Source organism: Tachypleus tridentatus, chromosome 2, assembly GCF_004210375.1.
Source record: "Tachypleus tridentatus isolate NWPU-2018 chromosome 2, ASM421037v1, whole genome shotgun sequence".
Classification (NCBI taxonomy): domain Eukaryota; kingdom Metazoa; phylum Arthropoda; class Merostomata; order Xiphosura; family Limulidae; genus Tachypleus; species Tachypleus tridentatus.
Genome location: NC_134826.1, coordinates 124483377 through 124555465, shown reverse-complemented (window position 1 = coordinate 124555465; position 72089 = coordinate 124483377). Strand labels below are relative to the sequence as shown.

Genomic DNA, 72089 nt, shown 5'->3' with positions numbered 1-72089 from the left:
AACAAACCTTCTTAGGATGTCTATGAAGACGGCAGAGTTAAGCAGTCAAAATATTGGGTTTGGTTTGTTTTCAATTTCGCGCAAAGCCATTCGAGGGCTATCTGAACTAGCTATTCCTAATTTATGAGCGTAAGACCAGAGGGAAGGCAGCTAGTCATCACCACCCACTGCCAACTCTTGGGCTACTCTTTTACCAACGAATAGTGGGATTAAGCGTAACTATATAACGCCCCCACGGCTGAAAGGGCGAAAAGTAGCTAAGAGAGTAATTACAAAGAAGCAGTTGATTAATAACGATAATAAAGATATCAACCATGGTAACGTTTTCACCTTTTTTCGGTGATTTCTTCCATTATCTACTTAGACAATTTGAAAAGACCTGAAATTGTAGTTATCAGTAAATGTCGCCATAACTAAACAGCTCATTTTTTACTTGAATGATGTATAATTTTTATTTTCATACGCCCTAGAGAGAAATGTTTACACTTTTTATTTTATTAACTTTCGAGTTATTTATATTTTAGTTCTTTTAAAATAATTATAACGCATATAATACTAAGTAAATTATCTGTTAATAAACTTAGTTTTTCATTTAAAATGACATTTAGTATTACATACTGTTCAATAAAATTGTAGGACTAATTTTACTTTTTACCTTTCACACGACAGATAATTAATATTTTTATTTACCAGTTCTTAAGTTACATTTTTATACAAGTAATGATTGATAGATAATTTCTCATTTATTTCTTTTGAGTTTGATTAAAAGTATAATTCCTCGTGATTACTTATACATACATATAAACTTACTTGCCAAGGCCATTCCCCGAACTCAGCCAACCCCTTTTTAGGGGCTGATACAATACGCTTGTTAATCCCATTAACGTTTCTAAAACCACACTGATGTATATAGGGTCTTTCTGTCACTAATCCAGGAGCTTTACAGCAGACGTGGAAAAGTCCACAGCCAGTATCGCCTCCTAGACTTAAACGACCATCCTATTAAGTAAATTTTAAAATCTAATCACTTGTTCAAACCTTTGTGAAAAATGTTCCAATAACAAGACCTTAGTGTAGAGAAAAATACCTCAAACATCCACGATATTTTAAAAATAGGTATTTTCGTTTGGAAGCACGTAAAACAGTTCATTTTCACATTCAATACCGTACACGTTTAATTACTGTTTATAATTTATCTTCTAAAACTTTACGAATGCTCTCCAGCTATATATGTTACATGCCGTATTATTGGTGGTTATACAAAAGTAAAATATTCGTATAATTATTACTTCTTTCTCTTTTCTATTTCAAACAGTTGTTATTAACAAGTTAATAATATCGGAAATTATTTCAAAAATAACTATTTTTACAAATAATATGATTCAAAATTGATTTATTATGCAAATGACAATACACACTTCATTAATAATAATTATATTATAATGATTTTGGCAAGTCAGTAACGCACTACAAATTAGACTAAAAATACGAAAACAAAATATAAAGAATTTTAAAGATACTATTTATTTCTTTAATATACACAGTTTTTTGGCTCTGAAGATAAAGCATTACAATGAAGATCAAGGTTTAATTTTTCAAACAATTCCTCCAAAACACATTATAGTAACTTAAACTACAATAAAGAAACATAAGAACAGAATCAATCAACTCACTAGAGGTGGCTCACTGGAAGAGACTGTCTTTTTTCTGGGATCTATGGTACCTGACCCGTCAGTAACGATATTACCTTCCTTGCATTGGTAGTAAGGTACACAGACACAATCACTGTTGACGTGAGTACCACTAACAGCTGTATTACCTGAGCCTATTCCTACAAAGCTACCTCCTCCTCTAAAGCCACTACCTAAATTACTTCCATCTAATCCTGTTCCTGAACTTCCTTCTCCATGCCCACTGCCACCATGTGTTCCTCCTCCAAAATTACCACCGCCATGTGTTATTCCATCACTCCCGTGTGTTTCATCTCCTCTAAATCCTTCTTCATGAATACCTTCTCCAAGTCCACCTTGTACACTTCCACCACTATTTCCTACGCCATGAACTCCAATTACTCCTCCTACAAGCCTATGGTGTGCTCCCAAATCACCACCAGTTCCATAAATTTTATCTCCTCCAAAATCTCCCTTATGAATTTCTCCTCCTAACCCGGATTCACTTCCACCATTATTACCTACTCCCATCCCTCCTCTATGAATTCCATCACCTCGTCCTAAACCATCATCACTCCCTACAACTTTACCGTGGTTCCCATCTCCTCCAAAATCACTATTCCCATGTGTTCCACCTACCCTAAATCCTCCTCCATGGATTCCACCACCTTGTCCTAAACCACCATCATTCCCTACTACTCCACCGTGGTTCCCCCCATATCCTTCAAAATCACTATTCCCATGTGTTCTATCTACCCCAAATCCTTCTCCATTAATTCCCTCTCCTAATCTAAAACCACCTCCTTCTTTTATACCTCCTTCATGAACTCCAAATTCTCCTCCAAACTTATCACCTCCTCCCAAACCACTGTTACTCTCTCCACTATGGCCCACATCTCCTTCAAAATAACCATTTCCACGTGGCCCATTTGCTTTAAATCCTCCTCCATGGTCTCCATGTCCTCCAAAACCGCCATTACCCCCTACATTTCCACCACTGGGTTCACCTCCTTCAAAAATACCACTTCTATGAGCTCCTCCTTCCCTAAATTCTCCTCCCTGAGTTTCTCCTCCTGACGCAAATCCATAATGTACACCTTCACTATTACTTCCTCCATGAGCTCCATGTACTCCTCCAAATTCATAACTTCCTCCTAAACCACCACTATTTCCTCCATCATGGCTCCCGCCTCCTCCAAAACCAACACTCTGACGTGTTTCTTCTCCTCCATGGTTCCCCCTTCCTTCTCCAAGTCCACCTTGCATCCCTCCACCACCATTTATTACTCCTATTCCTCCTCCAAAACCACTCCTGCCACTTCCTATAACTCCACTATGGCTACCACCTTCTCCAAAACCTCCTCTATGAACCCCCCCTCCTTCTTCAAGTTCATCTTGTACACCTCTACCACTATTTTCTCTTCCTATCCCTCCTCCATGAGCTCCATGTTCTCCTCCAAAACCACCTCTTCCTACATCTCCATAATTGCTCCCATTCTCTCCAAAAACACCACTTCCATGTGTTTCTTCTTCTCCATGATTTCTTTCTCCTTTAAGACCACCTTTTATCCCTACACCACCATTTCCTTCTTCATGAACTCCATGTCCTCCTTTAAAATTACTGCCACTTCCTAAAACTCCACCATGGCTCACACCTTTTCCAAAATCACCATTCTTATGTGTTCCATCTTCTCCAAAACCTTCTTCTAATCCAAATCCAACATGCAGACCTCCATCTTTACTTTCTCCTCTATGAGTTCCAGAACCTGCTCCTTTATCAAACCCACCACCTTTTCCCATAAAAGTACCTCCAAACACCTGTGATGCACTTCTATCTACTCCAATACCTGATCCACTTTCTGCATCAGCTACCCTTGCTCCTTCTCCTCCAAAGCCTGCACCTACCCTAAATCCATTATTAATTCCTCCTCCTGAACCAACTCCTCTAAAACCACCATCTGCTAAGTGTCCTAATCCCCTATGTTTGTTTCCTCGTAGTACATGACCAGGCGTACCGTGCCCTATTTCTAAAACAAGACCAATTTCTTTTCTTATACTATAATGAGGACCTATTCCAAGTCTTCCACGACCAGGTTTTGGTTGTCTGTGTCCTTTTCCTGCCCCATGCCTTCCTCCATGTCCACCACCTTGATGTCCTCTGAAACCATGTCCATAACCTCCACCACCACCTTTCCACCTGCCAGATATTCCAACAGGATGCTCATCAGGTTTTTCATTTCTCTTTGAACCACTCCAGACTGGTCTACTTTTTACGTCCTCCTCTACATCTGGCGTTGAAATGACTGATATAGCCAACAAAAACAGCAAAGACCAGGCTTTCATGGCTACCCTATAACATGTTAATAATTCACCATAAGAAATAAAGTGCAGAGTTATTTATAGGTTAAGGCTAAAACAGGACTAATTTTACGTTATTTTATATGTGTAGAAGAACGTGATAAACATCTCTTTCCTTATTTCTCTGTAAAAAAACAGTTACAAATGAATACCTCCTCTGTTATAATGAAAAGGGTGTAAAAGTGCATGAAAACAACGTCTTTTCAAAGTGTTTCAATACAAAATAAAAAAATGACATATTTGCAAAATAGTGTATAGCTAAATAAGTTAGATGACTTCAGTGATAAATAAACATTTAACTTTTAATGGACAACTAAAATTTGAAACTATCATCATTACTAGACGAAAGCGTTAAAATTAACAAAGAAATTAATTGTTTTCAGTGCTGTTAAAATTTATATCAAAAACTGATTTGAATCATTTTCAAAACCTTAACCGAAATAAATTTTGTTCAACATTTAAAAAAAAACACACAGAATTTTCAAACTACACAGCACTCACTAATTGGTAGTTCAGTATCTTTTGACAGACAGTTAACAAGCAAGACATTGATGTTTCTGGTCTACTTAATCATAAGACTTTCTAGATGTTTCTAAGAGAGGTCTTAAACAACACAACTTCAAGAGTTTTTTCAGTATTTAGTCCCCTATATTTGATCAGTATAGTTTTGCTTTTCTAGAAGTATCTGTTGGATATACACTGCTGGCCAAAATCTTAAGGCAAATAAACATAAAGAAAAAATATGCATTTTGCATTGTTAGACTCAACCACTTATTTCAGTAGAGCTTCGAAAGATGAAAATAAGAAAAGGGTAAATAAAATAAAAAAACATTTTTAGCATTTAATGGAGAAAATGTTAACACTATGAAATTAGCTTAAATACTAGCTGGTCAAAAGTTTAAGATCATACTGAAACGAAGTGTTAATCGGTAAACACGTAACGAAATTTAGTCATTTGTGTTCAAGCATTAGCGTTGTCAACATCTCCCACTGACATCTCCTGTGTTGCACTGGGTAAAAACATGGTAAACATGCTTGAAAACAAATTACTAAATTTCGTTACGTGTTTACCGATTGACGCTTCATTTCAGTATGATCTTAAACTTTTGACCAGCTGGTATTTCATAGTGTTAACATTTTCCCTATTAAATGCTAAAAAGGTTTTTTATTTTTATTTTCCCTTTTCTTATTTCGAAGCTCTACTCAAATAATTGGTTGAGTCTAACAACGCAAAAGCATATTTTTTCTTTATGTTCATTGGCCTTAAGATTTTGGCCAGCAATGTATATGTGAAAAGACTGGAATTTATAGTCCATTTTTGGCTATTACAGTAATAACGCTGAAAAAGCGGTATTTCTTTATAAAATATTCTAGCTTTGGTTAGAATACCTTTATTATGAACATGATGAAAGTGGGTCAGAACTTACGTGATTACAAATTACGAATACTAACAGACATTCATTGTGAAAAGAAATAAATTGATGGCTAACTTTTAATATAAGAAAACACCTATTTTTAAAGTTCACTGTAAACCGTATGAATCGGTTTTTCTGTAAATTAGAAAATACAAATAAAAATCGTTCTACTCTATTTAGGGCTCTTTGTATTCAACAAATTTCAGAATGTTAAATAAGTTATTGTCTGTAAGCCTTATTTAAATATTTTTAAGAAATTGGTTTCCGTAAACACACACACAAAGAATATATCATTTAAAAAGTGTGTGTGTGTGTTTTCTTATAGCAAAGCCACATCGGGCTATCTGCTGAGCCAACCGAGGGAAATCAAACCCCTGATTTTAGCGTTGTAAATCCGAAGACATACCGCTGTACTAGCGGGGTGCCCATTTGAAAAGAAATACAAAACAATAAATTTCCGGTAAAAATCGGCACTGCAAAAAAGTGGGAACATATTAAATATACATTAAAGAAAATTAACTTCATTGTGTTAGACGTAGTTCTCAATTGGGTCAGGGGTAAGTTTACAAACTTACATACATATATGTATGTATGTGTGTGTGTATATATATATTTTTATAAACACGTAAAGGACGACACTGCAGTTCCAACCAAACAGCGACAGAAATTTTCCGCCTCTTCAGCTATTTAACTAAATCCTGATCAAAATCTTTTACGGAAATAATAGAAACTCAATTAAAACTAATTTTTTTAAAGGGCCATATTAAAGTGCCTAAAGCTATAGCATCCTAGTTTAAGCATACATTCCCATTTCATGGTCAGATGTGAACACATAGAATAAATTTCTAATTAATGATACTTAAACTAATTTTCAAAATTTCATCATGTTATGGTTTTTATTCCAAGCTTAAATAATTTCTACATGTATATTTCTCATTTTAAGTTGATTAACAGAAGTTACTTACGATATGTCTTAGTAAAGAAAATTACTTTGAACGAGTACGTTGTTCACCCCAGCAAGATTGGTCTATGGTTACTGAAAAGGTTTTGCTTTATATCAGTTTTGCACTTCACCCATATCACATGAACTTGATTGTGCGAACGGTAAAACCATACATATTAGCTCACAATGTGTCCAATCACACAGTTTTGTCTGTCACGTGATACACGTGATTATCAACTTATACCCGTCTTCTTAAATACAGGGGCGTAATATATTTGCAGTTAATAAAACTTGTCTTGAAACCAGGTTTTATGAGTGTACGGAACGTTCGAATGAGTTAGCGTTTTCTCAAACGTATCCAAGAAAAAACAAAAAAACATTTAGATATGTTTTCCTTGCACTTATCAGAAATGATGTGGAAGTAGTCAAGGTTAGTTTACATGCTACAGTAACATATTTTTCCTCTGTAAATTGGCTATAATAAACAATATAAAAGCATTTTGTTTCTTGAGGAATACTGTGTATGCGAGGTACGAATGAGAATATATTCCATTTTGCAATGCATAATTTTACTTTCTTACATACATACATAAACAGATTTTAAATCAAGAAGGGGACACTTCGAAATGAAACAAAAGGAAAGAATAATTACATCTATTGGATCACCTCAATTTATATCGCATTTTACAGAAAATAATGACAAAATTTTCGTTAAGAGGTCAGTTTCAAGGTAATCATAATAAAATGTGAAGTACAAGTTTTTATCCTAAGTAACAAAACTGTTTTTCAAAGTGACAATATTTTGCTTTCCATTTATCAGCTTATTCTTTTATATAACTATTTATATAAATAAATATTTTGGACAAACACAGATATCTGTTATTGTAATTTATTGTAAATGCTATTAATACATAAGATAATTTTGTGTTCATATGTCTGTTCTGTGTGTGCGTTGCTTTTTTAAGCACAAAGGTATACAATAAGCTGCGCTCACCATATTTTAACTGAGCCTTTGAGGGTGGGAGAGAGCATATTATAAGACACTGAACACACTAGTATGTTACATGGAATTGTAATACATTTTAATCTTTCATATTTTTGTGGTATAAAACACCTATGTTATTGAAACATGGTCTGTAGATCGCAGTTTTGCATCATGTTATGCCACATTAAAACTTATAATAAAACTTTTCTTCATTAACTCTAAAGTAAAAATGATAAATTATTATATATCTTATTGCGATTGAACAGTTTACAAATTACTCGTGTTTTCTTTTTGTTTAAGCGCTATTGATTGTTTTCCTCCAAAGAACTCTATTATTATTAAGTGTGACTTATGGGCATTCCCGCCAACAGAATGCATGTCTGCTAAGTCAAAGAAATAGTTTTGGATTGGTTTCAATATGAAAGCAGTAAACTAAAGAGCAATTGTAATGAATGAAAAACGTTAAGTAGTTTAACCTTGTGCTCACGAAACGTGTTTAAAATTAAGATGAAGAACATGTTTCGGCTAGTACTACACTAAGTGTCGTCGTATGAAACTTGAGAAGAAATGCGTACTGCATTTTTATTTTATCTGGACAAAGGGTTGAGTATGTTTTATTGAAACTATTTTGTATATAAAAATCAGCAAGTCATATAAAAGCCACATTCCATATAAAATCATGGTGTAACAAAATGTTATTTTAGCTACAAGTTGACATTGCTTGTCATTTTGTAGGTAATGTGATGCCTCCGAAAACAGACTGATTTCGAAAATTAACACATACATTCGGCTCATAAGAATGAAATAAGATCGAGATATAGAATCTAAAAGATAGGGTGATCTGATGCACTTAACGACACCGGAAAACAAAAGAATTTGGTGAATTACGATCTTCTAGAAAGAGATCCGTAGCAAGTCGTATCTCAATCGTGGTAAATAAGGTGCGGCATTGTGTAACATGAGAAATCTACGAATACAGAAGTCATTGGCAAAAGATAAAATTACGAAATATAATCAGGAATGATCCCCGCTTGAAAAGTGATATTAGTCTTATGCATACAAGTTGTTTTCATGGCATATCAGTTCAAACGTTTCTAACCTCAAACACCTGAAAAATTAAATGTGTATTCCTACTCTTCCATCCTAAACACACCAGTTGAGTGATCAGACATAGCATCTACAGATTTCTGTATGATCGGACAATTGAAACCGATGCTGAGAAAACTTTTCCTCGTACACTAGATGAAACATAGAAAGTAAGCAGGGAGGAAGGATGTGCTTTGAACGTGACAGCTCTATGAAGTAGCATTTTGTTATGGAAACAACTGTACTTATGAGATGAAGTGTATCTACATAGGGAAGTTCCAAAATCGTTCCAATATAACTTAGTCAACTTCTGCATATTTATAATTTTTTCTGAAGGAAAATGGAGATTGTAACTACAAAAGTACTATTGTCATATTCGGTAATAAGAATAGGGAACGCTACAGCTTATAATGAAGTTTTCATTTAGTTATAAATAGACCTCGTTAATAAGAAACTTAATGTGTTTCTATAAGATTGGAAAGCACCTCAGTATACCACAATCTTTTGTATGAACCTGTTTATAAATGGAAAATGTGAAGTATTTATTGTTACATTGAAACGAATGATTTCTTATAGACATGTAAATGATTCTAATCCACCTTTTTTTGAAGACAACGATACTATTGTGTTCGTTGTTTTATATTTCGTTCTCAGTACAGTAATTAGCTGACTTATCTCCAATTCAGCTTTTATGTCAAACCGTTTGGGATGTATTCGACTAAGTTCTTACCTCATCCTAACTAAACCCAGGGTTTAGCTTATTTGCTACACATAAACCATCACATTCACAACCACATCAAGAACATTTCAAGCATGTTTTATTAGCACTTTACATTTTACTTTGCACTTTACATTTATAAGTTAACTTTTCCATGTTGATTCTCATTATCTTGGGTCAGGTCACAAATCTAATCCAGTGACCTAGATCTTGAACATAGTACCAAAAGTCTTCTCAAACAACTCAAACCTTTCTAAAATGACACATTTTTTTTATATTCACATTACAATGACGAACAAGCTTGTGTGGCAGGTGTTAACAAAATATCTAATTCTAGATGCTTTTACTTGTTTTCTTCCGACATTTATTGTGAAAGCTCATGTGTCAATTCCTTCATCATATCACAACGGCTTTGAGTGCACATCTTCTAGTTTTGAAGATCAGAAATCACGTATGTAACATTCGAGATATCAAGGATTTAGGATTATACATCTATTTTTATATCGATGTCTGTTTAGTTAAATATATTTTTAGAAATGTATGTAGCTCATATTGTTAAATGTGTATTGCGAAATGTCCGCTTATTCCCTAAATTTGTAGAAGATTCTGGAGTGTAGTAACACTGCACAACAAAGTTTTTGCTTCTTGAACACTGTTGGGTGTTCCTTATAGATTTTTGGCTGCTGATAACGAAAATCGCATCCAAATTTACCCATCACGTACCGTTTTATCGAAATCTTCAGTTTTGTCATGTTTTTTTCTTAAATTTGTGTTCAAAAATTTTCGTTTCTGTAAGAGACCTATGAACAATGTTTTGTGCAGTCTGGGCATGTCCAGACATGAAATCAGGCCAGGTTGGAAGCTGTTCTGTGGAAGTATGCAGCCCGGGCATGCTTAGGCAGGCTGGAGCCAGCTTGACACTGTCTCAGCAGGCTATAAAAAGTGGCTTGCATACACAGATGCTGCTCATTGGATTAATATAGACCTAATCTTGTTTACGTATTGTTACAGAACATAGCATTGCCTCAGTAGCACTGTAACAAGTAAGTTAGATGTTATAAATGTTTTACAGGACGATTGGTGTCGGTTAATATGTCTCGTCATTGTCATAATAGCCGTGATACATTCTGCTGTATTTGTGGAGAGTATAAGCTTGTTCATCAAAGATGCTCAATGACTCCTCTTGTGAAAAAAAGCATATCATCTGTACTTCAGCTGTAAAATTGGTGATCAAGACCAGGAATGGGTGCCTCACATTTGTTGTGCGACATGTGCTGTCTGTCTGAGAGCTTGGCTTAGAGGCACTCGAAAGACAATGCCGTTTGCTGTCCCGATGATATGGCGAGAACAGAAAGGCCATGTAACGGACTGTTACTTCCGTTTGACTAATGTATCTGGTTTCTCTACCAAAAACAAGAAGTCAATTGAATACCCTAATCTGCCTTCAGCAACGAGACCCGTGTCACATGACGACAGTCTTTCAATTCCGAAACCACCAGAGGAAGGGACCTCAGACGAACCAGATAAAGAAACTGCAATGCAGGAAATTGGCAGTTGCATTGATCCGGATTTGGAACCGTGCTCCTCAGGCGATCCACATCTCATAACACAGTCAGAATTAAACGATCGGGTCAGAGATTTGGGCCTGTCAAAAGCAAAAGCCGAATTGCTGGGTTTGAGACTGCAGGAATGGTGTTTGCTGTCACCAAGTACGAAAATTTTTGTTTTTTGAAGCCGCCAAGATGATATAACCAAATTCTTTGCACAAGTTGACAGTCTTTGTTTTTGTGTTGACATCGAAGGATTGTTCACTGATTTGGGTTGTGACCATGACCCGCAAGAGTGGCGTCTCTTTATTGATTCATCAATGTTAAGCCTCAAAACTGTTCTGTTATACAATGACAACATTCACCCTTCAATACCTGTTGGCTATGCAGCACACATAAAAGACACCTACGAGAACATGGAAATGTTGCTCAAGCACATCCAGTACAGCAAGTACAACTGGAATATGTGTGGGGATCTGAAAGTCGTTGCTCTGTTACTGGGACTGCAGCTCGTCTATACAAAGTACTGTTGTTTCATCGGTAAATGGGACAGTCGTGCCAAAGAGTCACATTATTCTAGAGAGAGCTGGCTACTCCGTAGAAAGTTAGTTCCAGGACAGAAAAATGTGGTGCATGAACCACTTGTTGACCCGGCAAAGATTTTTTTTGCCTCCTCTTCACATAAAATTTGGACTTATGAAGAATTTCGTGAAAGCAATGAACAAAGAAGGCAAAGGTTTTTGTTATTTAGTACAGATGTTCCCAAGAATAACTGAGGCCAAGATCAAAGAGGGCATTTTTATTGGCCCTCAGATCAGACATGTTATGAGTGACAAGCGGTTCGAAGATCTGTTAGTTGGGCCGATAAAGATTGCCTGGAAAGCCTTCAAACACGTTGTTGACAATTTTCTTGGCAATTACAGAGCCCCACATTACATTCAGCTGGTAGACAAACTTCTCAAAGCAAACAAAACAATGAAATGCAACATGTCACTCAAGATTCATTTCCTCCACTGACACTTGAACTTCTTTCCCGCAAATCTCGGTGCTGTCAGTGACGAACATGGTAAAAGGTTTCACCAGGACATTGCTACAATGGAAAAACGATATCAGGGTAACTGGAATCTGTCAATGCTTGCTGACTACTGTTGGACACTGCAAAGTGATGCACCGGGCATTGAATACAAACGAAAATCAGTAGCAAAACACTTTTAATTATGTTGAACTTAGTAGCGTATTAGAAACATAAACGCAATTAAATACGTTAATGCCGGTAAACAGTTAACTGTCTATTTCTCAGAGTTTCTACGTGATGAAGCAAAAAAACCAAAAAACTATATTTGTGCATACCTACCAGGTACCTGTCACAATCAGCAAAAACTTTTCAGGAAGCAAAACGTTTCAAAATATTGTTGTATGTTTCACGATAACTCTAGCGTATTTTTGGGCTAACTTAAATTTCTAGAACCTCGTCTTAATCTTTATAAGCTCATGCACCAAGACACAGTTAATATTTTTGGTTTACTATTATAAACCTGGGAAGCTATAACCGTGATAATCGCTTATTAATCGGATAACTATAGATATTTTACCAGGAACGTTTATGTATTTTGAACTTTATAAACTTTTGATGTTAGTATTTCTGCGAGTACATTACAAACCTTTGTCGGTGAAAAACCCATATGTACTCAGCGAACAAGCTTGCAAGTTTCCCGTTAAGTAAAATGGACCTATATCAACAAAGAATTAGAGCGTTCATTGTGAACCGTCGATAAAATATTTAGTTCCATTTCATTGGTATTGTTTGTAAATTTTTAAAACTATTGTATGTAATCACTATTTGTTAATTATTATTTGTAATATCCATTACTATAAAATGTAGTGTGTGTGTGTTTTCGTTTTCTTATAGCAAAGCCTTATCGGGCTATCTGCTGAGCCCACCGAGAGGAATCGAACCCCTGATTTTAGCGTCGACAAATTGTATGATTACTTGTACATGAAAATGTATCTGTGTTAAAAAAGAAATTTGTGTGTATCAATCTTGTTGGCAAATATCATAGATTTCATATATATCGATATTCAATTTACTTCAAAATTAAATTTAAAATTTCAGGTTACTTGCAATTGTAAGAGGTAACATGATAAATTGGAGACTCGTCTGAGATAAATTTAATACATAACGCAGATTAAATAGGACTGGCATAAAACATACTGAAACATTTGTTATGATAACGAAACTTCAGGTAATAGAGAGGAGATTAAATGTTTAGATCATCTGTGTAATATTACTGCTGAGAGACAACAAGAACAACATCAATATTAATCAAGTCACAAAATAAAAGAAGAGACAGATAATTAACTAGACACAAGTTTTAACATTGATTGTAACATAGGTCAACAACAGTGAGAATGATAAATACTGTCAGAATTAGTCCGATTGTTTTGTTTAGATTTATATGCGGGCACTGGTTAGTTTGGTTCTGTAACACAAAGTCAAACTGTTAGATCTGTTTCAGAACTTTGCATAAAACGTTAGGCAAGATCTGAATACATTTACTCCTTTTTGAAAAAATAAAACAAAAGAAGAAGTTTTCTCTTCAACACTCGTTACTTGTTGTGCTCTCGGCAGTGGACGTATTCGTGAGTTGTGTTATGTTAAAAGATTATAGAAAAACAACGCGTTCGCCAACAACACCAACAAGCAATTACTCTGGCAGCACTCTATAGAGCTATTCGACCCTGCAACTAGCTGCGGAACTTGGTGGCACTCTGTGATATTATGATGTCATGTTGAAGTGATTTGTTCGTTTTGTTTTTGAATTTCGCGCAAAGCTACTTGAGGGCTATCTGCGCTAGCCGTCTTGAATTTAGCAGTGTAAGACTACAGGGAAGGCAGATAGTCATCACCACCCACCGTCAATTCTTGGGCTACTCTTTTACCAACACATTGTGGGATTGGCCGTATGTTACAACGTCCCCACGGCTGAAAGGGCGAGCATGTTTTTGGTGTGACAGGGATTCGAACCTGCAACCATCAGATTACGAGTCGAACGTCTTAACCCACCTGGCCATGCTGAGCCTGTTGAAGTGATCTCCACATGAAAATGATACACCCCTTTAAACGATAACTTTTACTATTCTTCCTCTTCATGTACTTAGGTTCTAGCATCCTTTGAAAGTATTCTATCTACTTAATAAGATGGTTAGATTGCTTTTTAAATATCAATTCAAACTAGACTTGTAAACTAAGCTTAAAGGGGAGAAAAAAGATAAAATAATGATGTATTGTTACCAATTTACAAGCTAATTAAAAATTGGGTAATAATTGCGCACTATCACCTACTCCAAATTTGCATAAAGGTGTTTTGCAAGCAATATTTATGCAATCATATTTTGTCTCATTAAATATGACTTAAGTATGCTGACGATTCATTTCTTTTAAATGATTGATCTATTTTTTTTAGATTTACCTTCAGCGCTGTAAAATTTTTTACTGATATTTATATGCAGATATAATGTTTCTTTGTTTTTTCAATTTCGCGTAAACCTATTTGAAGCTATCTGCGCTAGCCGTCCCTAATTTTGCAGTGTAAGACTAGAGGGAAGGCAGCTAGTCATCACCACTCACCGCTACTCTTTTACCAACGAATAGTGAGAGTGACCGTTACACTATAACTTCCCCACGGCAGAAAAGGCGAGTATGTTTGGTGGAACGGGGATGCGAACCCGCGACCCTCAAATTACGAGTCGATCGCTTTAACCCACCTGGCCATGTCGTTAGATATAATTAATCAATAAATTATTTAATTTATATCTAATGGTATGGACATTCTACTTACAATCCGCGGGTTGTAGGGTCAAATCGTTTCTCCCTATATGTTCGCCCCTTTCAGGCATAGGAGCACTATAATTTGACTGTTTGTTTGGTTTGTATTTTAGGCTTTTATTTTTCAGAATGCTGTAAAAACACAGCTAGAAATCCTTTGCTACTTCTTTTATAAACTGGATGAGGTGATATCAGTTTGGGAATTTTTAATTGTGATCACTTAATTTCCTCTAATTAGCGAATTTAGTAATATGTATTTTTTTAATATTTAGGTTCCCAGACTTAACTGAAAGAGTACGTTACCATATACCTTTTAAATTTAGTTTTATGAGGTAATCTTTAAAGCAGAGGTCAGACAGGAAGGTCTTAGTTATTGTTTTAGGCAGCATACACTGCTGGACAAAGTGTGCATTTTGCGTCGTTAGACTCAACCACTTGTTTGAGAAGAGCTTCGAAAGATGAAAATAAGAAAAGAGAAATTAATAAAAAAAACCTTTTTTAGTATTTAATAGGAAAAATGTAAACACCATGAAATTAGCCTAAATACTAGCTGGTCAAAAGTTTAAGACCATACCAAAAAGAAGTCTTAACAGGGTAGGAAATGCCCAACAAGAGGTCTCGGTAGTGAGTTGCACGGCCGTCATTGCGAATAACTGCAAACATTCGCTTTGGCATGGTCGATATAAGCATTTGCAGAAGGCTGGCTGGAATGTTATTCCAAGTGGTGAAGATGGCTTTACGAAGATCATGCACTGTTTGGAATTGACGTCCATTTCTATAGACTTTCCTTGCCATCCACCCCCAAGCATTTTTAATGGGGTTCAGTTCGGGCAAACACGCTGGACGGTTCAAAAGAATCACGTTATTCGCCATAAAAAAATCCTTTGTCCTGCGGGCATTGTGGATTGCAGCGTTGTTTTGCTGAAAGATCCAGTCATTTCCACACAAGAGAGGGTCTTCAGTTAATAAGGATGCTCTCTCCAACATGCCAATGTAACCAGCTAATGTTTGACGCCCTCGTATAATCTGAGCTTCATTGTTTCATGGAAGGAGAAAGCACCACAGATCATGATGGAACCTCCTCCACTGTGTCATGTAGAAAATGTCTCCAGTAGAATATCCTTATCGTAACGCTTTCCAGTAACGTTGAAAGCCATCTGGACCATCCACGTTAAATTTTTTTCTCAACAAAACCTTCATCCACTTTTCTACATCCCTTGTGTGGTGCTTCTCAATAAAGTTTAACTGAGCTGTTTCGTGTTGTGGAAGGACGCGTGGCCTTTGAAAATGTTTACGGTTTTTACAGCTTTTCTCTCGTAGATGCCGTTTTATTGTTCTTGAGCTGCAATCTGCGTCCATAAGGGTCTTAATCTGGTTCGACGATCGGCTGGTGTCCTGCCGGACAACCCGTCGAATCCTCCTGCTTAACGACGGCGAAATTTTTTGGGCTGACCATTTGAAATTCTTCTCCCGTATAACTCAGGGTCTTTTAAGAAATTTGCAACAGCAGTTTTACTACGTCAAATCTCACCAGCGATGGCATGTTGAGAGAGACCTTGCTTTTGCAGCTCGACAATTCTGCTCCGTTCAAACTCTGTCAACGTTTTAGCATTTGCCATGTTTTTACTCTATGTAACCCAGGAGATATCAGTAGGGGACGTTGACTAAATTTCATTACGTGTTTACCAATTAACGCTTCGTTTCAGTATGGTCTTGAACTTTTGACCAGCTTGTATTTAGGCTAATTTCATAGTGTTAACATTTTCCCTATTAAATGCTAAAAACGTTTATTATTTTTATTTTTCATTTTCTTATTTTCATCTTTCGAAGCTCTTCTCAAATAAGTGGTTGAGTCTAACAACGCAAAATGCATAGTTTTTTTTTATGTTCATTGGCCTTAAGATTTTGGTCAGCAGTGTATATGTTACTAAGAATTATGTTAATATTACTTACCGAATGTCTATTATCGCAGGTGTATCGAATAAAGAACAGTGAAGTTATCTTCCTCTAACCAAAGTTTTTTTTAGTTTGATATTGATTCTTTTGTTTATCATAAGTGAAGTTTACTTTAATTTCATGTCTTTCTATTTAATTGCAAATCTGTTTCACTTAGTTACGATGTGATTCCTTCAATTCAAATAAAATCAGTCAACTTCCTTTTATTCAGTTCAATAAGAGTTCATTCTTCAACTGTGTCCAAAAGCTAAAACAAAAAAGATTAAGTACGTTATTTTAAAACTATTTTGAATATGTAAATGAGGAAATCACAATTGAAAGTCGCAGTGGAGTTCTAAGTATCTGAACTGCACTTTTACATTGTTTGATATTTTATGTAACACCCTTTTATGAAGCAAAATATTCGTACATTCATATCATGAAAACGTATTCTGAATGAGGATCTGCAAAGTCCAAGACGAGAATATTCATTAACTTAATGATGTTGAAAAATGAAGGAATATTTATCAACTTGGGGACATAAGACTCATCCAGAAAAAGACATATAATAAGTTATATTCATGGTGTGGTAAGCAAAGTGCGTCATTTATCAACAAGTGGGAATACAAAAGTAGTCCACATATTCCAAAAAACAGTACACATAAGTTACGTGTACAGAAATTGCTTCCATGACATATTAGTTCAACCGTCGCATACCAAAAGTAGTTGGAGAACTCGATGGATATCCATACTCTTCCATACAAATATATATTTGTCAAGTTGCCAAGTACATCGCCTGTGAAATTCTGTGTGATCATAATGTTGATACCTAAGCTAGGAAACTGTTATCCTCATACGCTAGATGGACTGTGGAGAGTAAGCATGGAAGACAGATGTGCTTAGGACGTGATAGCCTTACGAATGAACCTTTTGCAATGGAAACTACGCCGCAAGGACATGGTAACATTGACTCTAACAACGTGGTGAGGCTTCAAAACATTTTTTTATATAGCTTAATCAACCTTAGTACAGTATTATTTTAAAGTGTGAAAACTAATTTCTATTATACTCTTTATCTAACGTTGTGTATTCCAGCCAGCCAAACTCATGAACGCTTGATGATCTGTAGTGACCAAACTATTCGTGGGTTGAAATATTCTCTGCTGAGAATACCACATTACAGTCTTATGTGATATATGGTTTAAACGTTAATGATAATTCAACATTTAAACATTCTATAATTTGAAGAAAAATCAATTGGTAATCTATTAAAATCTTTGGATTTATATTTGAATGTTTACGAAAGTCATACAGAAAAAGAAAATCTGGAATATTTAATAATTAAAAGCTATTGGTATGAGAAAAGGGTGCTTCTTTTTTGTTTCTGTTATATTTGTTTTTTGAGGCCCCCAGCCGCATAAGGTATATTTCCGGACTTGTAACTAAAACCTGCTTTTCAATCCCTGTGGTGGGCAGAGCACATATAGCTCATTGTGTAACTTTTTGCTTAACTTCAAAAGCATAATGCGAACATAAACTCTTTTCGTAAGATAGGTTTTGTTTAAAATAAAAGTTTTAACAATTTTACCTTTTATTCAGTCTGGCGATCGCATGATATAAAAACAGTTTGATAGAAACCATATTGGCCCGGCATGGCCAAGCGTGCGACTCGTCATCTGAGGGTCGCGGGTTCGCATCCCCGTCACGCCAAACATGCTCGCCCTTTCAGTCGGGGGGCGTTATAATGTGACGGTAAATCCCACTATTTGTTGGTAAAAGAGTAGCCCAAGAGTTAGCGATGGGTGGTGATTAGCTGCCTTCCCTTTAGTCTTACACTGCTATATTAGGTACGGCTAGCACAGATAACCCTCGAATAGCTTTGTGCGAAATTCAAAAACAAAGAAACAATATTTTCAATTTCATCTTTTGATTTACATTTTATAGCGTTTCGTAATAAAACAATAGTCTTTTTCTGTCTCATTATGTCTGTTTTCTGCACATTTTAAAGGTTTTGAAAATAGGAATTATATAGATAACTCAAAAGTTATCGTAACTGTAATATACCTTGAAAGGGGTTAATATAATAATATATTTGTGACCTGTTTTTTAGTGAAATACATATATACTTATAATATTAAACAAAATAAATACTTTAGCCATAAGATCTTAGTCCCTTCAGTGGCCCAGCTGAAAGTTGGAGATCTTATGACGCTACAAACTGAGTTTTGATATCTACAGTGGGTAGAGAAGAAATAGCTCATTGTGTAGTTTTGCGCTTAACAATATAGTGTAAACAATATAGTTTTGTTTATAGTGTTGAAGAAATGTTGCCTTTCTGTAAATTGAGAGATTAGACGTGACACAAATGATCAGTAGAATTGGACACATTATAATCGTCAAGGTCAGAAGTTTCATACATGAAGATAATTAGTTTGTCTTTCATCATCGCATGTGTTACAGTAAACAATAAGCAATTGAAAACAACCATTGCTTGAGTGGTACACCTGTTACATTATCATTAATGATGGAATTGAAACGGTAGTGATTGTTGGTAGTCAATGAATTTAAGAACATAAATAATATGACCAATTTATGGCAAATATGCTGGAAAATATTGCGGTTAATCATGTATGTGAAATATTTAAAAAAATAAAATTTGTGTTTGTGAAAGTAAAAATTAATTACGAAAGATCGTCTACCAGTAATATAAGTAGAGGAGCTTAGTTGTAAAAAAATTTGAAAATATACGTAAAATTACACATCCTTCATATGCTAACAACTCGAGGCACATAATATTATTATAGATAATACTGATGCAGGTATGTAATAACATTTACTGAGTAAAAACCAACAATATAGTTGGAAATGATTATTGAGATACTAAAGGTAAACGAAATAAACGTGTTCTTATAACAAATACGTGTCTAAATAAATTCATAAAATATTTATATTTATATTAGAATGAAAGATAACATGCGTGAGTGAATATCAAATCTTTAAAAAAAAACTGAACTTCCTGGTTTTCAATATATCAAATAATTTTCAACTTTAATTAAGTATTGGATAAAACTTTGTTTTCTTTTTGAGGAAGGAGTCGACCGGTGCTCTATTGGCAGATGTTATATGCAATCTAAAAGATAAAACATTACCTCTATAATTTACTTTGATCTTTTTTTAAAGTAATTACTAAAACTTCCAAGAAGTAGGTAAAGTACCTAATTTGTTGATAAGCCATTGACGTGTCCAACCTGTCTCCTTTATTATATGACTGTTACTACACATTTTTACTGTTATAAAGCGACTTAAATCTTTGAATTGCTAGACATATATATATTTCCAGACATTGCATTACTTATATTGCTTGAGGATGATATAGAGCCATTCTCGGATTAATGTTCTTTGCGATCTGTTTTTATTTCTGTTAGCACATACAAACTATTAGTACAATAACCATAAGTCAATAATAAACAATTATAATTTTAACATACATATAAACGAGTTAAATGTTTCCTTCTAGTTTTAGTTTGTGTAATATTTCTCTATGGAAGTTGTAAAAACTACAATAAATTTTACGAAACCAGAAAATTCATATAGGATGCATAATACTCGCGTTATATTTAATAATGAGAAAATTATTCAGTATGGTTGACGATTGTTTGTTTCTTTTAGTGCAAAGCTGCACAATGAACTGTGTGACTCTGTCCACTGTGGGGAATCGTATCACAGATTTGAGCGTTCTGAATCCATAAACTTCCCGTTGACAATGTCTGACGAAAATACATAAATTCATCGGAATTTGTGACATTCCACGTCAGAATACCTGATTAATTGAGTTTAACTGAAATGAACCCGAATCTATAAAGAGCTGCTTTTTATTTAAATTCTCAATTAATTAGATTTTCAATAGTACTTGTTATAACGCTTATCGGTAATATTCACTATAGACACAAAACACCACTTTTCTAGATTATTTAGAAACCTAAAGAACAGAAGAAGCTAATTTATTAAAAAAAAGAAGATATGTTCATCGTTTAGTCAGAAAATATTCTGATGTGTTTAATATAAAATAGTGTATATATTGTCTGGTGTAAACTATTTTATAGTATCAAGTCTTTAATAATGACAGGTGATGATTAGACACATAACAGGTAAAACTCAAAGCTTTATTTACAGAGATAGGCTCAAGTTTGTGATTTATTAGCTCCAAAACAGTCAGAGCACCACATTGCCGTTTTCTTATCAACTATAAAAACTGCCTTTTTTTTTTAGGTTTGTAAATATAGACAAAGCAGAGTACCTGACACAACAATATCTGATTAATACGTACAACATACAACACTGACATCAGGTACTCAATAACAAATACGTCTACGTTGTGACTAGATACAAAAGAACGAAAAGCAGAGTCTAGCTGAGTATAACAATTTTCTTTTCTCTTTTCTTTCCCATTCCTGTTTAAATTTCCTCTTTTTCATTTATGTAATGAACTCGCTAGCAGGTGCGTATTTCAATGGTAATAATTCTATTTATCGTTTCTACTTCAGTGAGTATCAACATACTAATTTATTGTAGACCATGCGTGTTCAGACTTTTCCATTGTGTGTGTGTGGGGGGGGGAATTTGATGTGAAGCTGGGAAGAATAAATTAAAATGTAAAATACTTGACTCAACAAATTTACAGTGATATGCTTTAGTATTATTGGTCGTACAGTCACGACAGAAAATGTTTGCACCTCTGCGTCGTGAGTAGTTTTTTTCCTCATAACTTAAAAAGTATCACAATTAGGATAATAAAAGTAAAGTATATTATAAATATTACACTAACACACATCTACATGAATTTTTTATGTAAATTGAACGACAAATAAACTGTTTATAAACAAATATTCAAACATAGGAGGGGCAGAAAGTGTTCGTACAGTTAAGAACGTGTGAAAAAACTGATATTCCCGTAAAAATTTTGTTTAGTTTGGCGAATAAACTACATCATACCATTATATTTATAATATAATATACTTCTATTAGCCTACTCGTGATACTTTTTAAGTTATGAGCAGAAAACCACTCGGGACAAAGGGATACGAACACTTTCTGTTGTAACTGTAATATTTAAGTGTATTTTTTACAAATTTGCAAAAAATAAGAGATAGAAAGTCCCTAAAATATTTTCAGAGCTCAGACGTTTATTGCAGCTACTCTTAGAGAAAACAAATGAGTCTTGGTGTTTAAATGCATAGAAGCCGATAACCTTTGACATCAATATGCTTGAAAGTACATTAGGCTGCTCGATCCTAATTTGCATACAGCTTTGAAGTGTGTCTTGTCCCATCCGGTTTCTCGGCTTACTTAAAATACAGTTCATGCTGCTGAAACAACGCTGAACTCAAGCAATCAAAACTAGCACCACTAACAGGTATTCAGTTAATTTTTAAAGTATATCGTTATCAATCTTTTTTTTTCACAAGTAATATACAACATGCTATATCTTGATTTACTCGTTCTGTTACAACGTACTTGAAAAAGTTGAAGTCAGTTCACACGTTATTAGCATCCACTTCATCAAATAAGATACATCTCTCTCTCTCTCTCCACATCATCATACGTCAAACTGCATATTGTTAGCTGTGAAGATGAAATATACCTTTCTTCGAGTGACCAGATTGTTAGTTATTCTGTTTGTATAATGGTTTGCCCCAGGTGTTCTATAAAATAATACAGTAAATCTTAATTTATGCGCCATGAGTTTTCTTCAGTTGCTAATGCTTCTCTGTAGAAAAAAAAACAAAAAAACGATATTAATAAAAAAAATAAAATTGTTAAAATATTTCAGGGAATTTCCACTCTACGCCACTTGAATTCAACACTGCTTTCTGTGGACAATCCCCTGAGGATTGCTCACAGAAGCAAAATGTCAACAAAAGTATTCCCGATTCCAAAAATTCGATCCGAGGTACCCACAAATTTCATTTTTTATATTTATTTTCGAGCATGCATCAGAAATACATTACAAACAAACACTCAGTCAATTATTATTGGCATCGTTGTCTGATGACTCTGCTGCGGTCGTTATAGTTATGATATTGGGTATGTCGTTTTGTGCTCTCTTGTTCCATTTTAAGAATAATAAAATCTAAAACAGATATAGTCATCAGAAATATAAAAGTGGCATATGAAATGGTGACTGTAGTCATTATAGAGACATATAGGTAGATTCCAATAGCATATTTGAATAGATATGAATCAGAGCTCTATATTTGGGCGCTCTTTCCTTATACATCTGATGACACATCCCACGAAAATCTGAAAATCAAGGTTGGAGAAGATTGCTCTTCATTTCAGATACCTTGCCCAAGACTTGGTCTACTTGATGACGATGAAAATAAAAAGAGCGTGCTATGGAAGAGGCCTCTTCTATTCGATTTGAGGCTCAACTAAGAAGAATAATTTGCACAATTTTGCTCTACTGGACGCCTACTGATCCATTTGTATTCTGAAATAAATTGAAAACAAAAATTACCTTGGATATCATATGCCAGAAGCATGACCACATGTCTGGAAGACAATGCACCAGATGCTTCTGAAACTGCAAAAGAGAGTGGGTTTAAATGCTAACTTGGGATTGCCAAAACCGTACTCAGCTATGGTACAGCAGGCACATATTCCTAGTGTTTTTGAGAAAAAAAATCAGATGTTGATATTACCCAGCTACAAGAGAATGTGCCACAGAAGCTTCTCACTTTGAATTATGAGCAGAAAAATGTGTACAGAAATGTGGTAAATTCAGTTCAAAATGTCAAAGACAAAGATTTTTCCATCAATGCAAGTGATGACACAGAAAAACATATATAATGAATGCCCTGTTTGAATAACTGCAATTATAATGTAGGGAAGCTCTAGCTACTACAAGGTTTGACATAGTTGTAACTCTGCTCGGTAAGAGAAGAACTTTGTGCTCAAGATGTGAGGCTCTCTAAATGTAAAGCAGAGTCAGCATGCGCGTTTTACAAAGCGATATAGAACAGGAAAGCTCATGCAGCAGATAAAACTTCTCACTGCAGATGAGATCAGCATCAGGTACATATTTTTCAATTTCATGGATCGCAGTTTGCAAGATGTAATAGAACAAATGTTAATTTTGTTAATTGGTAGCAAATTGTATTAATAGTTCTCCATGAATCACGATCACAAATTATTGAGGTAATCCTTAATAAAATTTACCTTTGAGAACATACTGAGACAATAAATAAAGATAAATGAAAAGGTGAAAACTATCCGCTATGTTGACAATTAAGATATCGCAATAACTCCTCTTGCTGTCAGCAAAGCTTGTCAACCTTTGTAGCTTTGTTTTTTTATAACATAGAGCAAAACCTTATTGACTCTTTATGGTTTGTTAAGGGTATGGTGAGAATGTACAAAAATAAATGTGTTCATGTTAGAAGAATTTTTTTGGTTAAGAATGAACTTAAAAAGTTCAGATACTACTGAAGATGAGAGTCCATTACTAACTGAATATTTAAATGGGGTCAATCTCTTTGGAATTCCTATTCATCTGATGAAGCTGAAGGTTGGGTTTCACCTCATGCTGTTAAGAAATCTGAACCCACGGAATGGACACTGTAGAGCATAAGATACACAATTATCAGTATTAAATATTGTATAATAGAGGTGGATTACAATTGGAAGCTTTGCTGGCGAAACAATATTCTTTCTAAAGGTTCTTCATATTTCCCAGAAACAAAGGTTTTCTTAAGTTATCGCTGGAAGTATTTCCCAATAAAACAGGCATTCACCATGATACCATATAATAGGTCAGACACAGGCGTGGATTTGTTTCTTCCTATCAAGTAACATTCTTCCCTATGGACAGCTTTATGGGGGACTTCCAAGAGTAAGCAATAAGAACAATATGAACACCCTTGCAGAAAATACAACATTTGAATCAAAGCGAGGAAAATTTTTATAATATTGTTTACCAAGAGATTCTCTACATCTAATAACCTTTATGAACTATTAATTTTTGTGATATGTTATTCATATTTGTAATATAATTTTCATACTTAATAAAACCAAAAATTGAAACTGATAATATCAAAGTAAAACTTGAGTTAATATCATTACAGCTTTTAGCAGGAAGTGGAGAGGTGGACCAGAGTTGATTTACAAAGATATAACCAAACCAAAATGTTATCGATCCACCCCTTACGGGGTATTCGAAGAATGATTAAGTCGCTGCAAAGCAATACTGCTCACTAATAACTCCAATATAAATATACACAGACCCGGCCAGTTGAGCAAATCAAACTAATAATACCTAACATTTCAAAATGAGACTTTCTCCAACTAGAAGATTTGTCGCCAAATCCCACTTTTTTAACTTACAAGATTGTTACAATATATTACATCAGTTACCTACTTATTAACAAACACAAACAAATATATCAAACAAATTTCAACATTTTTTTACAATAATTCAAATAATAATAATAATAATAATAATAATAATTTTTTACAACTTACAAGATTGTTACAATACATTAAATCAGTTACAAAATCCAAACAAATAAATCAAACAAATTTCAACATTTTTTTCAATAATTCTAACAATAATAATAACACTATTTTTTGTTTTACAACTTACAAGATTGTTACAATATATTACATCAGTTACCTACTTGGTAACAAACACAAACAAAAACATCAAACAAATTTCAACATTTTTTTTACAATAATAATAGTAATACTATTTTTGTTTTACAGCTTACAAGATTGTTATAATATATTACATCAGTTACCTACTTGGTAACAAACACAAACAAATAAATCAAACAACTTTCAACATAACTTTTCCAATATATCAGTAATAATACATTTAATACCATTTACTGCTCCCGCATTTAACAATAAATTCTTAAATTCCGAATTTAGATAATTTTTAGGAAAATGTTTCTTTCTTATATAATCATAAATTTTGCAATATAGAATTATGTGATCTTGCGTTCCTATCTCTCTACAGAGACATAAATTAGATTTTCCATAAATTCTTGCTTGATATTCTGTAAAAACCCCACGATTTGTTAAAATTTGATTCATATAAAAAATCTCCTTTACATCTATTAAAACTTAGTTTATTAAAATATTTACAGGTGAATCTATCAACAGAAGCATCATCCCATCTCTGTTACCAAATGACCCCCAGTGGCTCAGCGGTATGTCTGCGGACTTACAATGCTAAAAACCGGGTTTCGATACCCGTAGTGGGCAGAGCACAGATATCCGATGGTGTAGCTTTGTGCTTAATTCAAAACAACAACAAAACTGTTACCAATTACTCAATAATTCTTTATTTAATTTCGTAGGCCCGGCATGGTCAAGCGTGTTAAGGCGTGCGATTCGTAATGTGAGGGTCACGGGTTCGCATCCTCGTCGCGCCAAACATGCTCGCCCTTTCAGCTGTGGGGGCATTATAATGTTACGGTCAATCCCACTATTCGTTGGTAAAAGAGTAGCCCACGAGTTGACTGTGGGTGGTGATGACTAGCTGCCTTTCCTCTAGTCTTACACTGTTAAATTAGGGACGGCTAGCACAGATAGCCCTCGAGTAGCTTTGTGCTAAATTCAAAAACAAACTTAATTTCGTTTTAGTTTTTTTTGTTTTTTTACTATATCTAAATTCAGCGTTAATTTCCATTTTCTCTGTGGCTTCCTTAGCTTTAAGATCTACTATTTCATTATAAATGATCCAAATGTGGGCTTTAACCCAAACAAAAATAATATTAAGATTATTGTAAATAATATATTCTTTAATTCTATTAACTAAATAATTGTTATTTTTACATGATTTAAATGCCATTAATGATGACCTTGAATCAGAATATATCGCTGCTTCATAAATGTTACTATTAACCATGAAATCAATAGTCTTAAAAATTGCAAACAGTTCAGCCATAAATATTGTTGTATTATCATTTAATTTAAATAAACTTTCATCTTTAATTTCATCATTATAAATATATATAAGCACATCCAACTTTATTATTAATTTCTGAGCCATCTCTATAAAATTTATTACGAAATTGTTTTAAATCTTCGTCATAGTACCAATTAAAACTATGGTTGATCCAAGGAGCTAAATTTAGCTCCGTTAGAACTTCAATATTTTCTAATTCAATTCCTTCATCTTCTATTTTAACATTTTGTTTAAGAAAAAACAATTTATATAGCTTAACACCAACTTCTAGTTTTAGATATAAAGGGGAATCCCTGTTAAGGTGTTAAGTGTTAAACTAGCTACAGTTTTATAGGTTTCTGCGATGGGTAATATTGCAATTCTTTGAATTTGTAAAATTTTGTTTTTAATTCTTTCTATATATTCAAACCAGATTTCATATCCATATGTTATCATTTTTTCTATACTTAATTTGTAAATATCTTTCAAAAATTTTGGATTCAAGCCCCAAGTAGCTTTTGAAATACACTTTAATTTTTGAATAACATTAACTATTTTACTTTTAACAAAATTAAGATTCGATAACCAGTTTAATTTCATGTCAATTATAATACCTAAGTATTTCAGCTTTTTAGTAAATTTAATTCTTTTATTACCAATAGTAATCGTAGGTATATGCGTAATATTCTTACCATAATAAATTAAAATAAATTTTGATTTATCTATATTGAGTTCTAATTTATTATCTAAAATCCAGTTGTTAATCTTATTTAATATATCCTCAGACAAAGACATAAATAGACATGAAGCTTTTGCTCGCATTAAAATAATGGTATCATCAGCAAATGATTGTATGTACGTATTATTTGTACTCTTTAATTTTAATATTCCATCAATATAAAGATTCCAGAGAATAGGACCCAAACTAGATCCTTGTGGAATCTCCTTATTGTATTTCTTACTTATACTTTCTATTAAAACTTCTCTATTTTGAATAAAATCAATAATTCCCTTTTTCAACTTCAAAGGTATTTTTAGATTATTTAAATGTTTTATTAAGATCATGATGTCTACTGAGTTAAAAGCATTTTTAAAATCCAAAGAAATTAATAATATAATGTACTTATTATTTATACTTTCATAAACATAATCTTTAAGTTTCTGTAATGCATTAATAGTAGATTTGTGCTCCTAAAACCATATTGTGCATCATCAATTAATTTATATTTCTCAATAAAGTAATTTATATTTCAAAATCTTATCGAATATTTTACCCCAAATGGGCAAAAGACAAATTGGTCTATAACTACGAGGAAACATTTTATCTTTACCTTTTTTATGGATGAGAGTCACCTTAGCCTTTTTCCAAACTAACGGAAAAATACCATTATTGTAACAGAAATTTAATACTCTTATAAACCAATTTTTATTAGCAAAATATATTTCTTTGATAATAGGCAATTTTAAATTATCATATCCTTGGGCTTTACTATCCTCCATCTTCCGGATGATTTTATTAATTTCATACTCTGTAATATTACCTTCATTTATATTCACATCAATATCATTATTATTCTCTATCTCATCGCAAAAACCTATTCCAAAGACCACTTGATCCTAATTCATCCATGGAAAATGATAATTAAGAATTTCATTTATAGTTTCATTTCTATTTTTGGTGATATTCCCATCTTTATCTTTTATTTCATTAATTTGTAAATTTTTTTTTTTTATCCATGATAGTTTTGTATAGAATACCAAAAATATTACTACCAGTAATACCTGTAATATACTTTCTTAAAGCTTCTTTTTTAGTGAAAATAATTAACTTTTTTATATTTTGTTTGCTGCTTCCTATATTCCAATTTATAATACTGTCTAAATTAATGTCTTTTGTCTTTTGAAATCTTCTTCGCAAAGCTCTCACTTTACTTAGCTTGGTATTCCACTAGTAGGCTTGTTTGTATCCAGAATTCTTTATATTATTCTTATTCCTTAAATTCTTTAAACAAATTTCTTTAACTTTATTAGTAATGTTTATTAAATAATTATCAATGTTGTATTTATTGATTACCTCATCTTTAATTTGATTTATATATTCTCTTATTTCTATTTTCAAATCCAACCAATTAAGTTTATTTATATTTATAATTTCATTATTATCTATTTTTATATCAAAATTTTAAAATTTCAATTCTATCATATTATAATCACTATTAATAGTATAATCAGTAACTTCAAAATGAATATCAAATTCGTTATTATACTTTATCATTGCCAAATCAAACCAACTTACCCTCTAATTGAGGATAAAGTTGGTATAGAATCCGAATTATTAAGTAATATAATTGCATTTAAATCCATAAAGTTAGTAACTGAAAACCCCTATCATCAAGCGGCCTCTGGCCTCAAGCTTCCGACTTAGCATTGAAATCACCTAAAATTAAAATAATTTCATTATTATACGTTTTAATAAAATTTTGTAACATGTTAAGGTCATCATCAATGACTCCGGACGGGGAGCAGTAAATACTAATCAGAATCATAATAAAATTTTCATAAATAATTCTAATACAAACTAAATTGTTTGTACAACATAAAATATAGTAATTAATATTTTTATTATTAATAATAATCCCTGCCTTCGGGATATCACAACAAAAAACAGTTCTCATACTTTGAGAGAAATGAACTATATTTTCCTCAAAATAATAAGGCTAATTTAGGAAAGGATATCCATATTTTTTTGTAGGATGTCTTGATTTAGCTGCAGATTGGCTGCTCGAGTAACAAAAAGAAAAGAATTTAAAACACTAACCATAATCAATACGTGAAATTATACAATCCATTTCTTCAAGATAAATCCTACAATCATCATCCTTACAAGAATGATTCACATCAAATTGTGTATTAAATTTCTTATTATGATTATTACAATTTATACAATATACAGGTTTTTCACTATCTTTTGAATGTTGTCCTTCTTGTCCACATTTTAAACAGATAGTAACATTTTTACAATATTTGGCAAGATGCCTGAATTTTCCACAATTATAACAAATTGTGGGTCTTACATATTCTTTAAATTCGTATCTTCCCCAATTTAGTTTAATTTTATTAACTTGTAACAATTTTTAAACTTATTTGGTTCAATTGTAATAATATAATTGAAACCTCTGAATGTTTTAAATTTCTTATTCACAATAATTACATCATTTTCTTTAAATATTTCTGAGTTTTGTTCTTTAATGCCAACAACAAATTCTTGATCGCTCATATCATCATCTATACTATAAATAATTATTTGTGGATACCTCATTTTTGGCATATTTATATTATAGTCTTCTTCTAAATCCTTTACCTTTAATAGTGCATCTTTAAGTAAATTAATCTCTTCTTTTTTTCTACTTCCACCAAGATGCCACCTTTAGCCACAGTTCTTACAGCATTTACACCTATTTCCAGTTCTTGTGGTTTAACCAAACTTTGTACTTTCCTTTTCGTTTTCATTGATGTCATATTCTTTTTGGGTATAATGGTGAGTACGTTTCTTTTCCTACTTTTAATTCTTTCTCTGCTTATTGTTCTTATCATTTTCCTTTCACTCTTTGGTTCTACTTTCATCTTAGTAACTTCTGCAAAAGTAGGCATTCTCTTCTCTTCTTTAATAATGTCTATATTTTTTTTAAGTTCCGAATTTTCCCCAAGTAAATGAGAAATCACATTTTGTTGCATTATAACTATTTTAACTTTGTCCGTTATTTTATTTTTTAATGTCTTAAAGGTATCTTTTCCAGTTTTTCAGTAAACATTGTTTCCACAAATTCATCTTGATTTTTAAGAGCACGCTGTAACAGTTCACTAATATCCGACATATAACTAATCTCCTTGTGTTCTAAATCATTCTCTCCTTTTTCAGTTACTGTATCATCTGTTTTCTGTTCTTCTTCCTGTTTATCCTCTACCTTCATCTGACTTCTCTCTTCCTCCCTTTTCTTCGTTTTTATTTTCTTTACCTACTTCATCCTTTCCTTACTAGTGATAGCTTTTCCACTATCACTCATTCTTCTGTCTTAATTTATTCACTAAATACTCCTTTAGCCGTTTATTAGTATTTTAGACGTTTCCCAGCCAGAACCAACGAGGAGGTAGGAGTATTGCCAGGAATTATATAATAGTAAAACACCAATATGTATAAGCAGGATATACTCTGGGCAATTGTCCTGCTTATATAAATATAGTTTGACAACGTGATACTTCCACAAATCTTTGCAACTAACTAACCCTGGCTCCTAGCCTTTACAAAGATGTAATAAAGCATAACCTGGTTAAAACTGATATTCTTACTACCAATTGGAAGTTTCAAGTCAACAATAGTGTCAAATGTCACAAATCCATCAAGGACAGTTTAGAGGTTGTACACCAAAGTGGGGGAAGGTCTCATAGGATCATCAAACTAGTAGACAAGTCTTACCTACAGTTTCTTACACAGAACAGTGTGACATTTGTGAAAAGAAACATGCCAGCAATTTTGGATCCAATCACACAAGTGTTGGAAGCACAGTAATTGACAATGCAAGAATTTATTACTTCTTCTTAATTTTTTACATTATCTTCGATTATTGAAGGTTTGTTTGTTTTCAAATTTCGCGCAAAGCTACACGAGGACTATCTGCACTTGCCGTCTCTAATTTAGTAGTGTAAGTTTGTTTTGAATTTCGCACAAAGCTACTCGAGGGCTATCTGTACTAGCTGTCCCTAATTTAACAATGTAAAACTAGAGGGAAAGAGCTAGTCATTACCACCCACCGCCAACTCGTGGGCTACTCTTTTACCAACGAATACTCGGATTAACTGTCACATTATAACGTCCCCACGGCTGAAAAGGCGAGCAAGTTTGGTGCGACCGGGATTTGAACCCGCGACCATCAGATTACGAGTCGAACGCCTTAGCCACCTGGCCATGCATGGTCTTAATTAACGAAGGACTGCTGACGACGATGAATAATATTTATAAAAGCAGATGCTCCATATGAAGCTATGACGCCTCAGTGAAATTGATTGACACCACTGCTCTGGATTTTGAGTTACCATTTAATAAAACAGAAGAACAATAAATTCAAATATTTTGTTAGGTTACTTATTGACATTTCTAGAACTTGTGACTTAGTTATCACCTAGATCTTGTTATTAAAGGAAACATTGTATAGTATTGTAAAGTTCTCATGACATATTGAAAAATATTTAAAATACCATTTCGATGAACAATCCGAATCATTTTTACATAGGCATTGCTACCATCTGCCTCAGAAATGCGCACCTGGACTACCTCCTTCCAGTATTCAGTTGTCAACAGAGATTAGTGAAGGTTTACCATAAGGTTGAAATTTACATTTTATAATAGAAAAATTATCCCATAAAATGGAAATAATGACAAAATATTCTCTTGTCCTAACACTTTTGCACAGTACTCTTCAGCCCGGTCCCGGAGAAGGTCATTCCAATATAAAACCAGGATTTTTCTTCTTTCAACCGTCATGTTGTAGCATTTCATTGAACCTCAGAAGTTCAACTCGAGGGTGCATCTAAAACTCTCGACTATTTTTGCACTTTAAGTGCCAGCAAAGGACGTGATAAGGAGGAAAGTTTGTGGAGGCGGCTATGGTGGTGACAAGCTTGAAGAGCTGGAATCATTAATTGGTCTTTTGCATGTAAAAAGTTTATGTAGTAATTAAAAAAAAACAATGTTACCATAACCCTTTGAGTAAGCTTTTCTACAGAAATTTGGTGTTCCTTTAAAAACTGAATTACAGGATAAAATAGAAATTTCCATCCAATAATAGATAAAACGATAAATATTACTGGTGGAACCTCATTGTATTTAAATCTGGGTTATACGTATAACCTTCTTATGTCTATCGAAACACTACATTAAAAACAAGGAAATGAATAAAGAAAGAACTTTTCATCAAATGAAGTAAATGAAGGGATGGCTATATCAATCCTTCCAAAACAATGCAAACAGGGTATTAGTGATAGTAGTTGCATCATCCCTACATAACAACATAGACATGAGTTAACATATAAAAGTTTATATATTTGTTTAATCACAATTACAATTTAATTTAATCACAAATTTAATTTATCCTACTTTTGTCTGTTGGCGTTCTCCTAACATGTGTGCCTATGCTGTTATTTAGAGATAATGCAAATGCCACCACTACATTTATTTCCTTTTTTGAAAAGGTTTCTCTTTACTTGTATAATTTTTCAAGCTTGGTATTGTGGGATACTTTTGCTAGTTCTTATACCGAAGACTTGAAGTCATGTATAGCACAAAGTCTACAGCTCATTACAATGTATAAATTGTAAGACATATCTCTACATCAAATTAACATGTAGTTTGGTAGGTTTATTTTCATATAGCGTGAAAGATAGAAGACCTGAACACTAAACAGTCTGGGATATGTAGATTTTTTTCTAATGAGATCACAAATTTAACAAATAACTCGAATAATTTGCGATGAAGAACATCGTTTTCTTTTTCTTTTTTTAAAGAGCTAATGACCAAGACACATAGCTTTAATGAGAATCAAGAAGATCAACACCTAGAAGTAACATATTGGATACAAAAATAAATAACCAAGTTGATAATATTCTTGAAACAATACTGTCAAACTATCAGTATTTTCAGTTATGCTATTAATGAAAAATAAATTCTGATTATCATAATCAAGTGTGAAAAATATAGTCTTAATATTTTACCATTCAAGAAATTATATGTTAACAAACTATTCACAAGTTTTTAAATTTTCTTTTACTTCTTTTTCAAATAGGATATTATTCTAATATGTATTTCGACCACTTTTGGTTTACAAATTTGGAACCCTATTACAAAATAAAACTTTTCCTCCGACACCATTCGCCATCTAGTGGGAAAAAAGTTATCAAAATGATATGGAAAATCTTTTAGTTCAGAAATTGTTTAACGCCTAAACTGTTTTCAGATTTGATAGTGTTTTAAAATTAGTTGTAAAGAAGTGAAAATAAAGTTATGCGATGTTACTTTCTTAAATATATTAAAAACATTTCAATTAGGCCCGTTACAAAATAGGATCAATGACTGTTTGTTTATTTTACATTATAGTAAATAAGTGGTGGTTTTTAGGACAATAAATAACGAGCAAAACTATAGCTATTCTTTATCGTTCATTTATCATTTCGTCTATTGTTTAGTTTATCTATGAATTTCTAGTTACATTTAAAACACTAACTCATTTTCTAGATGATTATGTTTATTTTGAGAAAGTAAACATGCATTACGACTGACATCAGTTTTCTTAACACTGACGTTAGATTTTATTGATTTTGCACAACGACATGTAAATCACGATAACATGATATATAATCTCGTGATTTAACAAGTGGATAAAAATCCTATATTGAGCTCTAACAAGTTAGTTCGAGAGACATAGCTGAGTAGTGTTATTACTCGATGCTGTTAGTGATTTTGTAGTTTAAGCAGGGGATGATGTTATTTTGAAATTATATTTTCTTAATTGTCTGTTTCTTTTTTCACAGTTCTTTTTTTTATTGAAATATTTAATAACCCGAATTTGTATATTGTATTGTTCATTATCGTTAAGTTCAAATCATAGCAGGTACACAATTCTTTACTTACTGTGTTTGGTAAGTTATTAGCTTTGTATTTGAATTTATTAAAGGTTGCATTTTAGACATCTATGGTTAGTATAATAAATTTGTATTTCTTTATTCATTGTTGTTCAATCCTAGTTTTGGAATCGTATTATTAAGCCCATTACAAAACCTGGTAATATAAATGTTTTTGCATAACTATATGTTGTTGTAAAGCTATTTTTATTTGTAGGTTGTTTAAAATTATTAGTTGAAAATAACTCAATGTAAAGGCCACTTAATGAGACAAAATCGACTTATTTGTTGCTTTAAGAGTTTCGAGAAACTTAAGCCACTTTTAAACTGTTGTAATGTTCTAGGTTTACGTCGACAAATGACGTTATATTTGTCTAACAACATTACTGTAACTATTGTACAATCATATACTTGTACAAGGTAATGCAATAACACCATTTAATCTCAATCAGCTTTTTACTCAATTCGTTTGATGCTCTACAAAACGCTGTTTTTGTAATGTGTCCTTATTTTAAACATTTCTAGACTTTGCGTAATTTTAATGTCACATTACATTACCAAAACTTTGTAGCTCCCTCTTGCTTACAAATAAATTACAACATTAAAATATATAGCATACAACAATGCATCTTCTTCGATTAAGCAATCTTAAAACAAAAAATAAACTAAGTTAAACAATAAGTTCTCCACAACAGTTTTTTTTTTTTAAGAATTACAGCCTCTATGCTGGACATATTTGTTTTCTTCAAGGTCTCGTTATTGCTGATTTGGTATGTATATTAAAGATAACTCTGAGGTGTTTGAGTGTATAAGTTTCCACTGAATATAGTGGGGAGCTCAGCATCAGGGTTTGATAAAATTTGCACTTGGTTCTTGGTCGAATGCCATGCTATTTCCATATCTTCTTGAATAATCGCCCAAAAGAGGCAGATGTTGCTTGGATTCTGTGGTCAAGCTCTAAAACAAGGTTGTTGTCGTTAGCAACTGTACTGCCGACGGGAGTGGACTGATTAACGACATTTAACTAGTTTCCAAAGAGAAGAAAGTTGACTATACATAATGAGATTTAGGTTATGACTAATGGACGACTTCATTCTCTTTTACGTTAAATGTTAACCAAAAAACAATGGATACTTTAGAAGAGTAATCTAGAATGGTCTGTAGGCCATCTATCAAATTAGATACAAATGCCACATCACCATCAAATAACAGCTCTCTGACATATATCTGCATAGTCTTAGTTGAGTCTCCAGTATTGTGAGATTGAAAAAACCGGCATCAATTCTCGAGTGTATGTAAATTCCCTCGGCAAGATTGGGAGTCTCCAGTTTTGTGAGATTGAAAAAACCGGCATTAATTCTCGTGTGGATGTAAATTCCCTCCGCAAAATTGGGAGACGCATGATCCAAAATAACAGCTAGAAATGGAGTGAATAATGTGGAAGCTAATACAAAATCTTGTTTTAAACCATGTGCTGTTGGTAAGGCTTTCACTGTAGCACTCCCATGTGATACCTGTTCATTCATACTATTGTGAAATTAGTGAACAATTGCAACGAACTTCTACAGACAACCAGCTTTACTAAACAGTGCCCACAACACTTCTCTTCTCACACTATCAAATCTTTTGTGAAATCGACAAATACGGCATGCAGCGGTATGTTTTGTTCAATACATTTTTCACTAAATATGACACAAGGAAAAAATTATACTGATCGTACTTTTGTTTGCTCATAAAAAACATTGACTTTTGTTGTATATGTTTGGAGATTTTTTGTAGCTAGGTTGCCACCGTTGTAAAAACGATACACAATTCTAGTTTTAATATTAGTCTTCTACGTTTGAAAATTTTGAAAGGCAGACCATCTAACTTCTGTGGTTTTCCAAATTTAATGATTTCATTGTCTTCACAAGCTTTTCCAGAGTTAGTGGGTCATCAACTGTTACGTAAATTTATTGTTATAGCACCTGATTCATAAATGTGTTATGAATCACTGATATCTTATTCAACAAATTATCAAAGTGTTCTCTCCCTCTATGCAAGATATCAACTTTGTTTGTAAAAGGTTGTGAGCCATCAAAACTTTTGAATAAAATAAGTGCTCCACTTTGTAGTTCATTTAGCACTTTCAAACTGTCAAAAATCCTTTTGTATTATGTTTGTCAGCTAAGGATTATATCTCCACTGCCTTTTGTAGTCACCATTCATCTTGAAGTTTGAGTATATATTTTTGGAAAATTTTCTGAAAGTTGCTTTCCTTTGCTCGGTGAGTTGTTTAGTGTGTTTGCCATCTAATAGGGCTTGTCTACCTTGCTTTTTCTTAACTAACAATTCTTGAATATTATTATCGATTTAATCGAACCAATCAACATGTCATTTATTGTGGAAGTCAATTTCTAGAATGCTTCTGTCATATACAATGGTTTTGAAATGGTTTCATAGCACCGGAATAGCTGACGGGAATTCATTTGTTTCAAAACCTTCAGAAATCTTGGTCGTTAGTTCCTCTCTGCAAGCAAGATACCGTAATTGGTTCAAGTAGACATAACATTACATTAGCAAAATCTTGGCTTCAAATTAGAATGTAGTCAAATTAAGTCTATTAATGGAAACGTGAGTGACAACAACTGTAAAATATTGTTTTAGGAAGTTTGAAAAATAAAGTATTATTGGTTGTCGCCGTCGTTGGCAGTCTTTCGATAATTGAAGATGATATAGAGAATGGGGAACTTAAGGGGTACAGCCCAGGATTTAGTTGCTGCTAACAACCCGTGAAGGAAATGCGAGACTCCTTTCCACTTTCTATAGCTTTGGTGTAGCATCATGGGCAAGTGCGTGGAACCGTGGTATATGGAAAAAACATTGATGAAGCAGAACTATGGATTACCTGGTCTGGTGGAAACTTGGTTTAACCGAGTAAACAGCATAGATGATATATATTGGTTTTGAGCACTACAACTGGCAAGACCACTTCTGTTAGAGACGTACAGTCCTCTGCAAAATTGCTAGGATAAAGTAAAAAAATATATATGAGGCTACTTTCAGATGACAACAGAAAGTAAATCACAGGTATAGACTTCCATGACAATCGGATATGATAACAGAATGTCAGAGATGATGATGTCATCGTTCCACAAAGTAGAACCAGAGGGTGCATCTATCTTAGGAAAGGTGGTATTATGCTGCTCATATAATTCTACTCTTAACAAAATATTTTAATTTGTCTTTTTTTATGACACAGGAGAGGATAAAAATAGAACTGATTTTAATTTCATATACTAATTATAATTTTAGTTTCTATATTTAAACATAGTTTTCACAACTAATGTCCTAAAAACGCTTATTTAAATATGATGCGTTTTCATTAGTTTGTCTTTATCTATATAATTATGTTCTTGGCAAAATATATCATTTCACTTTTGTACTTTCAACGGTATTTCTATGAGCCAAAGACGTTATTATTACTTTAGACAGACCTGCTCTCTGACACAAGTCAATGATATAACTATTAAAATATACATGTCATCCATTATTTGAATGAGACAGTTATTATAACTGTTATATGTTACATTATTATAATTTGATTTAATTTCAGCCAACAATATACTTCGTAGGAAAAAATGAAAACCTACACTGAAACAAATGTAGGCACTAAAATAAATGTACATCAATAAATCTGTTACATGACCAATAATTTACTTTACATAATTTTATTATCCTACATAGGGCTCTTATTATCCTACAAATTAGTATAATAAATGAATAACTTACTGCTTATCTATACCCTCACCCCCAGTGACACAGTGGTATTTCTGCAGACTTATACTGCTGTAAGCCAGATTTTGACACTCGTTGTGGACAGAGCACAGATTGCTTTATGAGTAGCTTTGTGCATAAAAACAAACAAACTATTTATCTGTAAGTTTTCTATTGAGCATTCACTTGGAGCTTAAAATTTTTCTTCTTCAAAAGATTGAGACTTTCTGACATTAAAACTACTGTTTATTAGAAGTTCATCATGTGTTGACATATTATTCATTAAAAGATTAGAAAAGTTTGATTTCATATATGTCTTAACCAAATAACACTTTGTTTCTACAAATGTATTAATTTTCCAAATGGACATAAGAACCTTTAATTACAAATCAAGTGATTACTTTAGAGAATTTCATTAACATGAATTATACAATTGAGTGTTGTTACAGAAAACTCACGTTTTTTCAGAGCCCAATATGCTATCATACATAGTGAAATTTCAGGGGTTTGGCATTGCCAGGTGATTAGGGTGCGTGATTCGCAATTTGAGGGTTGGAACTCGAATTCCCGTTACACCAAAGGTACTCGCTCTTTCAGCCGTGTGAGCGTTATTATGTGACGATCAATTCCACTATTCATTGGTAGAAGAGCAGCCCAAGAGTTGGCGGTGATGACTAATTGACTTCTCTCTAGTCTTATACTGCTAAGTTAAGGATAGCTAGCATTCTAACTCATTCTTACATAAAATTCGTATTTTGACATGGACCAATATGCTAGCATATATAATCAATGAAACTTCTGGTACTATAAGCATCATAGTTTAGGAGAAACAGAGAACAGACTTTATATATCCTTTGGTTTGTGAGTAATCTAAAACATTTTTCCCGAAAGCGTTTATCATTTTCCTCGAGGGAGGGTGAGATGGAAGGCTAATATGTATAAGCTTCAGTTTTGTTTTACGTATAGTGTTTCTATCTCGTATGTTTACTTAACGTACGCCTAAAATTGGGGAATCTTGCATATTTCATACAGTTATTTCTTGCTATCGGAGACTACTAACATTTTCAAACAATGTCTATTTCAGGCATTCACAAATAATTAATCCGTCTGAGCCAATTGTCAGTACAAAGCCAACATCCTCCTTTTATCGAGGAACGCTGCGCGAGCTGACTGAGATTGGCTCGGATGTTTGCTTTATTTGGGTGATGTTTGATTTGCGCTGAATGACAAAGTTCTGGAAATGAATGGCAAACGAAATCGTTTAGTCGAGATAATGTAGTGCACTAGACAATTTAATATTCGTTTTCAAGATGAAATGCTGATTATATGATTCATTTTTGCTACAATTTCATCAGGCAATATAAACAAATTAGCATCAGTATGTATTACAAACTGCTCTCTTGTCATCCCACATGCAGCAGATAATATTTTAACAATTAAAAATAAAATATACTAAAGGGTTTGTAGAAAAACGTACTTTGTATATGTTTTGAAAACACATTTAAAATAATAATTGCACAACCTCTCCAAATATATTCGTCTGCATTTTTCATACATGTTAAATCATCATTATCCTTTTCTTTCTATTATTTCCCAATTTTCTTGTTCATCTATCTATCTATGTGACTAAATAAACAAAAGAAAAACTGGAGTCAGAGATAAACTCTTTCTTTTTCGGAGTCATTGTCGTCGTCCCCTTCCATTTTCAAGCTCGTGTCAATTGCGAAAGATCACAAAATTTTATGCAAGGGGTTGTAAAACATTAGTGTGGCAGTTGTCGCTTTATAGCACCAAAAATAACCCGCTTACTGCTAGACTAAACATATTTATTTGCGTGTTTGTTTGTTTTCTTAAAGCAAAGCCACATGGGCTACCTGCTGAGCCCACCGAGGGGAATCGCACCCCTGATTTTAGCGTTGTAAATCCGGAGACATACCGCTGTACTAGCGGAGGGGGCTATTTGTTTGCAATGTACTTTCCATACGGGTTTTTTAAAGCACTAGTGTACAGGAAATTGTAATATGAAAACACAAACATCTGATGTACACTTTTGAATTAATAAATAGTCCAGTGCCACACACAAATATATACATATATCAGTTATGTTGGTGTACGCACGAAACGGAAGAAATAAAATATTTTACAAACTTTTCTTGTGGTGGAAAAATTTGTTTAATGGTCTTGAAGCAGCTCGTTGAACGGAATTTTCGTCTGTCATAGGTTTCAAAAGTCATTTTTAGTTTCTGACAACTGGGTTCAGAAAAGCGATGGTCACAGCGAAAGACAACGTACAAAGTCGTATGTTATGATGACATCATAGTCCAACTACCACGTGGCTTAAAAAAACATCGTCCAAAATGATGTTCATTTTGTTTTGAACATATATATATATATATATATATATATATATGGTATTTTGCACGATCAAACTGGTTTATACAACGAATATCATTTACATTTTGTCCTGTATATATACGAGATGCCAAAATTAAAATTTTATACAAATAGAAATTCATGTTAATCATAGACGTAACAAACTAAGGAAGACTGAGTACGTTTAGTCACTGAACAAGAATTTCGATAGGGGTAGTTATCGACGAATTATAGTAACATACTGATGATCGCTGCTTAAGGACTGCAACTTTCATACTCTCCTAAGTGTGTTGCAAATGATCAGTTCTCGGTCAAGAATGAAAATAGATGAAAATATAGTGTAAAATTAGTGTTTCTAAAATGTTGTAACTTTGTCTACTGATCATCATGTTTACCCATTGCTGTGAAGTTTTAAAGACAGCTTCTTAGTGCTTACACTATAATAATCGACGTAGTCCGTATGACCGATTAGCTTCTTAAAACATATTTTTCTAAACTATTTATGCACTGAATTACTAGTGAGTCCCTGACTTTGTTGGTTGCAGAGCACTGATTAACACGATTTACACAAACATTTTAAATAAAAAACAGACAATGTTGCAAGTACTCCATTAAATACTGTAACACCTAAAAATATGAAATTAATGCAATATCTCACCAGCAGCGAACAGCATGAAAAGTAATGAGAATTTTAGGGTTAAAGTTGTGAAACATTTCTCAAAGAGTAACAAAATATACTTTAATTAACAGTCTGTAAACGAGGTTTATTAGATATGTATATGATTATTTAATATCTCCCGGAATGTGATAACTCATCTTCTCTTTGTATCAAATCGATAATGTCACTTTATTAGAAAATATTTCCAACTTAAAAAAGTGTTCAGCAATGTCCTTAGTGTTAAGTTTTATGTCAACATGTAGGTCAAAGCATTTTCCTTGTAATAACGTGAATATTTAAATTCTGTTTCACATTACTCTCATTAAATTTAAATTACATAAGGTTGGCACACATATTTTTAGCTTTAGTAAAATTCTCTGTTTTGGACATATTTGTATATTGCGATAGACACTGCATGGTATGGTCAAACTGGTCGTCTAGTACAACGTGTTCCTAGTTCATATCATCAAAGTGAACCTACAGTTATCGTTAAAAAAAACAATAACATTTCATTGATATTTAAAATAGACGTACAACTTCATTTGTTATTTGAAGATAACTATTGCTATCCATGTGAACAGCTGGTAGAATGATTGTTCGGTAAATATCCTAAAAAGGTTAACTAGAACTATCAAAATAGTTACGTAGTGCCACCAGAATTCTAAAATGGTAATGTCGTTGGCCAAAATGTTTGCATATTGTTCTATGCTGATGCCATTGTCTACATACATGAAATAGTTATTGTGTTAATGCCTGAATAGTAACAGAGAAGGTAGTGTCTGATCGAACAAACATGTACAAACAGTAAAGTGCCCCCAGTATAATGAATGGAATTCTGAAACATCATCGGACTACAGAAAACTTGGTTCCAGGAAAGACGCCAAAAAATAATGTTTGATCACGATAACACATCAATGTCGAAAGCAGTCTTGCAACGTCTTACGACAAGAATGATATGAGAACATTTATACCAGGATATCCAGAAGAACAATGAATATGAGATTGACCAAAGACGGTTATTTTATATGAAGGATTATTTGCAAATCGATATGAACAAGAATTTGCCATGCTACTTGGGTAAGACAGTATACTAACTTATAGTTAAGACAATGTCGACATGTCATATTTTTAGAAGAGTCCTGTTTCCAGCTTGTTAAAACTGATGGTAATATTCGTAGTTACTATTTACCTGGAGAAAAGATGAGGTGCTGTAAATCTTCGGGCAACTATTTATCACGACGGAGAAACTTCTCTTCTGTCTTCGAGCGAAATGTCAATGGCGCCTCCTGCATACAACACATGGAGACGATATTTCTGCCATATAATAGGGAAATGTTTGTTGATAAATTTGTGTTTCAGGATGACAATGCTGCTCTTCACAGTGCACATATTAAGCAATATTTCCTCGATCAAGAAGAAGTTACAAGACTGTTATGGCCAGCAAAATCTCCAGGTTGTAATTCCATTACGAACTGTTGGGCAGAACTGAGCTAACAAATTGCTAACAACGACCCTAAACCAGTTACTGTATCTGAGCTGCAGCGCCTTCTAGTAACAAGTTCGGAAGAAATCACGGTGGATTGCATCAATAACCTCATCGACAGCATGTTACGTCGCGTCTTGGATGTTATTAGAGTAGAAGGAGGACCAACCTAGTATTGAATGTTTAATATGAACTGATATAAAGTTCCAGACGCTATTTATAATAATTGGCTGTTATGTGTTGGCATTATATACTTTTAGTAAGGTTTTTTGCGATAGGTAAAATGCAAAATTACATATCTTTCTACCGGCGTCTGACAAAATTGTTTGCTGTTCTTATTTATTTTATAACTAAACTTATAAGTAAGTTTTTTAGAACCTGTCACATTATGCAAATTATAAGTAGATGTTTAATATTACATGTATTTCTCACTTTCACAGCGAATGTATTTGTATTTCATCTTAATAATAACGATCTTATTTGTTACAAAATATGCGAACAATTTGTTTAAGACTCTATTATTACAACTGTTAGTAAGTACAGTCAAAGTTTTCAGACAATTTAATTAAGATTTACTTGACTTATACTACCAGAAAAGTAATTCGTTACATCAGAACAGTTAAATAGAACGTGATGACAAGAAACCCACTTGAAGTAAAAATGTATCTCAGGACGGTTGGTATGGGTATTAACACTTTTACTAATAAAGCAGAGAACGACGTTTCGACCTTCTTAGGTCGTGTTCATGTTAACAAAGGAGAGTTTTCAACTGCTCAGCCGTCCTGAGATACTTAGTCAAATAGAATTATTAGAGTTGTGACGTGGTATTATGAAGGTAATCACATAGTGTCATCGAATTTGACACATAGTATTATGAGAATAATCACCTTGTATCATTACAGCTATGTTATGTTGTTATGAGAATAGCTACGTAGTGTCATAGGAGTCGTGACATGGTGAAGGCAAACAGAAAAGACATGAAGTATCGTCAGAAGTATTAGTTAGTATAATTGAAATAGTTATGTAGTACTATCAAAGGTGTTATCTAGTATTGCCTAACTTGTCAGGTGCTTAATCTGGCTGGTCAATTAGTAGATTAGTGTTGTTATTTCATGTAATCAGAATAATCGACTATGTTTATCCGAAATCTAAGTAGGTATTTTCAGAATCATTAGCTGATATCATCAGTTTAATTTACTAGTGTTATTAGAGTTGTTTGCTTGTATAGTATAAAAGTTAAGTCGTACTTATTAAACGTTTCGGATCAAAATTAATTAGACAGCATAGAACAAAAATAAATTAGTTCAAATCAGAAGTTATATATATATACTTTAATGAAGAAAATGCGGTAAAAGCTAGTAAGATGTTTTTGAGTTGTCATTTAGTAACATTAAAGCTTACCAGTAACACCAAAATGATCAACTGATGTTTTCAATATAGAGGTGTCAAAAAATAATTTACATTATGTCAACAGAATGGTTTCATGATATTACCATAGTAATCAAGTAATATAAACAATATCTAGTTATCAGCCTCAGAATGACCAGCAGGACGAGTTAGTTATTATAGTAATTAATACCACTAGTAACTAGGTATCACCACTAGAATGACTAGCTAGTACCTGTTAAGCTCGATAATTCAAAAACTTTCGTCTAATACTATCAAAAACAGACAGTTCATACCAGAAAATAGCTGGTACAATTAAAAGATCAGAGTAGCCACTTGATACTTGTCTAATAATATATGTAGGCCAGGACAAACTGATATCATCGGCATTTGTTTAACACTATTTGTTTAACTGATACGTGTCAGTACGTTGTAATTACGTGATTAGTTGGTATCATTCAGTTACTTCGTGAACAGCATCGTTATTGTCAGTATCATATTAACACCATCTTAATTAGCAAACACCACCAGCCTGATTAGATGGTTCTCACATCAATTCAGACAAATCTTGATAAGTACTTCAGAGTGATTTATATTCCGCCACCAGAGTGACCAAATGGTACAGAGAGTTTAGTAACTAGCATTGACTATGTGGCTGGATTACATCACATAGTAGTCATGATTATCTTTATAATATCTTTTTGACAAGAGTGTTTCTTTACCATTGTCAAAGTGATAAGCTGTGACTGAATCTGTTTTCTAGTGACATACTTAAAATTAACCATACATGGTTTAGTATTAACTAGACACTTACTATAAAAGTAACTTCCTTGCAATATGGTGTTGTTCTAAAAGGAAACAGATATTTAGCTGATTCCAAGCAGATCATAAGAGCATTTAAAGCTCAAATATAGAGTTCTCAAAAACTACAAAAATACTAAAACAAGCTATTTAATATCTCATATTATTTCTTGAATGTGTTAGCTTTAATATGTTATGGTACTTTATATGAAAAAAAAACATAACCCCAAAGTTTCAAACACGAAGATTGTTTTTAAAATATTGATTCGGAAATATGTTTTCCTTTTATCCCTTGTGAAATGTATATAAATAAGTTGGTCAAAAAAGGCAACTGTGTAATTGTGTTATTTCATTGAATTATTTTGAAAGGTTGACAAAGAGAGGCTATTGTGTAACTTTGGTACGTCACTGTATTATTTTAAACTTGTGCTACATAAATGAATAAATTCTGATATATCTTAGACACATATATACGTATATAAATTTTACATTTCTCTCTCTTTAGAGATAAACAGTTTTTATTTGATGGGATCGCTGCAGGTGACAACAAATAAACTGAAAAAGATTCCTTTTATATTTGATCTTGAAATGTGAATACTTTCGATCTTGTTTGTTTACAAAAATGTGTTTTTTCCATATGGTTAGCGATCTCTATATTGATTTATTCTATATAAATCTAAGATCATTTCTTTCTATTCACATTAAGTTTAATGGGATTTTCCTGACAATGTAGTACAAGGCATTTGATTAATTTTGGATTTTACAGTCTTATATGTCCTTACTGAAAGGTAACTCGTGGATATGACTACAATACGTTCATGTAAGATATCCAAGTAACTAATTACTTTTTTAAACAAAAGAAGCAGTTAAAATCAAAGATATATGTTTATGGTAACAAAACATCAGTGATATGAAAAGAGTTATAAGTCTCTGTTTTTGATATTATGTGGATTTTCCAAGTTTCTCTATACGGTTATTGTTTTTGCTTTCCTCTTTTTGTCAGTTCATTTACATCAAATATCTATCTTCAGAAGTGTTTGTGCTAGAAATACACGTGCCATCGATTCTCATTAAACTGTAGCTTTCTGTCTTTTTTAGCCTAGAAAAGCTGTTAGATTCTAAACAATAAAGTGTACAGATACCGATGTGTGTGTACAGTAGTTTGATTCTAAACTATAAAGTGTCTAGATAACGATGTATGTGTACCCATCTTTGTACTTTTCTGTTTTGTTTCTATAATATTATATTTAAACTAAGACATGTATATGGAATGTCATCTGATGTTTATAATGGTTACAGGGCAAAATGTCATCCACTATCGGCTTTACATGTTACACACGTGCTTACCTAAATCGTATATGTAATTCATGTAACTAAACGTTTCACGAGAAAGCACGCGCTCTGTCTTCATGTTGCCCAACCAGATATGAGCATGCTTCTCATTTATTTATTGTTGCTAATCAAATTGCTTAATTGAGCATAAACAGCACGTGGCATGCGACTCGAGCGACCTTCGATCACGCCCGGGACCAGGGTCTTGTGCAGAACATTTTGTTTTGGGGAAACGAACGTGATCCAAAGATCATTCATAATATAAATACTTTCTGAATAACTGTTACGTCACCATGTTGACAACATAGCCTTTGTTTTTGAGAGAAAACGCAACGGCGTTGACTCTACTTTTTTATTATTATATCAACAGCGCATGTTTTCTTAACAATTAACGAGACATGTCTCGAAATCTTAACTCGTTGAATCAATTTGAAATTAATGCAAAGAGTAGTGTAGAAATCAGTTTTGTTTAAAACATCTCATTTGGTTTGACAAATAACGTTTTTGATAACTGCCAGATTGGTTTCGTTGGTGACTTGTTCCACGTGCTCGATAGAACAACTCGGCCTGGCATTTGTTAATACATTTTAGCACATCAAAACTCATATTTTGCATTCATCTTTTGCAATGAGCAACCGTAAATATAAAGTTAGTTTGCCGAAGCAAGTAAGCAAGTTTCCAACTTAATCATCTTAAAACTCTCATCTAAATGTCTCCCAAGTTTAAGGACTTACAACTCTAAAATCCAAGATTTAATTTCCTAGAGTGAACAGAGCGAATACAGTCCATTGTGTAGCTTTACATTAAAACTAACATATCCAAACAGTTACTCTTATATCTGTTATTTAACACTAACAGATACCTCAACATAACATACTATTGAGAATATTTTTAATATTTAATTAATATTTTTGATATTGTAAAAAGGCTATTACTGTCATTTAAATTAGTGTATATACTGTAGCTTTAATAGATTATGTATACAATTAGGAGTCACTTTCAACTTATCAAGCTATATAATAATTTTTATGTTTTCATATTTCTTATGATCGTGTGATAAGGAAATGGCCTATTTTATGTTAACTCTCTATTGCACATTGTAAAGCACAGGTAACAAATGTATCTTTACTGATTAATACACATACAAATGTTTAATTTCTGTAGCTGATTGCCGTTATTTTCAATTTAGATAAACCATATAATTATTTTTGTTAATTCATAAGTTGAACAATCTCATTTCTAGGTAACGTACCTATTTATAATTTACTAAAATATACTTCAGAAAAACGTTTTCTTACGCAGTATAAAACCTATTTAAGTAAGAAGTGCAAACAAATGTTTCCACTGTATTTTCGTAAAATGTACAGCAGAAGATTAAACATTTGAATAATGACAAAAATTTATTGAAGTAATAAGCAGAAGAATTAAGGTCGCGAAGCGACCTTAATGTTTGAACTTGTATTACAGATGATAAACCCACCGAACAAAAAAACATTAGTCTCGTTTATCGACGAATTAAATTTTAAAAGATGATATTGTTCAGACAGCGATACTAAAAGATTGCAACATATGTTCCATCAAAATCGAGGACATTATACAAGAAGGAAGGCCCAAGTCTAAATTTAAAAAAGAAATCTGAAAGACTTCAGAAACTTGTCTTTCTGAGTTTGTGTCAGTGGCGGCGCCAATGAGCCAAGCCCTCCCTCAGCTCCCCCAATATTGTTACCTACATATATTCATAAAATATGAAACACACAATCGTCGTTGTTGCTTAACAATTAACATCAAAGAGACATAGATCTGTAGAACTCAACGTCTTCATTAAGGTGAAAGATAGTTAGCCTGATCGTGACCTTACTTTTCCTCAGAGTGTATTGACTTCACATGTGATAACTCGTTTCTGCTATGTAAACTTTGTCTTTATATTATATTTCTTTTGATTTGTAGCTTTACTCTTAATGGTATGTTAAATGTTCAATATATGGTAATCTTGATTTTCTTTATTATTGTGTATACGCATATTTTCATAAACAGATTATTTCTAATTTGTAATAATGAATTGTTAATCAGAGTATGAGTTTCCAATGAAAACTGCATTGAACACACAGTTCAAAATAGCACACCTTTCTGAAATGTACCTTGGTATTTACATTATTATAATTTACCATCTATACTTCATATTGATGGCATTTTTGGAAGCCTTCCCCAAGGAAAATATCCTGGCGCCGTCACTGGTTTGTAGAGTCAGCACGACAAATGACATCAGTAGAAAATGTGCATTAAAAACATGCTAAACCAGCCCTTAGTAACAGCATACTGTTTGTATACTCTCGTCAATGCGATATGAAAATCATATTTAGAGAGAAAAATAACAATAAGTGACAATCATGGAATGATAAAAAATTAGTTCCTGTTGGAATATTGTTACAAGATGCAAGTATGAAAAGCGGTTACTTGGATATTGAGCCCTTTTATTTAAAAACATGCTTCGCACTTGACTTCTGTCTAATATTAAAGAAACTGCTCAACAATCAAGTGGTGCTCTAAAAATCATTATTACCTTAAAATGCGAGCATATAAGATAATTCAACTGATGGCAAAAATTATGTTAAAAGTATATAAGAAGAGCTGGAATATTTATATATTTTAAATATGAATATCAGTTTTAAAGATCTGGCTAAAAATATGTAAAATTTAATAGAAATAAAGTTTCGCCAAAAATCGTCTGACAGTTTTGGGTAGAAACACACGGAGGATTAACACATAAAAAATATAGGTACACACCCTAAACAAAGTATTCTCGCTGTCTATTGAGTTGGTACTTTACTTTCAGCTCAGAATAAAAAAATATTTCTTAAACACAAATTCCGTTACTTGAGCAGCAAGAATAGCACAAGAGCTGGCGATAGATAATGTTGACTAACCGCGTTCCTTCTAATTTATAAATTAAAAATTAGGAACAGCTAGGCATTGATGGCACTTTAGTAGTTTTGTGCGAATATCCAAAAACAAACAAATAAATTAATGTTTTTTCGCATGAAAATGCACAATAAGCTACTTACGTTGTATTCACCGCAGAACTGAACTCCGAATTTTGAATCTAACCGCTGAGTTAGTGGGGAACTGTTCTGAAAAAAGATTCAATGTCTTTTATTTAAATCTTGCTTCACGCTGTTTCTGAAATATTGTATTTTGATATGTAAATGGTCTGAATAAGTATATTTTTTAAACGAACGTGTTTAGCCTGCTCAAAATTATGATAAAAATCAAAGGTTTAGATGATAACGATTTTTTTTTATTTTAAAACGTAATATTCAGATGGGTGTAGAAAAGCCTTGAAGCTTACCATGAGCATAATCATTTGAAATTCAGGATGTGGGACACGTGATATCCACTCCGTGTCAAATGTAAAACAAACTTGAAATATGACTTAAGAACAACAATAGTTTTATCTGTTTTTTATCTGACAGTGTTTTTATAATTCAAAAATTTCGACCAGGCATCAAACAGATGCCAATAATCGAGTTTTCACTTCTACGTGGAAATTTCTATAACATAAATATTTTGTAAAATAAGGACTACAGAGAGTCAAACCAATCTAAAGAAAGGCCTGTAATTACTGCTTTATTCCGTATATATTAGGTGTCTCTACTTCTATTTCACACATATCCACGTGCGTTTGAATTTGAATTAATTGTTTTTAAATGCTGAACATAAACGCAATGATAGGTTGACACACGGTAATGAAAGCTCCATAGTTTAAAATGTGATAAAGAACAGATGTTTAACATCATTATGTATTAAAACGTTGCTAATTATCCTCTTCAATGCTAGATATGTATCACTAAGCCATATAAATATACCAGTTCTAAAACTACTGTCACACCTTCTTTAGATATTAAAATTATATATCATCGTTTATCTTACACTCGCCTGATATGCGAAATATCCGAATGCTTGATATACAGTCCCCTGACGCTAAGTACATAATGCTTGATGTACACCAACTCTAAGGGTTAAATACGTATCCTTCCTTTCACGATATAGTTTTGCAAAACTCATGAGTCTGTTTGTAAATTACTTACAAAACCCACACACACACACACATATATATATATATGTAACTTTGGTGTTTTGGGGGGTCATTTTTACTCATTACAGTGAACATACATTTATATAGGTTTTAAAGATTATAAAACACTGGTGCTACTGATTTTATTCTTCTGAGGTATTCAACAAACATGATATGTAAGACACTATAAAGAAACAAGAACATATATATTTAATTCACCATTTGTAATTGAGTTATACAGGTTTAGGGGGAATTTATCCATATCGCTAAACCTAAACGAGGACAAATAGAGAAAGTGCGATATGTATATCATATGTATGTCATATTGGTTGACTCTGATATTAATAGAAGTTCACTACGGTAAACAAAGGACAGCATAAACATCATACGTATGATATACATATCGCCACTACAATATGTCTAGTTTTGTTTTATTCATTTACCATAGTAAATCGTTACTGACGAGAGATGGAATTATCTTAAAATAGTCTAACTCACTAAGTAAGTGGCAAGTGTCTTTTTGTTTATTCATTATTAAGCACAAGGATATGCAATGGGTTAACTACGCTCAGCTGATCGCGGGAATTGAAACCCGATGTTTAGCATTATAAATCCAGAAAATAAACGGCAGAAAGTGGTGTATACATATTTGCTAATGCCATTTTTCGTATATTTAAATATTTCTAAGGAAAACTACCCATTTCGCACACCTTCCATTTTTCGATGAGAATTTTATAATTGAAAGGTAAATTGCTATGCTGTTCCACATTCTCTCACTCTTTAATAATAGTTCAAAGAGTTGAAATAATCACTAATTATAGGGTACAACAACAAAGGCAATTTATCAGCTACTCATGATGAACCCGTTTTTAAAAAATCAACGCTTGCAAAATTGATTGAATCAAAAGACATTTCAGATTCTATACAAGCCTATGTCTTTTCTTTAAATGTTGCTTAAAAATGTTATATTAATTTTTGCATCAAAGACAAATAGGATTCTCGTAACGAAGGATTTCTCAAATACTGATAATTTATTCCTTGTTAGGAACGTTTCCGTCCAAAACAATACAGTTGTATTATACTATATTTTTTGGATATATCTTTATTTATAATTCTGATACATCTTATAACGTTGTCTGATGCATTTTTTTCTATATTGTAAAGCAATTCTAAAAAATAAATATTGATATATATATAGTATTCTAAATTTATTGTAAGTTTGTGAAATTTCGTATTTGCTGAAGTATGTTTGCTCTATTTAGTATGCTGTGTGCATTTCTTGTGATTCTTAATTAAAGTCTTAAAGCTTAAAAAATGATACGGTCCGAACATTTTATTAGAAACAGCAAATAACAGCAAATTGCTACTTCCCCGTATTTGAAATTACACCAATCAAAGGAAGCTCTGTGATGTGCACTTTACTTACTATTCGCTCAAACTTATAGTATAGATTGATCTTTTCCGCGCGTGCTTAGTGTAGTCGCGAGCCGGCAGCATTCCGCGGGACAGTTTAGTAACTATTACTTCACTGATGATATTGTCCACACAAACGTAGACTTTTACTAAAATATATAATTCAGCTTAAATGGAAAGCGTAGAGAAAAGATTATTTAAATTTTAATCTAAGGAATAATTCTTAAGAGTTTCTTTTTTTCTGTTGATATTGTAGCTCAGCAAATGGACTTATTAACTAACGTAGAGGTTAAACGGCAAAATATGATGTGAACTGGACTACTGATGTGTCCTGATAGTCTTGCCTTACAACTGACATTCCATGTGAACAGTTACTGACCTCTCCTTAATTCCAAGCGAGATGCCTGATGACCGTAGCGACAACCCAGATCCTCGTAACCTGAGTTTCTACGCTTCTTCCTCCTTGCACAGTAGGTCACGATTTTCTCTTTTATGGACATTTAAATATAATTTTATTCTTAACTAACTATGTTATTTCTGATAAGCAAACTTTTGCAATCCACAATTAAATCGTAACTTTAGTTCTTGCAAATACTGAGTTCTCACTGCAATTTTGTTTTAGCCCGCCAACAAAATCAGCAGCTAAAAATTTAAAAAATGAATCGCTTGTACTTTAAAATGTTAAATCGCCTGATTTCAGGTTGCCTAAGTAACTAACTAATGCAAATACTTAAAAGTTTAGGCGGATGAAGAGGTTGTGCGCGATCGTAATATGATCTAAAAATAAAATATAGTCAATATGTCAAATAAAATATCTGTTACCCACTAAAGATACACATATCAAAGATTAAGTTGTTGTTTTTGTTTTGTGTATCGAATTGCTATATACAATTTATATCTTCAACGAAATTAGCTACTTAATGAGATATATCCGTATAGTAATAAACATTGTTAAATCGCCAATGTCCTGTCAAAACATGTACTACGTTCCACCACCCATAAAACTCTTCCTCATGCTCATAAGTCGTTGTTTGCCTGCCTGTTATTGAATGATGTTTTAACGGGGAAAATTTCTACTTAAATATTTACATTTTCATTTTCTGGCTACTTACCACAATATGAAAACAACATATTCCATCCATAAGTATTTAGTATTCCATCTAATACTTTAACTGTGCTTAAAATTTAATCGTTGTAAACTCACCGTATTTCAAAACACAATTTTCATTTTATCTGTGTGCCTAACAGATATTTACGTAATTATCACTGTTTAATAAGAATTTAAAACAAACAATTGTTACCTGTTTGTTTGTTGACTGAATGTACTACATCATATCAGGTTCATCCTCTACTGTTGAAAAATGTGTAAGCGAAACAGATTAATACCAAAATGTTTCTGTAACAGTACATTATTTTGAAATATTACAGTGCATTTTTCTGTGCACCAAACATGCTCGTCCTCCCAGCCGTGGGGATGTTATAATGTGACGGTCAATCCCACTATTCGTTGGTAAAAGAGTAGCCCAAGCGTTGGCGGTGGGTGGTGATGACTAATTGATTCCCTCTAGTCTTACATTGCTAAATTAGGGACGGCTAGCGCAGATAGCTCTCGAGTAGCTTTGCGCGAAATTCAAAAAAACAAACAAAACAAAAGAAACATTTTTCTCTGTCTAATCACCTTTAGTCTTGGAATCGAGAAAGTAACACAAACATAAGTTCCAAACAACTACTACATTATTAACATATTTAGCTGTTTATAAACATCTGATTATTGTTCAGTTAATTTATTTAATATGTACAGTTATCTGTTTGTTTGTTTTCTGCCGTTTAAAGATTATCTTCTGAATTTTTGTTATATTGTCTATAATAAGTCGGTTACTATGAAAGAAGAAGACAGTGGGATAATTCTTAAACACTGTTCTAAATACAGTGTTTAAACACATAATTTTTGACTGCTCATTGTGAATTTCATGTGTCTGAGAGTCTTTATTCAACAGATAAATAAATATATATTTTAGGTCACAGGTTAGCTGAATATAATTTGTTTATTAGAAAGATAGGTTTTAGCGCGAAATGAGTTGACAACATTTTGTAAGTTATGAATAATGCCATGTAAAAGTTGAAGAGAAACCCTTTATCAAAGGGACACTTTCAATGTGAAAAATACTGTTAGAAATAGTGAATAGAGCTCAAGAAAAGATTTCAGCAGATATTTCTTTTAGTAATACATTATACATAATGCAATGATTCTTAATGTTTATTTGTTTCAAGATATGTTTGTTCTATAGTAATATAAAAGTTGAAATGTTCAGAGAAGAAAAGCAAGCAATCCAGTTTCATTACTTGTGCATTATTCATATAATATTTATAACTGACAATAAATATATATAATATCAGTATGTGCATTTATTTATCGCAAAATGTTGGAATGAATGATGCATTCATGTAGTTGCTCAAATTTCCAAAGAAAAATTAATTACAAAACATAAAACTTAACTAAAAGACTATTTATTTCTAATTTTCAATTTGTTTAACACGGATCTGATGAACTGCAGGATTAAATACGATATATTAAAACAACTATAAATGAGTCTGTGAGAGGCACAGCCTTTATAAATTCACTATGGAACGGAATGTATCAAAACAACATTTTGACATTATTTGGATTTTTGTAGGAAGTTTTATTCCAACAAAAATTAATCGCTTTTGGAAAAGATGTGTAGCAGTCCTTTTATATTAAAATATTCATATATTAAGACCATAAAAATACGTTAACATCAAAAATTTGGAATTTATAAGGCTGCACTTAATGACATTGGTAAACTAAGGAATATGGAATAATTTGGGATTACCATTACCATAAAAAAAGAAACCTACGGTAAATTATATCTTAGCCGTGGCAAGCAAAGTTCATTTTCTTGTAATTGGCGAGAATCAAAATGAGCAATAACCCTTCATTTGGAAAATAACACAAATAACGTGTATAACAGCTCCTTCCATGACAATATTCATTGAATTGTCACATACCTCGAACAGATGAGAAATGTAAAGGATATTTACACTATTCCATACTGGTCAAGTCGACTACAGATTTTTGTGTGGTTGGACCGTTGAAAAAGATGCTGAGACAAGTGGTGTGCTTTAGACATGGCAGAACCTTTAGCAATGGAAATTTGCAGTACAAGACTATCGGTAAGGTGATGGGTCGTGAGATAGAACATGACAGAAAATGACAACATGGATTGTAAAGATTTGGTGAGGCTCCAACGTAATTTTAATATAACGTATACTCAACCCTCTGTGTAACAGGAGTTTGTGAGTTTTAAAGTGAAATAGAAATTCCAACTTCACATATTGAATACCACATTGATATCGTTATTAAGGTATGAATGGAATAAAATCCACAAAAGTAACCAAAGTTAAAATTATCATAACTAAAGTATTTCATTGAGTTGTTATTATATGTGCGTTTGCTAAAGATTTTTCTTATTAACTCAAAGAACATTTTGATATTTTTAAACCAATAGGCTTAACGAACTTTTTAAATTAATAATCTCAAACACAATGATATATATTTTTAGCCAAATTGCTTTCTCTGCCGTTTGTGGTAGAGTTATTTGTTTCTAAAACTTAAAGTTTAAATGATTTGGATTCAATATCCAACAACAAGTGATTGTTTAACGCTTTTTTAAAATTAATTTCTAAACTGCTTTATAACAACATATCATGATAAAATGAAATTTTAAAAAAGTATAGAAATCATAAATATACTTTTACAGATGTATGTCTAATATCCGTAATTTGATGACTGAAATATTTCTACTTCATTTATAGCTCTTTCAGAGCTCGAATCAGACAAACAAATTTTATTGTTTGATTTACCAACTTAAAGATAATGATAACACGACTCTAACGTATTTACTGATCCTGTTCTTGTTGTTTTGAATTAAGCGCAAAGCTACACAATGGGCTATATGTGATCTGCCCACCACGAGTATCGAAACCAAGTTTTTAGCGTTGTAAGTCCGCAGACATACTACTGAGCCACTTGGGGGCTACTGCTCCTGTACGGAGCTACTAAGTTACCATGTAGATATCAAGATATTTCTTCTTTTTTTTTAGGAACATATGAAACGTTCGTTGCTATTTATTGAAGTAATTCCATTACTATATTACTTGAAAGAAAATATAATATTTTAACACTTTCAATGTACATATTATATAAGCGACGGTTACACATTTTCACATCCAAGGATGTCTGATTGGTTGGAAATAAACTGGCAGCTGAGATCTCAACAATTAGACCTAATTGCAACGGAATATTCCAATGTAAAACGACAAATAATGTGAATTCACGCATTTCCAAAATAAAAACAAACAAACAGAATTAATTCACATATATTTGATATTGTTTATGTGTGTTTAAAACAAACAAACAAAACAATATAAATAAAATCGGGATATACCTGGTGTTAGCACCTTTAAGCATAATATGCGTATGGTTGGTTTTCTTACAACAAATTGGGCTGTCTGTTGTGTCCATCGAGGGAAATCGAACCACTGATTTCAGCATTGTAACTCGGTAGACTTACCGCTGTCTCAGCAAGAGACGCAGAATATGTGCGAAACAACAAAGTTCATATTTTTCTAGACAACTTTGCTTTATAAAATAAAAATGAATGGAACCATTTGTAAATTACCTTTGTCGTTTCCCAATCATTTATCATCGAAAATTAAATAAACATAGAATATTCTGACAGTTGTTTTAAAATAAATCAATTATATTCCACGAATAATTTATATGTTAACATGTCCATCGCAGAAGTTTTCAGTTTCATCCATAATGAAAGAAATTAAACCTTTATGGGTAAAACATGGTGTGTTTTTCTACAAAATTAGTAATGTTCTCTCCAGAGCTAAATAATGGCTACATGCTTTACGTTTATATTATGAAACACATTTGTGCGTTAAATCAGTGAGTATTGGAGATAGTTTTACTGCTCCTTGACTTTGATTATTAAAAGCGAATACGCTGCTCTTTGAACTTGTATGTTTAACCAATCAATACAGTCATTAGACACGTAGTACAGCTTATGGAATACAGAATAAATTGTTTCAGTTTATTTATTTTTTTATTTTCTTCTAATTTTCTGAAATTTTTGTGTCTATATTAATGATTAAAATAAAGAAAATTAATATGACAATAGCTTGTGATGGTATGGAGCAAGGCTTAATCAACGAATGAAAAATTGAATCACCTATATGAGCATACTCAGATGTGGCAACTTGAATACTTAATAGTGAGGTTGCTAAAGCAACTTCTGCTTTCTGACAACCTGTAAAATATCTGATGGAAAAAAATCACAAAAAAAACAATATTAAACGTTCACATAAAAAATAAAATGAACAATCTTTCTCAAAGAGAGACGCAGAGTTAAACAAGTGATAATTAAAGAAGCAAACATTTTTAAGCTAATGAAACATGTCTTCGCCACGAATTCCCAACATAGTCAATTTTGACACCAGAAATACAAAAAACTGCCTATATTACTGCTTTGGACCTCCTTAAAGGTATATTTGTACTGAATTTCGTACTGAAACTGATCGAATAAAAGCTAATAACTGACAAAATCTCTAAAATTATGGGTTCATTTAACATTTTGACCTTCCATAAAATGGCCAACTATGGTCATATCTTACATGTGAAAAGTATCTTTGTACTAAATGTCATGTAAAGTGGCCAAAATATGGTGGAGTGATTTGAAAAAACACCGCAATGCTCTTTTGTGGCATTGTGACGTCTATAATTATTATAAATGGTAAAGTTTAAGATACTTATTCGTCATTATGTGGAACCTATAGGAAACTGTCTTTATGGCCCCCTTCCTCTAGAAAAGACTCAAAATGAGGAAAATCAACTTCTTTAAATCAATGTGTTTGGCACGTAAACATTTATTGCTAAGAATATGATCACACAGGAGTCCAAAATGTACGTTTTGGGTTGTTTGCCCTTTCATCCCGTAAAATACTTATAAAGATATGCACGGAGAATATTAAAAAAACGTCATCTGGGCATATTAGGTCAAGTTATAATATTACTAAGTTTCAAAATAACACACCGAGAATTCAAGGAACGGAAACCAACTGAAAGGTGATTGAAAGAAGAAAAAAGAAAGAAGACACAATAGAAAAACTGTTTATCTCTGTGCAGACATAATTACCTTATTATATGAGCATCTGCATGGAGTTCTTGTATGAACCATGTGGAAGTTTGGGTTTAAATTAACATTTCTTGTAGTTTATTCACTGTAGAGTGATTTGTTTGTTATTACATTTCCTGTTTTCAAATATTATATTGTACTTACCATGTGAGCGACGTGATTGATTAGTATGTTAATTTTCTTCAAATATTGATATTGTATTAGCTGTGCGAGCGACTTAATTGGTCGTGGCATGTATGTCAGAAGCTTCACTGGTCATTGGTTTGGTTTTTTCAGTATTTTCTAAATAAGCGGTTGAAGGGAACAAGGCTTTACCAGTTCTCCGAATGTCGCTATTTTTTCTTTCTCTTCTCTACCGTATTCACAATTTTCTATACTAGTTCGTTTAGAGTTGACCCCCGCTAGTACAGCGGTATGTCTCCAGATTTACAACGCCAAAATCAGGGGTTCGATTCTCCTCGGGGGGTCTCAGCAGATAGCTCGATGTGGCTTTGCTATAAGACAAACACACGTTTAGAGTGAGTGATGAATCACGTGTCTAAGTTCTAGAGTTCAATGGAATTTCAAATGTAAACGCGACCAAGAAAAAGAAGTTAAAGTTAAAGAGTATGTCAAATGCGTGCTACAAGTCCATTATTTCTTTAGTTATAACACATACAAGAAAGTTCCCGTAACGTTGTAGTGTTCTAGTCATCAGTCGGAACTTGAAACATTTTGGAGACTCAGAAAAATGAATATTTTGAATATTTGTTTGTAAACCTATTCAATATCTGATTAAAAAAGACATTTACACGTAGGTTGAACTGACAGTGTGCTAAATGCTAAATTCCGTGCTAAAACGCAATAAACAAACGATGTCATGACTTATCACTAGAGGGTGAGATACCTCAATCACGGGTTCCTCTTAGAAGCCTGTAAGCATACAGGCATGAATAATGGATAAAATCTCTAGCATTGCTGTACAAATGGAAATACATTAGTAATAGATAGATAAAAAAGTTTTGGTTTATTGGGTATTTCCGGGAAAGCGCGAAACGTACGCGCTAACGAGTTCGTGCACGGATTTGTGCGTGTGATCGGGGAAGTTACCGTGCCGATAGCGAATTTATATATTTTCAAAATACACTCTACAAAAGCTGAACACAAGGTGATATAAATGTTTAACATTATTATTTATGTTCTATTAAAATATAGAATTTTTCTTTTGGAAAATACTATATAAACTAAACATTTGTCGGTAAATTTCTGCCTCGTTTAAAACAGCTATTATCAGGAAAAAACAGCTCAAACCATGATATGGTTTCATTTACACAGTTTTAGTGAAAAATTTCTTTAGGCACATTTCATGTGATGTTGGTGATTTTGCCTAAACTATATGGCTTTCAGTAAGGTAATATTCGTAGTTATTAAACACCGTTTTTATGCCTTATGATGTAAGTTATGTGACGTCTTTATCTGTCTGCACCTTTTCTTATAAGTGGATAGCTACCTCTCTTTCAGTTTAGTAAATTAACAGAAATTATTAAACTAATATTAAAGGAAGAATTCTGAACCAAAATCAGACTAGTAGACTAATTTACATTTGGTTATCGATTTATGGGTATCCTTTCGTTTAGCGAACAGCAAATATAGCCTGAATTTTAATTTTAAAAAAGATGTTCTTATTATTATAGATGTTAGATAACTTCTTGATCTTTCTTCTGTTATTTAGGCCTTTAGATTACGAACTATTTTCCATGTCTTATTTTACAATTATTTGTGTCGGATTTACTACTATATATTTGTTTTAGGTAAACATATGTTTAGAAACACATGTAACTTATACTATTAAATCTGTATTGATAAATTCCCGCATGTTCACTAAAATTGTAGAAGATTCTCGACTGTAAGAATCAACAATGTATATGGGTATGTAAATGCCAATGTTGTTGTTTTAGCTGAAATTTCTAGAATCTCGCCTAATACTTATAAAAGATAACCAATGCAACCAATCCAGCCAAGGGACAGTATGTATTATTGGTTTGCTACAGTTGGTATATTATAAATCTCAGAAGCTATAACTTTGTTTAACGTTTATTAATGGGGACTCTAGATATTTGACCAGAAATGTTTATAGATTACAAACCGTTTAAACTCAACGTATTAACTTCGGATGTCAGTATTTTTACGAAGGCATTATATAACTTCAACTCTGAAAAACTCATATGTGATCAGAGAAGAGCTAGTTAGCTCTCCCTTTAAGTGAATTGTATCGATATCTACTCGAAATTAATTCACTCATCCTGAACCCTCGATAGGATATCAAGGAGGTCCGGATTAAATAAAGACTCAATATTGTTTTTAAGGTTATAAAAATTTTGTATATGAATCATTATTTGTAATAAGCGTTATTATAAATTGTATTATTGTTTGTATATTAACGTTTATTTGTATTAGGAAAGAATGCTGTGTGTATCAACCATGTTGGTAAATCTAGTAAATTTGATACATCTTGACATTTAATTACCTTCTAAATCTAAATTACAATTTAGCTCAGTTTCAGACTATTTGAAATCGTAATACGTTACATATTTCAGTCATTCAGAAATTATAATATTTCAAGTACTGACATGCATGTATGTTCTTAGAATTATAGTTAATAATACACAACCACTTCATAAGAAGCATGTGTGTAATAGTCAATATATAATCTATTCCCAATCTTACACGGAGCATGATACACATATTCTTCTTGAATACTCTATCCAGGTGCCTTTTTACTAATATCACAACATTATCACAATACCTTTTTATTATAATCGTGTAAACAAGCACAGTTATCACCCTTCTAACACAGTATACATTCTCCCCTAACATTGACATTACACTATCCATAGGCTTCTTCAAATTATTTAACCACACTAAGTTATTTACATCCTTCTCAATCAATGCAACTTAACTAACCACACATTGACTATCATCACTAGACATAATCTTTCGTCACCATCAGACCAAAACTGAGATTTTAAACTTAACACCGAATCTGGTGTCCATAGACACAGATGTAACATTAAAATCGAATTGGTATGATGTTCACTAGACATAATCTTTCGTCACCATCAGACCACAACTGAGATTTTAAACTTAACACCGAATATAGTGTCACATAGACACAGGTGTAACATTAAAATCGAATTTGGTATCATGTTAACATCGAAGTAGGCTATTAGCTAAACATAAACTCTAGACCCGAACTGGGTGTAATATTAACGCCAAATCCTGCAACACTTGAACACAAGTGAAAATAATTTAAACAGAAACTTAAGTTTAGCAAGAAAAATGGGTGTTAGGTTTTGCTGAAAAATCATCCTCAGGTTATAAGAGGTGTAAGACAAACAGATATCAAATTTACCCAGAATTCGTGTGTGAAATATAACGTTAAGTAAGCACATTCCAAACTTTGGTGTTAGATAAACCTAAACTTAGGTTTAACAACGAGCCAAAATTCAGATAAAAGCCAGATTTAAATTCAACTACGAGCCAAACTTCACGCACACACACACACATCTCTATTTTAGTTCCTACATGTACAAAATAAAATAATAACCAGAAAATGACTTTCTTCCCTTATTTGCATTTATTTACTTTTGCAGATTCATTATCAAACCATTAACGGCTCGTTTTAATGTAGATTGATCTCCGCCTCTTAGTAAGAAAACAATATAAATATTTTAGCATATCTGCTCGTGTATGCATCGAAAAATATGTACACAAACTATGTGTATCCATGATTGCATGTGCGAATGTATACATATTCGTGACCATCAATTATTGGGTTTTGTGGATTTCAGCACGCAAATTGTACGAATTAGCTTGATATTTTTTTTGGAATTTACAAAAATTAACGATCTTAGATAGCAATGAAGGCCGGAAACACAGAACATTGGGAAAACGTAAATGGGGTTTCTTTTAATGGTTTGTACGTTTTTGTTATCGTACTGTAGCTGGGATACGGTTTAATAATACTTTAAAGCGTATTTAAATGAGTTATATTAGTCTTAACTTAAAGAGTAAGAATGAGACGAAATCTGTCAAAATGAATGGAAATTCTTGGGATTTCTATACACTTCTAAAACTATTTTTGCAACAAATTTCATTCACTGTCTATATACGATGAAACTGTGACAGCATTACTATACATGAACGACTTGTATAAACTTGATAAAAAAATTTGATGATTAAACTAGAAAAACAAAACATTATTTTAAACTGTTAACCGTCTTGTAATTGAATTAGAAATAACGAACTGTTTTTCTCCTTTTCCTAAATTATAGATAAATGTTTGTCCCACATAAGATATTTTTATTCATCAACGTGTTATATAAAGCAACTTATTAATGAATTGGTATTTTTATTTCATGTTGGTGGACACAGTAGATAGCCCTATGTGGCTTTGCTATAACAAATATACACACTTTTTCATGTTGTTTCAGCACACTGTAAAGGAATTTAAGAACTGTTTAGTTAAATAAGGAGATGCAGACCTCTATACCTTCCATTTTATATTTTAAGACAAATAGTGGCTCAAATTGATTTTTAATAACGAAAATTAATGAATCTGAAATATATAATTTATTATTAGTAATATTAAAAATTATTTTATTCTAGTACTATATCAGCAAAACAACCTGATTATTAATTTTACCATAGCCCCAGATGATGTAAGAATATATATACATATATATTAAAAATTATCATTAGTTTCTATTATTCCATGTTACATTTTCAGTTTATTAATTCTATGTAAAATAACCTGTACCCTGTAACTTTTTTTATTTCTTTAGGATCTAATCAAAAGTGTGCTGGTTGTGATCAAGTTATTTTTGACCGATTTATGTTGAAAGTGCTCGACAAGACTTGGCACGCAAAGTGTCTCAGGTGTACAGAATGCCAGACACCACTGACAACAAAATGTTTTTCTCGCCATGGCCAAGTGTTATGTAAGGATGATTTCTTTAGGTAAGTTTATTATACCATGGAAAGTGTTATGTAGATATGCTTCCTATGTTCTTTCAGCTAAGCAATAATGATCGTAACAATCTTGTCTTTGCCTTGACTGAAGTAAACACGACGTGTAGTTAAACTTATATATTTTCATTTAGTAAAATAAAGACCTAAATCAATATAGTTTTAAATACGTCTTAGTTAATACCATTATCCAACTTTTAATTAGTGGTAATTACTACATAGTAATTACTAATAGTAATATCTATGTACTATTTCCGTAACTCCAGAGTCGTGGAACGTAATGAGCAAAATTGTATTATAATACAATATATTTTTAGTTTCAAATAATAAACAAGCTTAGTGATGTTCTGTACTATCGGTTGCAAGCATAGAAATCAATGTTACTCGTGTAAATTATATGTCTTTACTGTGTAGTTGACGTTTGCCGTTTGAAATTTTCCAGAGGTTAGCAACGAGTAGTTAATGGATGTGCTTGATTTTCATTTTGTTTGTCCTGCTTAAAATACGACACCCCAGTGATACAGCGTTAGAAACCGGGTTTCGATATTCCTAGTGGGCAGAGTGCAGACAATATATCGTGCAGCTTTGTGCTTAACTTTTAAAACTCAAATTAACAAATTTAAAGTACGTGAACATTAATACGTTTGTTTATAGCAGAAAACTACACAATGGGATATCTGTGCTCTGCTTACTATGGGCATCGAAACCCGGTTTCTGTTGCTGAAAGTCCGTAAACGTACCGCTGTGCCACTGAAGGCAAAATTAGGAGGTTGTGAAGTAAGTAAACATACATATTTTACTTGAAAGAAACACATTAAATAGTAAAAACTATATTACTTTTAAAGATGTTTAGGTATTCACAGATTGGATCTATAATATTTGCGTTTCGTTGTTGTATTCAGGCTTAATAAGTAATTACCGTAGAAGAATTGGATGAAATACGTTATTTGTTACTGGTATAACATTAATGTTCCGTTCTATGAGAATATGTTAACCAAACGCACAGGTTCCTGCTAACCGTCTAACGTAACTCCATACAGAGACGGAAAATGAAAAATGCATGGTTGGAAGATTGTGTAGCGTTAATACAAACATATTACTCCAGATTTGGTTATATGGTTAAGACCCATCGTAATAATCCTGACACTAAAGTTTTAAAACATGTTATTTCTTGTATATTTCCTTACATTTAATTAAAGTACTGGAAGGATGACAGTTGACATGTCAATCAATGGCAAACAATCTGAACGTTTGCTACTCTTGAGTCATTTACATGTGTATTAAAATGTAGCATGAATATAGTTGTGATGTATGCAAGGAAAATAAACTAAAATGACGCAGGTGAGTTAGATAATGTTATATAGTGGTTTGTTTGTTTGTTTATGGCAAATCTATCAAGGCAATCTGTTCTAATTCTGAACAACCGAAAAGTGTAAAGAAAATTGTCAGCCAGCAATCCCCCCCCAATTCTTAGACTATTCTTTAACAATGAATTATGTGATTGACTGTCATATTAAACGCAGTCGCTGAAAAAAACGAGTTTCGATCCATAAACTCAAATATTGCGAATCAAGCACGCTGAGCAAAGGTAACGCCAGGTCCTGTTAAGTAGATAAAGCTAATAATTTATACACAAGCTAATTATGAAAATAAACAATAGAACAATTTATAACAGGACGACGAGGAGCTTAGTTAAATCTGAACGATAAAGGTTTGAAGTGATAATTTCCGAAAAAAGAAATGACATACTTTAGTTTATAGTTCCATCACAATAGAAAATTAAGCAACTTTGCGCAACATTATATATCAAGTTCAGATGTTTAGTGCTAAAAACATCAAACTTCCCTATGATATAGTGTTAATACCCTTAGTGCAATATCACCATAAAATGAAATATAAACCATCACAATAGCAGAACATCAGAAAGACGAAATAAAACCTTCACCATAAAAAAAAGTAAAGACACTTTAGGCAGAACATCAGAAAATGAAATTCAAACCTTCACCATAGTAGAAAGTAAAGATGCTCTAGGCAAAACTTCATAAAATGAAATACAAACCTCCACCATAAAAGAAAGTAAAGACACTTTTTGACATTGTACTGAAATCCGTCGACTTAATGCTGTCTCTGCAGGGATATCTTCATAACAGTAAAAGTTAAGACTCTATGTACAAAACTTTTCATTGGTAGGAAGTTAAGACACTTGATAGAACAGCGTCATAAAATGAAATTCATCTTCAAAACAATATAAAGCTAGGACACTTTGTGCAACAACATCATTAAGATAGATTATAAACCCTTCCTTAATGCAAAATTAAAACACTTGGGGCAGAACATCAGAAAGATGAAACACAAAACTTTCCAGTAGTAGAAAGTTATGACAGTGGTGTGAATCATCAGAAAAATGGAGCACAAAGCTTTCATATAGTAAAAAGGTAAGATATATAACGTAATAGAACTTCACCACAAGATCTTTGTTTCATTCGGAAGATAGATATCAACAAGTTAATTACAACGAAACGTTAACTAGTAATTTCTACTTTGAAGTATTTTGGTATCATATAAGTAAATAATATTAGTTATGACTCATATCGTTTAAACCACAAAATATACTTCGCATTTTGATATCTAAAACGTTATATCAGTCGTCACGCACGAATATCCTGATCATGTAATTGATTTTATTATTGATAATTTTACTACAAACCCACTGAGTCAGTGTATAACCTAATAGTTAACTTGCCAAAACAATGTTTGTATGAATTTCTACTTCCTACCCCATTGTCACTAAAGGATCTCCACAGTTTGAGGCCCTGGCTGCTATACAAAAGTAACCCTGAAATTCCACTAGTCGGTCGGAGAAGATTAAAGCAAGAGTTGGTGATAGATGCTGCTGACAGCTGCTTTACCCTTAATCAATCAGTTCAAGATTAGGAATGGCTATGCACAGATAACCCTTATGAAGTTTTTTTCAATTTTTGTAAAGACTAACCAAGAAGATGAACCTTTTGATAGAAAATAATATTTTCGGTAATTTACGAGCAATGAATTATAAACCACAATATCGGTTCTTAATAGGAATAGCAAGAAATTGCAAGAATCCCTAATGGAACATTCTGGTAAAAAGCACTTTGAACAGTAAATATTCAGTTCAAACATCACTTTAAAATGTTTACGATTGACCGCTAAGGTCGTACAAGTATAATAATGCTGAAAAACAAGTATGTTAGATATACGATAAGATGAAAATCCGCTTAAAACGGCCCTTTTGTAATTCTTATTATTTTTTTCTTTCTTACAACAAAAACCGGCTTGTTATATTGTTCCAATACTTTCCATATAAAACTACATAAGGTACTGTGAATGTTGTAGGAGTATTAAAAAGTTCATTCGTTTCTTTTTTTGTTTTACATAAACTGAAAAAGATACCATAATTCTAGTACAAACGATGTTATCATTATCCATAGAATCTAGCTTTCTTACCCATATATGGCGTTCTTTTAAAAAGCGTAAGTACAGAGTGAAACAGGAATTACCAATCAATAACAAAGGAGCATTGGATTAATGTAACATACAGACACTCAACGCTTTGTACACTATACAATTGGTGGGTTTAGGAAGCCAACTCCTATATTACGTACGAAGTGAAGGAGTAAAAATAATCTAAATACGTAATTTTAAATTTTATTACATGCATTCGTAGAATAATTACTTTAAAAGTCACGAAGGCTTATTTAAAGCAAAGTTTTAGACAACGTGTTTTATTTGGAAAAGGCAGTTTATCTATCGGCGAAATTTTATGCACGCTTATTAATGGATGTGTCTCAGTTCAGGCAAATATTTGCTCATAGCTATGCAATATATAGAGATAATTTAGTTACACAGAATGCTCAGTATATTCACGACAATCTCAAGCAGTTTTTTAACAATTTACATATCTAATTAATGCGATCAGATAGTCAACAGCTGCGCTAAATCATCATGAATCGTATCAGCTTGCAACAAGTTATGTTTATTATCATTACAATATATAAGGTTAGCTACCATATCAAGTAATCCTTTGCTCATAGTTGAGCATAAAAATGCTACCAAACTACAAAAATAAAAAAATGGAATTGAAAAACCTGCAGTTAAGTATCTTAAAATGTATAATTTACGATATTGGCATGGAACTTGATAACGATTAACTAAAATCGTTCAATTTTTTGAACAGACGATATGGGACAAAATGCGCCTTTTGTGATCAGGGGATCTTCCCTTCTAACGTTGTGAGAAGAGCTCGGGAATACGTCTACCATCTTCACTGTTTCTGCTGCATCGTGTGTAAGGAGCTTCTTAATACCGGGGACTTGTTCTATCTCATGGAAGACGGGAAGTTGGTCTGCAAGAACGACTACGAAGCCGTTAAAGTCCGCAGTAAGACATATATCAAACCATTAATTTTATTGGCTTAAAAGTAAGGTAGAAATTTACAATAGGATATTAGCCATTCTTGGCAGGAGCAAAACCTTTTTAATTTGAAAAACTACACAAATTACTTTAATTATTTTTCTGGTAAGTTAATCAATGTCAATAGAAGTGCGGTCCACAACATCAACAAGAGTTCTGACCAGAATGTCAATAGGAGTACGAATCAAACTGCTAGCAAGAGTGCTGAGCAGATTGTTAAAAGAAGTTACAGCCTTAAACAGCGAAAGCATTAAACCAAACACCACGTGTAAGTGACCTATGTAGATATTGAACAATAAGATCTGACAATGTGATACTTATGTGAAGTTGTTATTCTCTCATGGTCACAGAAAGTAAAAAAATGGTTATATTATTTATATTTTAATAATTTTAAGATTTAGAATGTTCAGTTGAGTTCCCCGCTGGTACAGCGGTAAGTCTACGGATTTCCAACCCTAAAATTAGGGTTTCAGTTATCTGTGGACTCAGCAGATAGCCCGATGTGGCTTTGCTATAAGAAAACACATCCTAATACTTTTAGGATGGGTAAAATTATAACACAAATAATTTCTTTGAAATTTATTTAAGGAATATAACATAATTTATGCTTAATTTAGATCAAATTTATTGATTCATTGTATTTACCAGTTGTATAAAACGGTGATATTTAATAGAAAAGTATTTATTTTCGGGATTATTGGTTTCGATTGTTGACTTATGAAACATAGCTTTTTTATATTATATAAAAGGAATGACGATATTATAAATAAAAATTCAAATGCAGACGTGGCCAGCAAAAGACCCCGAACTACAATCACTGTTAAACAGCTCGAGACATTAAAGAAAGCCTACAAAAACAGTGCCAAACCTGCTCGTCACATTAGAGAGCAGCTGAGCCAGGACACTGGACTGGACATGAGGGTGGTACAAGTATGGTTTCAAAACCGGCGAGCCAAAGAGAAACGGCTAAAAAAGGACGCTGGGAAGACTATATGGGCCAATTATTTCAGGCATACAACTGGAAATGCTACACAAATGTTCTCAGCTGAATCAACACCCACCACAGCGTCTCCTGGATCTCCTTCTAGTAATGATGGCTTAGAATGGAAAAGAGATTGTAAGAGTAATGATACAGATAACGATATTTGTAAGGGTAAGACATGTTTTGAAGACCAACTGACGTTTTTATGTTAACCTTTCATTACATTTTAAATGAGTAAAAATTTTTTAGCTCTTAGTTAAAAGCTCAGAGGTTAGATTATTGAACCTGTTACACAAACTGAACTTTATATTGCTTTGAAATAGGAGAATTTAAAATCAAGGGTTCTAGATTTCAAAACACATTTTGGATATTTTTAGAATATGTAAGAGAACATGTAATGAGAATATGTTTTTGGGTTTAGATTAAAATCACATGTGCTACTTGAAAATATGAAGACATACATGAATTACTATGTATTATGTTAAAGAAAAGTAAACTAAGAGATGACGACAAATTATGACAGTCGTTACTGAAAATACAGCATGAAATTTAGTTGGTTTTGCTATGAAACTTGCATTTAATGTAAAATACAGTAAGTCAATAACGACTGTTACAATAAAGAAAATGGAAATGATACTTTAATTGCACATCTATCAAATGAGGCTTATTATTCTTTAATGTGTTAGTTACATAGAGAGGTATACACTTTATATGCACGCTGTTTACTGCTTTAATTTCCAATTCGAAAAGGTTAACTTATTTTTTGTCATATGGGAATGTTTAATATAATATGTTGAAGCTGAAATTTAGATGTTGGATATTTTGAAGTCAAGTATATGATATTTATATATGCGAGTGGGTTTCGATTGTGTTTTGTCATAAATCTCGAATTCTCCAGATATATTGTTCTTCGTATAATTCAAAATAAATGCGGTTGACCTAAAACTAACATGTAAAAAAATGTCCAATAATAAAAACTTTATGAAGTTCTTGTTTACGTTTACAATTTTGACGGAACTATAATATTGGCTGCGTATAATTTCAGTGCGATTATTGCGAGCTGTTAAACTGACTGTGTTTAATTTTTATGTGATTCCTGGTTTATCTCTGAAGCTTTTGTACACCAGACATATTTATGTTCTTTTCGAAATGTTTTTTTTTTTTTTACCAACTTCCCTTATTATACAAGTTTATTCTTTAGACTATTGTGGTTCGCGCCCTGTTATACCCACATGGAAGTCATGTTCCGCACTTTGGAGGCATGGGTACACAGTAAAAGTGACAGTCAAATCTCACTATTCACTTAGAAAAGTCCATGAGTTGGCAATGTGTTGTGTTGACTTGCTGCCTTTCCTGTTGTTTATCACATTCAAAATTAGAGACGGCTAGCGAGAATAGCTCTCGAGTGCTCATGCACGATATTAAACAAATAAACAAAACTTTAGGCTTTATTCAGTTATTTTCAGTTATGAATTGAGCGAGAAAATCTTAACAGGTTTCACTGGTGGTTAGTATTTGTTATTAGTTTTAATAAACAGAAATCTCAAGAGTTTTGCTTTTCAAAATGTTAATTAAAAACAACATTATTTTGTATAATATTAATAGGTTTTATTTAATATGGAAAAATACAGGAAACGGACCATTGTAAGTATTAAGCTCTGTAAACAGTTCTAAAATAGCAAAGAAAATATATCAAAAATAAAGTTTTTGCTAAACTAATATTTGAATTTTGTGTCGTGTGTCGTAGTTATTTTCTAATTGTTTTCAATCTGAAAAATATTCATAAAAAAACAGGAAAGCATTTGTCACTTTGTGCTAAAACTTACCAAATATATATAACAGGACGCTATACTATCAAATATATAAGAAATTTTATTTCTTATTTTTATGATTTTATGAAAAGTAGCATATCTTCATCAAACCTTACCTCAATACTTCCTTTTAGGTATCATTCGGATATTTACTTTTCAAATAATTTCCAAAGTAGGGAGGAAAGTACTTTTGGGTTAATAAGGGAAAATATTATTGACAAAGAAAGGACATTAGTTGTTTCCAGAAACGAAATGGTTGACAGTGATGTCACTGTTAATAAAAAGATAAAAAACTGAATTACGTCATGCATGATACTTTTTTTACTTCTGATGGTATGGATGTGATTCCTTTTTGTAAATGAAGCAAACTAGTTGAGCAAATAAGGTTATGCTTTTATGACATCCATAATTACTTGTTACTTGCAAAGTAGTTCATTTCCCGGTAACTGTATACAAAAACGTTTTAAAACAACATTTAAAATGTTTCCTATTTTATCGTCTGCTCTAGCTAAATATGCTTAAAACTTAGACCTTGGTGTTTGGTATGCATATTGGTCACTACTAAGGTTTCATTTTGCAAAATGTTCTCTTGTTTTCATACAGATAAACTACACTATTTTCCAAACGTTAGAGACAAGGCCACAAACCTTTTCTCTAAAGCACGTGTGAGCGAGTTGTTACTTGGCAACTGCAACATTTTATTGCGGCAATTTGAAGCATATATAGATGAGCTTTAACAGGCAGACAAACCTTTAACTGTAGCAGTCTGACGTACTTGTTTACTACAGCACTAGAAACATTATAATACATGTCCCATGTATTCATTGAAGCTCTAGAATCAAATTAAATTATGTGTTTACTGAAATTCTATAGATCCTACTGATATTCACTGAACTGTAGAGATACTATAAATATTCAAGAGACAATATAAAGATAAGTTTTTATCATTACTAGACTAACTGAGATAGTGTGAAGACACTCGTAGAATTATTCTTACACTGCTAACCCAGGGATTACTAGCGCAGATAGCCATCATTAACCATTGCTTACTCTTTGGCTATTCTTTTACCAACGAATAGTGGGATTGACGGTTACACTGTAATACCCCCACGGAAGAAAGAGCGAACATGCTTGGTGTGACGGAGATTGGAACTCCTTATCCACCAGGCTCAGCATGGTCAAGTGAATAAGGCACTCGACACCTTTATCTGAGAGTCGTAGGTTCGAATCTCTGTCACACCAAACATGCTTGCCCTTTTAGCCGTGGGAGCGTTATAATGTTACAGTCAATCCCACTATTCGTTGGTAAAGCCCAAGAGTTAACGGTAGGTGATGATGACTAGCTGCCTTTCCTCTAGTCTTACACTGCTAAATTAGAGATGGCTAGCGCAGATAGCCTTCGTGTAGCTTTGCGCGAAATTCAAAACAAACCAAACCCTAATCACCTGGCCATGCCGAACCATAATTAAAGAATGGCTACATATTTGGTGTATGAAATAAAATTTTGCAGACATTGTAAAGACATCCTGTGTTTTAAGTCATTAAATCATAATAAATTATATTCTAAGTTAAAGAAAGTTCTGGAGACATAACAAAGGAAAATTTTTTCGTAACAAAATATAATAGGGCATACAATACACTTTGTATTTTATTTTATTTATAATTTGGAATTCTCTATATATCAGTAAAATGTTGAATACATTATATTAAAATGATTTTGAATATTCAAGTCGACAGGTCAAGTAATAACCACAGCCGACATAAAGTCATAACAGTAGAGATTATATTAGAGCTATATTTGGACATTATCTGATATTTTCTTAGTGTTATGGCACCAAAATTCACTGATTTTCGGAAGAATACGTAATAATCCTTTCTTATGCCAATTATTTATATACTCGCATCATAAATATGGGTTTGTTTGTTTGTTTGTTTTGGAATTTCGCACAAAGCTACTCGAGGGCTATCTGCGCTAGCCGTCCCTAATTTAGCAGTGTAAGACTATGGAATAGTGGGATTGACCGTCAGATAGCACGCCTGCGCTTGGCCATGCCAGGCCCATAAATATGGGCTCAGATAGGTGATTTAGAATGTCCAAGACAGATATACCCTTTACTCTTAATGTAATTGAAAAACAAAGGAAGATTGAACAAATTGGGGCACCAAGAACGCCCGTGAAAAAGACCTGCAATAAGTTGCATTCCCCAAACACGGTATGCAAGGTGCGCCTTTTTGAATCAAG

At 32.7% G+C, this 72089-nt stretch overlaps 2 protein-coding genes across 4 annotated transcripts in view; one reads left to right on the top strand and one right to left on the bottom strand.

Moving 5' to 3' along the window:
- The window catches only part of LOC143245020 (uncharacterized), a 32312-nt gene extending 25756 nt beyond the window's left edge, over positions 1 to 6556 (bottom strand). For all 3 annotated transcript variants that reach the window (XM_076490773.1, XM_076490775.1, XM_076490774.1), the window contains exons 1-3: positions 6409 to 6556; positions 1674 to 4020; positions 811 to 999 (exon numbers count right to left, since the gene is read on the bottom strand). In XM_076490773.1, coding sequence (XP_076346888.1) covers positions 811 to 999; positions 1674 to 4013 — 2529 coding nt within the window. In that variant the 5' untranslated portion in view covers positions 4014 to 4020; positions 6409 to 6556. The remainder of the gene's footprint in view (positions 1 to 810; positions 1000 to 1673; positions 4021 to 6408) is intronic.
- A 44917-nt stretch (positions 6557 to 51473) lies between these two features.
- LOC143236512 (LIM/homeobox protein Lhx3-like) lies at positions 51474 to 69671 on the top strand. The gene is made up of 4 exons (XM_076474816.1): positions 51474 to 51847; positions 62422 to 62596; positions 66819 to 67021; positions 67839 to 69671. Exons 1-4 carry the CDS (start codon positions 51778 to 51780, stop codon positions 68246 to 68248), a joined length of 858 nt encoding a protein of 285 aa, XP_076330931.1. The 5' UTR covers positions 51474 to 51777; the 3' UTR covers positions 68249 to 69671.
- The last annotated feature ends 2418 nt before the right edge of the window (positions 69672 to 72089 follow it).

What these genes read in the sequence shown, in the direction of transcription:
- LOC143236512 (XM_076474816.1), top strand. Translation starts at nt 51,778, where the DNA reads ATGCCTGATGACCGTAGCGACAACCCAGATCCTCGTAACCTGAGTTTC. An exon ending in TGTAAGGATGATTTCTTTAG is followed by an intron (nt 62,597 to 66,818) that starts GTAAGTTTATTA and finishes TTTTTTGAACAG; the next exon opens with ACGATATGGGACAAAATGCG. An exon ending in CGAAGCCGTTAAAGTCCGCA is followed by an intron (nt 67,022 to 67,838) that starts GTAAGACATATA and finishes ATTCAAATGCAG; the next exon opens with ACGTGGCCAGCAAAAGACCC.